The 72,089-nt window shown below is 32.5% G+C and overlaps 1 protein-coding gene and 1 non-coding gene across 2 annotated transcripts; one reads left to right on the forward strand and one right to left on the reverse strand.

The window, feature by feature from the left end:
* Positions 1–42,972: 42,972 nt before the first annotated feature.
* On the reverse strand, positions 42,973–43,078 carry LOC130952028 (small nucleolar RNA R71). The gene has a single exon (XR_009074209.1). It is a non-coding gene; the product is annotated as a small nucleolar RNA R71 (small nucleolar RNA).
* A 20,156-nt stretch (positions 43,079–63,234) lies between these two features.
* LOC130951725 (indole-3-pyruvate monooxygenase YUCCA2-like) lies at positions 63,235–66,560 on the forward strand. Its single transcript, XM_057880434.1, has 4 exons — positions 63,235–64,025; positions 64,958–65,206; positions 65,399–65,521; positions 65,920–66,560. Exons 1-4 carry the CDS (start codon positions 63,309–63,311, stop codon positions 66,139–66,141), a joined length of 1,311 nt encoding a protein of 436 aa, XP_057736417.1. The 5' UTR covers positions 63,235–63,308; the 3' UTR covers positions 66,142–66,560.
* The last annotated feature ends 5,529 nt before the right edge of the window (positions 66,561–72,089 follow it).

Here is a 72,089-nt window from a genome sequence, read left to right on the forward strand (position 1 = left end):
GTAAACAGAATGACACAGTAATAAATTCAAAATAAAATTCAAATAATTCCTTACAACACCCGTTCTTCCAGCTACCCAAAACTATCCAAGCGGAAAGAACCAAATACCCACTAAAAAAAAACCACAACACTAAAAAAAGCAAACCACATGAGTAACAATTAATGGTCATCTTCATAATCAACAATATAACCAATATAAAAACTGAAAAATCATCCAACTCAAAACAAGAACTTGTAAACCTTTAAAAAAGTGGATGCAACACAATACCTTCCCAACAACCATAACTAACATACACAAAAAGAAACACACAAACAAATAAAAAACAAGACAAAAATCGCAACTCTCAAATAAAATCAAAACATCGAAAAAGACATAAACCTGATACTCACAATAATACCAAAAATCACAGATAATAAACCCTCTCAAATTAGAATACATACAACAAATGGAAGATCAAACAATCACAAAAAAAAAAAGATAATATCTACAATTACAAATAAATGGACTTAATATTAAGCTAAAAAGAACAAACAGCCAAAAAATAAAACACCTGAAAACTCTAAAAACTGGAATTCTTTAAAATCATCTGCATCAAAGAGGCGTTCGTTTGGAAAAATAAAGTAATACTTCTTTGACTTTATGAAGAGTTCTGCACTTCGGCCTCAACCTCGTAAGAACGGAACAAAAAAAAAATACACACACACTATTAGCGATACAAAGCAACAGTTCAAACCATTAGAAAAAAAAATCAAAATCAACACACAATTAACCACAGTGAATATGAAAGTAAATAATAACATGCACCTTCAAACTTGTTTAACACTCAAATCAAGAACATATATAGAATTAGCACTAAAAGAAAACCCACTTCTTCACATATTCACTTAAATGAAGATCATATACAAAATTAGCACAATTACACAATAGCAGATTTAAAGTAAAGTTCAACCAATATGACACACAGACAATTTTTTTTTAACCACAGAAAATAGTCAAGAGAAAAAAAAAACACAAGAAAAGCAAGACAAAAACCACAATCAAACAGAAGTCGAAAATAAAAAAAAAAGAATGAACTTCATACTAATAGTAACACCAAAAAACACAACTAACACAGTGGATGCAACACAATTTTTCCATAACAACACTAACTAACACACACAAAAAGAAACAGATACCCAGATAAAAATCAAGATAAAACCCCCGACTCTAAAAAAATCCAAAGACCAAAAAAGACATGAGCTTGATGCTTACAATAACACCAAAAATCAAACACAATAAACCCGTTCAAATTAACATACATACAAAAAATAGAAGATCAAACAACCAAAACCATCTTTAAAAAAAAGATAAAGTCTAAAGTTAAACTGAGACGGATTTAATATTAATCTAAAAGGAACAAACAATCAATAAACCAACCACATTTACAACTAAAACATAAATTTTGTCACACACAAATTTAGCTAAAAAGAAAATCTAATAAAAAATACTTTAATAACACAACAAAAAACTTCCACAAGAGTTCTGCATTCTACACTCTGATCTCAACCTAACAACAATGAAACAAACTATTAAAAAACTATGCAAGAAATTATAAAACTGAAAATTAACCAAAATAAAAAACTCCAACAATTTTCAAACAGAAAAAATAAAATAGAATTTTTCTTAAAACACAGAGAATCAAAATAGTGGAATACAACAACTAATAAGTGTCCACCCAAAACTTAGCTAACAATAGAGATGTTGAAGACCCATTCAACATGAGATTCAACATGAAATTACTCAGTAAGCTAGGTAAGTAATAACCCAAATCAGTAGCAAATTAACAATCAGTAGTATTGACATGTACAATATCAAATCAGTAGCAAATAGTCCAAATCATTCAATTGCACAGTAATTCATAAATGATGGCACAATTGAGCTCAAAAGAAAATTTAGTCACAAATACCTCAATAACAGAACAAAATACTTCTCCAAGAGTCCTGCAATCTGCACTCTGGTCTCAACCTAATAACAATAAAACAAACTATTAAAAAATTACACAGGAAATTATAAAACTCAAAATGAACCAAAATAAAAAACTCTTAACGATTTCCAAACACAAAATAGTGGAACCCAGCAGCCAATAAATGTCCACCCAAAACTTAGTTACCAATAGAGATGTTGAAGACCCATTCAACATGAAATTCAACATGAAATTGTTCAGTAAGCTAGGTAAGCAATAACCAAATTCAGTAGCAAATTAACAAACAATAGTATTGACATGTACAATATCAAATCAGCAGCAAATAGTCCAAATCATTCAATTGCACAGTAACTCAAAAATAATGGCACAATTGAGCTCAAAAAAAAAATTTAGTCACAAATACCTCAATAACACAACAAAATACTTCCCCAAGAGCCCTGCAATCTGCACTCTGGTCTCAACCTAATAACAATGAAACAAACTATTAAAAAATTACAGAGGAAATTATAAAACTCAAAATTAACCAAATTAAAAAACTCTAACGTCCAAACACAAAAGAGTGCAACCTAGCAGCTAATAAGTGTCCACCCAAAACTTATCTACCAATAGAGATGTTGAAGACCCATTCAACATGAAATTCAACATGAAATTGCTCAGTAAGCTAGGTAAGCAATAACCAAAATCAGTGGCAAATTAACAAACAGTAGTATTGACATGTACAATATCAAATCAGTAGCAAATAGTCCAAATCATTCAATTGCACAGTTATTCAAAAATGATGGCACAATTGAGCACAAAAGAAAATTTAGTCACAAAAATCTCAATAACACAACAAAATACTTCCCCAAGAGTCCTACACTCTGTACTCTGCTGTCAACCTAATAACAATGAAACAAACTATTAAAAAATTACACAGAAAATTATAAAACCCAAAATTAACCAAAATAAAAAACTCCAATGATTTCCAAAAACAAAAAATAAAATAGAATTTATCATAACACACAAAGAATCAAAATAATGATTTAAAATAACAACCCTCTTCCAAATAAACTTTTAATTGAATAAACTCAACACTATCACACTGATCATAGCCAATCTCAAATATCAAACCAAACTACACCAAGAAGAAATGATAATCAGATGAAGGGCAAAAATATCACAACAAAAACCCCTTCACAAACTTAAAAATCATAAAACAAACCAAAATCACAGAAAGTCACAAACATTGTGAAAAAAGGGAAACGAACTCTTGTGCGACCAGTAGTTCCTGCGCAACCTGAAAAAAGATCAGAATCAGATGAAGGGCAAAAATAAGACAACAAAAACCCCTCCACAAACTTAAAAAACAAATAAACTATAGAACAAATCAAAATCACAGAAAGTCACAAACATCGGGAAAAAAGGGAAATGACCTCTTGTGCAACCTGTAGTTCCCGTGCAACCCGAAAAAATACCAGAACCACCTCACCGATCAGCTCCCACTAACACCAGCTGAATAAGCTAGGTAAGCAATAACCCAAATCAGTAGCAAATTAACAAACAGCAGTATTTACATGTACAACATCAATTCAGTAACAAATAGTCCAAATCAATCAGTTGCACAGTAATTCAAAAATGATGGCACAATTGAGCTAAAAAGAAAATTTAGTCACAAATACCTCAATAACATAACAAAAAACTCCCCCAAGAGTTCTGCATTCTGCACTCTGGTCTCAACCTAATAACAATGAAACAAACTATTAAAAAACTACGCATGAAATTATAAAACTCAAAATTAACCAAAATAAAAACCCAAATCAGTAGCAAACTAACAAACAGCATTATTGACATGTACACCATCAAATCAGTAACAAATAGTCCAAATAAATCAGTTGCACAGTAATTCAAAAATGATGGCACAATTGAGCTAAAAAGAAAATTTAGTCACAAATACCTCAATAACACAACAAAAAATTCTCCCAAGAGTTCTGCACTCTGCACTCTGGTCTCAACCTAATAACAATGAAACAAACTATTAAAAAACTACGCAGGAAATTATAAAACTCAAAATTAACCAAAATAAAAACTCCAACGATTTCCAAACAAAAAAAATAAAATAGAATTTATCATAAAACACAAAGAATGAAAATAGTGATTTAAAATAAAAACCCTCTTCCAAACGGAGAGGAGGAAGAATAAGGAAAAAACGAAAGAAGGGATACCACCTCTTCTGCGACCTGTAGTTCTTCTGCGAGCTGAAAAAAAGGACTAGAACCACCTCGCCGATCGACTACCGTTGACAGCCGTTGAATCTCTGGCGCCATCGAGATCCAAATCGACCCCAACGAACTTCCATCTTCAGTGAAAAAACGGAATCGCCAAGGAGTCCGAGCGGCCGAGCGAGAGACTAACACTCTATGAGGTTGTGGATACCACCGACAGAAGAGGCGTCGCCCGTGACGGAGAAACCATGGGAGAACGAAGAGGAGGAAGAATAAGAAACAACAGAGATAAAGCGAAAGAGAAAAAAAGCACGAGAAAGATCCTAGAGTTGGATACACCGATCCAAACAAACAGAGAAAGAAGAGGCAAACAAAAGTTAATCTGGGAAATACAGAGGAGCTGAATGGGGTTTCAATGAGAGAGAAGAAGAAGATAGCGAAAAGGCAAGAGATAACATATAATAGCAGACAAATAGAACAAGCCATTATGAGCTGTCTGTGGGCCCATAAAACGAAAATTTCCTATTTTAAAAAAATTCAAAATTCCCAGAAAATGCCATGTCGGATATGATTCGTCCACAATACTATTGGTATATAGATTTTCGAGGACGAAAATTTTTATAAGTAGGATAAGATGTAAGACCCCAAATTTTCGAAAATTAAATAAATAAAGTATGAAATTCAAGGAGTAAAGTCAGGTAATACCCGGACCTTTAGTGCGATCATGAAGTGCTAAAAGTTAAGGTGTTACAGTTATCATAGTTTATTATTTTTTATTATTATTTTTAAATATTAATTTAATTTCTTAATTTAATAATTCAATAACAAAACTTAGTTTATATTTTTAAATATTAATAACTAATTAATAATAAAAAATAATAAATTTTAATGATTTTTTAACAATTTTTTTCTAAAAAAATAAAATAACAATTAATTTAAAAAAATTGATATTAAATATCAAACCCAGCCACTAAGTAGTCACTAAAAAAAAAAAAAAACCAGCCACCAAGTACTCGACAACCAACTAGTATAAACAGAATTGGCTAATAGAAAATATTAAAAAGCAGGAATATTATTATTATTATTATTATTATTATTATTATTATTATTATTATTATTATTATTATTATTATATAACGTGGCTCATTTACGGCCGCAACTTTTTTATTAGCACCTAGACTATAGTAATACCACAAAACAACAATTTTTAGCATAATATCTGTATCAATTTTTTATCGTTAATCCAATAGCAACAATTACTTTCTTGTATGAACAAGTGCCAAATTGTCGAGTGTTATTTTTAAGTGGATAAAATATATTTTTTATTTTTAAAAATATCTCTATAATTTGATTTAATTTCAATTTTATTTTGTCTTACAAAATGACATATAAATATTTGTGAAATTATACATTATAAATAGTAATTTAAAATTAAAAATAAAAATTATCTCTTTAATATTTAGTCTTGATTTAGGTAAAATTTTATATTATTTTTAATTATTTCATCAATATAATTATGAGCGTCAATTTTTATTAATTTTTTATTAAAATAATATTATATCTCTAAAATAATATTAATTTTATTTTATTAATTAATTTTAATGCATATTTTAATTTTAAATAATTTATTAAATAAAAATATTAAAAATAATACGTATTCTAAAAATATTTTATTGAATATGCTCTACGTTTACAATTTTTTTTTAAAAATACTTCAATATTTAATTTCATTTAATTTTGTTGATATTTTTTATTTATATCAAATTATTTTTGGAAATTTTTAATTTTATTCTTAATGTTTTATATAGAATTAACATCTATAAATAATTTTAATACAAATAAAAATATTAAAAATATTTTTTAAAAAAACACAAATATTTAAAAAAAAATTTAGATGCGCTCTCACAAGTCAGGCAGTCACCATCATCATCACTTATTCACTTACCTCAATTTTGTTTTATTTTTAATTTTAGTTTATGGGCAAATACGCTAGGGGTGCACAGACCCGGCCTGGCCCGAAGGCCCGGCCCGGTCCCGAACACTTTAGGGACTAATTTGGGGTGATTTCATCGGGTTTAGGGCCGGGTAAGGGTCTCAAAAATAGACCCGGTCATTATTTCGGGTCGGGTCCGGGCCATAGCTCGGGTCACCCGAAGTCGGCCCGGTGACCCGGTCATCATACACAATTAATATTTTGTGTTATTAGTGATAGATCATGACTATTCTTATGTGGAATTTAAGTATTGTAAACCTTAATATTTTGTGTTATTAGTCATTATAAGACTATAAGTTAATGTTTTATGTTTAGAATGCACAAGACTTTAGACTAATGCATAATATTTTGTTATTTATATTGATTTAAATATTTGGTATTATTAGACAATATTAGTATTGATTGTGGTTATACTTTAATTTTAAAGAATGGTTGGTTCTTGTTATATTTTTCTAAGTGAATTTTACCATGTTAAATAATGGTTGGAGTCTTGGAAATTTGGATATTTTTATATACTAGCTTACAAGAAGGTATCAATGTAATGTAATGTTAACGGCCCGGTTTTCACCCGGTATAATTGTGGCCCGAAAGTGTATTGGTTTCATCGGGTCTAGGGCCGGGTTTGGGTCTAATAAATAGACCCGGTGTATATTTCGGGTCGGGTCTGGATCACATCAAACCCGGCTTCACCCGGCCCATGTGCACCCCTAAGATACGCTATGAAAAACGAAAAAAAGAAAATTTTAAAACCCTCCACAGTTATCTTAGAAAGTGTTTATATTATTAAAAAAATCTCGTAAAAATTTTGAATTAATTAATTGAGTCCATTAAAAGAACAATGGTACTATGTTAGCGACAGTGGCTTCTGTGTGTCCGGCTTTTTATATTTTTTAAAAAATATATATAGAGGAATAACGGTTTTTTTAATAACTTAAATAATAGGTTAAAAAAAATTAATTTTAATTTTAAAAATTAAATTTTGAAGTAATTAGATTTAATTATAATTATAATTTTTTTAATCATTACCACTCTCTCGTAATATTCTTGTGCCACTGCCACCATTTTATCGTGATTTTAGTACTTTCACAGTTGCTGTCTCGTTACTTGTTTTTTATCAACTAAGTTAGATATTTATTTTACTATATATGTGGATGTTTCTTTTTATTCTAAAATGGATGTTTATTTGGGTATACCATTAATATTTTACTTGATTTGTTTGATTACGAATGCACATACTCCACAGAATATTCATTTTACTATGTATGTAGATGTTTCTTTTCACTAAGATATAGATATTTATTTGGATCATACCACTTGATTGAACGAAGTAAAGCGGCATGCGATCTAAGTGGCAAAGACACGACGCATAGCGGCATGGAAGCAAGGGCAAAAGTGCAGCATTGGAGCAGCGACGGAACAAGGTCTTTGGCTCGGCGATGGTGCGACGTCACGGAGGGGAGAAGAAGGCACGCAGCGGCAACGCCGCTTGCAGGGAGAACATGAGCGCTGTGATGCATAAGAGAAGAAGGTGTAGCGGCGGCGTTGAGAGCAGACACTACAAGAAACACCGTTAAGATTGACAGCCAAATCGATGGCTAGGCCGTTGATAATATTAAAAATCGGCGGCAAAATCGAACGGCGAAAGTGGTCGCTATTAAGCTTGTCAATTTTTCAAAATTCTAATAAAATTGATGGCTTCGATAATAATTCAATAAAATCGACAATCTTCCTGACTATAATATGAGTTTAAGAATTTTACCTGCTTAATAAAATCAACAGGTTTGCCGTCAATATTATTATATAAAATCGACAACTTTTCTGTCGATATTTGATTCATTAAAATTGACAGTACAGCCGTCGATTTAATTATTAAGATATTGACAAGTTCGTTGTCTATATTTTGTTTTCTTTTGTCTATTTTAAATTTAAAAAGCGACAACGCTACCGTCGATTTTAATAGTCATATTTTTTAATTATTTTCCTATTTAAAAAATAGTAGACAATTAATGCAAATAAACTTTTAAATATAGAATAAAATTTATACAAAATATTACATAACAAGACAAATAAATTTTTAAATATAAAAATAAAATTTATACTAAATATTAGATAATAAGTTTACAAACTTATCAAAATAATAAATAATCCTCTAACATAAAGACTCAAGACAAGATAAATAACTAAACTCAAACTTATATTCGTATAAATTGCAATCCACTAATAATACAAAATATTCAACGCAAAGTGAATAACCCTATTCATACTCGTCTAAAGGAGACAACAAAGAATATGGATTGTGCGTGTGTAGATGGCATCCCAGGGTCAGATTTCATGGTTGAAGGACATTCCTGGTTCAGTATATTTTTTAGCAAAACAAAGAGAAAAAACTTTAGAATAGACCTACAAAAATCCACTAGGCTTCTTCAATATCATGGCTCCAAAGAATGAAACCACAAAAAGAAACAGCTACTATTCACTTGCTCTGCAAACAAGAAACAACATTACAACATCTATTAGCTTATAGAACTATAACTTATAATGTTAATTTCATCCTCAATAACCAAACCTCGAGATATGATAACACAAATTTCTTGTCCTTTACAATTGGTTAAATCAACACCATTTCAATTCGAAAGGTACACCATGATATCCTTGAGATTTAAGTAATATTATTACATTGGATACCTCTGTATACTATAAGAAATGAGACTAAGCACCATGTAAACATTGAAGGAAGCGAGTCCAATTTGCCCAAATGTAACACAATAAGTATCTATACAAGCACACCAATATAGATTTGCACATTCATCTACCAAAACAAAATAGACTAATCTAAATTCAACTAATCTTCGATCACAACTATGTTAAAACCCAACCAAAAGTAAATTATTGCTCTGCAAATGAAGAACAGCAACTTCTCCCTTTTTCGCGGTCAATACCTTAATCTAATTCATGCTAAGACTGATCTATCACTTTTAGTTAGAAAAACAAAACAAAATAAATTGTGTAGTGCCACCTAAAGCATGAAAGTCTCTTTATACCTCAGTAAGTCTCATTTAAACAAAATAACAAGTACAACACAATCAGAGTATTATAGTAACATAATACCAAAAGCAATAACACAATCAGACAACAATTTCAGAAAAAAATTTATGTAAATTGCAGGAAAAAAAATCAAAGAATTGAGGACGAACAAAACATCAGAAAAAAAATAGAAAAAAAGATTTGTAGGGGTGTCATGAATCAGTTTAACATGAACCAACCTTTAGAAATTAAGTAATTAACATAAGAAAATGGCATGTAAAAGGTAGAAAACCATGCCTTTACAGAACTGAAGCAGAGAAGCGACAGGTAGCACGCTGTGATGGCAAGCGCATACCAGAAGCAGAACAAGGCCAGAAGGGCTGAAGGGAAACTATAAGTGCTTTATATGCTTTAGAATGGGTCTGTCTAAAATCAACTCAAGTCTTTTGAGCTTATCGGATGCACCATATAATTTGAAGCGTTAGATTAGATTGATAATAGATCTAATGATTTATATTTAATTTATAAATAAATTATTAAAAATTACAATAAAAAATAACAAGTCTTTGGTATTTTAAAATGGGCCCCATATAAAATTTGAGTAACAAACCCTCGTTTCAGATGCTTGCTGCCGCTTCTTCCCCTTCGTGAGGACCTCTTCCTCACCAGGTACCTTATGCTTGCTGTCGCTTCTTCCTTTTCGTGAGGACCTGCCGCTTCTTCCTTTACCGTCTTCCTCACTAGGTACCTTCCTGTTTCAACGTAATTTCTCGATTTCATTAAAATTCCCTTGAATTCGTGTCGGACGCGGTACCTCTTCAGTTCTACCGGGATCCTCCTCGAGGCCGTTATCAAGAGAATTCTCATTGGCACAAGTTAGTTTTCAAGGTTTAATACTTTGGCATTTTCAATTTTGTGCATTTTACAATTAACGGATGTTGATGATGATGATTGTTTTGTTTCGATGTGTGATTTGTTGAATTTTATTTAAGCTACCACCAACTTCGTGGTGCTCGTGTTTCTCAATTTGTTCTGTTGCACCACACTCCTCTTCGCGTAAGGATAGAGGTTTAAGGTTTGGCTTGTGCACCCATCTTTTACTATGCCCCTTTTCAACTCAATTGAAGTTGTAAACTTATTTCTTTTAATTTTCTCTTTTCATTATTCAGAGTTTCATCATATGCTTCTGTTATTTAGAATAATCATAATACTGTGTTTTCTGTTATTTAGATTTTAAAGGGTTGGATGGGTACTTTTTATTGTGAGATATTTATATCTTGATTTAGAAATACTGAAGATGAGCGGACAGATATTTATTTTTGTATATTATAACCTGTTGTCCAATATTAGCTATATTTTGTTAATTTGTATTATATTTTTAAACTGAAGCAATCCATGAAAATATATGATAAGCTGTTTTCTTGTCTTCTTTCTTTTCTTTTGTTTTTTACTTTTTTCTCTCTTTTTTAATATCCTGTATATGAATATTTGCTAAAACTTTAGTTATATCTTAGCTCCCTTATTGATGAATCCATGTGCCAATTAATGATGTTTGTGTAAGGTTTTTATTGCTGCTGAGCATTTTGAATCATCTTTGTTCTTGTCAACACATGTCTTGAAGTATGCTTTAGCTAGATGTTGGATTAATGGTGTTTACAGAGTTACTTTTCAAGTTGGAAGTCTTCATTTTTCTCACTTTCAACATTTCATTATTTTTGGTATACTGATCTCTTGTTCAGCGCTATTCACATTGTCCTAAAGCCTGTAAACTTCATACTGTTCTTGATGTGCAGTATGTAATGATTGTACTAAAAGGGTAAGTGCTCATAGCCTTTGGCAGGAATGAGCAGCCTGCAACTTATGGTGAATTGGTGTCTATTGGTGGTCTTAACCTCGACATAAACAAGAAGCTTAGCGCTGGAATCGCTTCAATTCTTGAAAACAAGCTGTCTGTGCCGAAGTCAATATTCTTTCTTTTTAGCATTTTAATTGCCTGGATTAATTTTTAGTTGATTTAGTTCTTTATTCTGATTTTGATTTCTCTGCTGTTTTTTACACCACTACTGTTTAGTTGGTTGGTTCATAATTCCAAACCTTCACTGATAAATTAATTAAAGAAGTACAAGTAACTAAAGAAATACAAGTTATTAAAGATTGGACAATTTGCTTGCACAACTATTGATATATAGACATGTTTAATGTGCAGGATGCATTCGATGAACTATTGTTAAGATTTATGCATGTTTCTTACTACGAGTTGTCATTGGTTATTCCGTGATTTACAAAAACTTGTATTATTTTTAATACCTTGGCTTTCTTAAAATGCAGAGGCATATTTTTGTCATTGAGAAAGAAGAGAGGTGAACTCAAGCTATTATGGACAAGAGGGGAACCGGAAATGCCTTGCCCTCATAACCAAGAGTCTCAACATTGAACGAAGTGATAATAGGGATAGTAGTATAGTATACCATAGGGGTTAGTTTAATAGGAGTCTGATAGAAACTCTAGAAGACTATGTAAAATTTTGGCACTGTCATAACCAAATTTCAACCAAATAAACATTTTTCACTTGTGAATCCCGAACACAATGAAATGAATTTGGATATTGTCATGTTGCCCTCCCTTTCATATATATACGAATGTGACCACGCCATGCCACAAGCAACCAGCAATACATGATTCAAGAAATACAATTTGTTGAAAGAAAGTGGTTATCAATCAGTCTAATGCTATGTCTTCTCCATAAGCTAGAATAAAGTTAATAATGCTAGTGATCTGCCACTGCAACTATTCTAAAGATAATGATTGTCATCCATAAAAATAAAAATACTACTTCAAATTTTAACATGAAGTGTAAACACTTTAAGATGCTTTAAGGCGTAGAGAGGCTAGATTTTTCACATGTGCACTCGAAGCTTAATCAGGTTAGAATATTTCATGAATAAAGACTAAATGCTCAAACAAGAGATCAATAAAGACCAACCTGAAGTATTACAGTTAATGCCACTATCTCCATAAGGTGGCTTTGTTTATTAATATGTGACACAACGTCACAAAATATTTCATAATCATCTGTAGTTCTAGTTTTTTACTTCATCTTCCATGATCAACGCTGAAAATAAAAATAGTTCATTTACTAGTTAAATATTACTATCCACTTATATATTATTTATTTAACTCTGAATGGTACCTAAACAGCTGCTTCTATTATTGATTTATTTGACCAAGTTGCATTATAGGAAGAAGTCAAGAATATGAAATCAAGTTCTGCCAATGATATTGCTTTTTAGTTTTTTTATTGATTAAATCATATGAAATCAAGTACATTGGGGAGGTAAAGTGCTTATATCAGATTGGAAAAGGAGGTAGATCAGTTATACTCAATTTAATTAACATTCATAATTATTTAGGTGCAAAAAAAGACAAAATGGATATGTTCATAGCACTAACAGTAGCTTAACAACAAAACCTTTTCAGAGGGAATCACATAGTACCTCCATGACTTCTTGCTACTGGTTATTTTCAGAGAGAATCTCAATGAATCATATATATTCAGATAGCAATAACAAATAAAAAATAGAACATCATAAACAGAAACATAAATCCAGAATTGAAATCAGAATCATAAAAATAAATACCAAAATTTTTAAACCCTAACTCAAATTTTAAACAACCATATAAATGGTACAAAACTACTAATTTAATGAAATGAATGAAATAAGTAGAACAAAGAAAATAATTGAATGCCTTCAACGAAACAGATTCATACATCAGAACATAAAGGGATAAAAAAATGAGCTAAATGAAACAAGTTCATACCTGAGGTTGAGGCTCCATTGGAACTCTAGAAGTATAGCGATGAAAGGGGAGACGGAGCACCACGGCGCTGACGACGATGCTGGCTCTCTGAGACCCACGCCACCACTGCCTGCTAAGGACGATGGCGCTGAGCAGTGAGATCGACGATGCTTAACGGCGACGAAATGACGCGGTGCACGATGATGACAGAGAGAACAACGACACTCTAATACTAAGAATAAACTTGAGAACAGCGCCGGGAGAAGCTGAGAACGGAGCGATGAAAAAGAGAAGAGTAGACGTGGGTTCTACGAAAAGGGAAGAGAAAGAGAGAAGAGTGTGTTAGTTACTAAGTGAAGGTAGAAAATCTAGGGTTGTCCAAATGAATTTTAAAAATATTTGTGATAAAAGTAAAAATTTAATAATTATTATTAAACTTCTATATGGGTTATATTTATAAATTATTTATTGTGCTTATCACAAAAGCTCAAAAAACTTGAGCTTATTAAAGACAAACCCCTAAAAATGCACGGAATCAACCCTTAATGAATAAATTTTGACTCCAGCCTCAAGAGTACAACTTGCTTGCACAAACAAACTCAAAATGAATATGCACAGACTACACATGCATAACTAAGATTTTAGAACCATGGCTGCCAAATTATTGTACAATCATTGCCATAATTCATAAGTGCAATTCATAATCAAGGACAAGTTCTGCAGAATCTAGAAGCAGAGTGAACCAATCCTCATTGCATATAGATTTGGAATTACTTTTAGTGGCATAATTGCAATATAACAAACTTTATAAATGATTAAACTATGATATGATATATAAACATTGACAAACTCTACATACCTAAGGGATTATTGTAGCCATTGTTACATACTAATTGTCGCGCTAATTAGCCCCATTTGCGCACACATAACCGCACTCATACATATTCTTCGCAGTAATAACAATTTTTTTAATCGAATAGCTAGCTACAACAACATCGGAAAACTGAGTATGCACGAATTGAGCACAAATGCACCTTCTGAAAATTAGTCTGCATATATCCGTCTTCTTCCCCAGCCTTGATAATATCAGTTATGTGGTCAATCAAATTCAACTCCCATGTGTTTTTTTTATTAATGTTCTGCACTAAAGAAACATTTTTTGGAAAAAGAAAAATCAAAACACAATTTAGTTCAACTAGTAGAACTTTTTCTTATTCTTTTTCTGTCTGTCTTACATTTTCGCGGAAAAGGACCAAAGTAGGAGGAGCGACGGTGGCACGACATCAGTGGAGCGGCAACAGCATGAGCAAGAGGAGCGATAGTAGCGTGAACATGAAGAGCGACAGTGGCATGGCAGCAACAGAGCCCAGCGGGGGCGCGAGTAAGAGCAACGACGGTGGCGCAACCATGACTGAGCGATGATGACAACGGAGAATAATGGTTGAAAATGGGGTGAATTTAGGATAGAACGAGGGTTTGGTGATGGAATTTGGGGGAATTGTGGTTCTGAACTTTTGATGTGGGGAGTGGACGCGGTATATGTGTTTTTAGTGATAAAAATCGACTGCATATTGGTCGATTTCAATTTAAATAAAAAGCAATACCTTAAGCGTCTATTTTATACATTAAATCTATACTGTTTACTTAATTTTAGAAAGCGATCTAGACCGCTTAAATTTATCGATGGCAATATGATGTTGATATTTTAAATAATAAAATAGACGACATGTTCGTTGATTTGAAAATAAAAGTGTTTTCAACTCCTGATTCGTCGATAATGTGACGATAGTAGGGGAAGATTAATGCATCATAAAAATATGGACGACCTGGCTGTTGATTTTAATATTTTATTTTTAATTATCTTTTTTAACAATATCGACAGTAAGCTGTCGAAAAATATCGACGGCAGAAATAACCGTTGATTTTTGGTGTCGAAAAAACGCTTTTTCTTGTAGTGAGAGGGCGCGATATAGGGAAGAAGAAGATGCAACAGCGGTGGCGTTGGTTGCAAGGAGTACAGGGACGACGCGATGCATGGGAGAATAAGGTGCAGTGGCGGTGTGGCGCGTTGCTTGACGGCGATGAAGTTCGTTGGCGACGGTGCGACAGAAAACGGGGAGTAAAGCGGCTGCGGTAAAAGAAGAGAAAGGTGAAAAGTGAGAGGCTATAATTGTGGTGGATAAATGTGTTGGAATATTTTTTATTTTATTGAATTTGGAGTACAACCTATTATTCACGCTGTTCGCATCTTTTATTGTCTATGTAACAGAACTAAGTGATGGTTAGACTTAGATGTAAAAACAGAATAAGCAATTATTTTTTTTAAGAATATAGGTGTTTGAAAAAAAAAAGAAACATGATATGAAATATGAATTAAACAACTAATGATAATTATCCCACAATAAGTGCACAAATATAAGAAAGTAGAGTCAAATATTTTACCTTTTCAACCATAACTATTAGAAAAAAATTAACATTTGACATCATACAAGAAAAAGAATTTAATTGAAAAAAAAAATAGGTGGTTACAAAAGTATATTTACATTATAATAAATATGAAGTGTGTAGTATGCTATCTCATCAAAATGTAATTGTTTTTATAATGATCATTAATTAACAATATTATTCTGTCAAACGTTATTTTTTTTGTGATTAAATGTTGTTATTATTTTAAAAAAAATTCATATATTTTTTTATTAGGAAAACAAACTACTTATTTATGTCATTTAATTTTGATAGACTATTACACACTTGTAATAGATATTCAACTCAATTGTTTCAAATAATTTTTATTTTTTTTACCATTTAGTATGGACTATGGATTAAAAAAATAACTTAATTTTTAGAACATATTTTTGTCACTTTTAGTTAAACTTACCATCCTTTATTGATGGCGACCAAAACATTTTAATAATTATGTTTGAAACGTAATAATAATTAATTGATAAGTAGTGACTAATAAGATTTGCCTCTTTCGTTAAAAAAAGGAACATGGCGATGAGATAATATTTTCAAAGGTATTCTCTGTGAAAGAACTTTTCCTTAACAAGCATCACTTAAATAAATTATTGTTTTTTATTTTGTCATAAAATTGTAAAAATTAAATAAAATATTAAAATAAAAACATAAGCAAAAAAACTCATAATTTTTATAATTTTTTTTCAAATACATAATATATTTGTATTAATGTAATATTTTTTCATATTAATTTACTTTGAAATTTACTCATAAGAACAAGATATCGTGAAGTGTGATCATGAATAATAATAAGAGTAATACTTCAAATAAGTTTCTAAGGATTTGACTATTCGGTCAATTTGTCTCCCAAAAAAATTAACTAGGTCTCCGGTCCTCAAAATTATTAGATATATGCCATATACGTTTTCAGCCCAGGTTTAGCCGATTTACAGAACACTCTCTCTCCTAGGTGGAGGTAATTAGTGTGACGTGTCAAGTTTAATGATATGCATCGCTTTCAGGACACATTAGTCCCTGTACACGTGGCCAAAACGACATATTTTTATGACTTCTCCAAATGACGTCGTTTTGAATGGGACAGATTAGTCCCCAACCTTTGGCCTGAAAATTTTTAATACGACAGCGTTTTGAATGGGGGACCTTTTATAAAAAAAACTCATCCTTTCCCTTTCTCTCTGTAAAATTACTTGATATCCCAAACCCTCACTCATGTTTTACAAGCTAACCCTTTATCTTCCTCACCCCTATTAACGTTGATTGAAGTCTGTAACGGTGCTTTGACGGAGTTGATGGCGACTGGTTGGTGTTGGTGTGTTGTGAATATTGCCATTGTTCGAAGTAAGTTAATCAACTTTTTTCTGGATTAAATTGGAAGTGAAGAGTGAAGTATGATGAACGTGCATATCATGTATAGAATAGATAAAAGATAATGTGTTCCTTATGTAGCTTCAGTCAGAGTTGAATGTAGTTTAGAGATTGCCATTTGATAATAACATTAATAATGCATGTGTTAAAAATTTGAATCCATTTTGATGTTATTGTATTGTGTTTGTTGTTTGATTAAATTGTGATATATTTTTGTTTTTTTTATATTTAGATGAGTGAAGACGTGGTATCTGTATTTCCCTAATGCGTGAGCATATTTCTTGTATTTTTTTTAGTAATTTACATGTAGATTTGCTATATCATCCTAAGATTTAGGTGTTTTAAGTCACTATGAATACTACTTTGAATTGTTTTGCAAATTGATTTATTACAGGTAACATTCGAGCGAGTTTACCAGAGCTCAGAGGGGCGAAAAAATGAAGAAGCGCAGTAGGATGTGGCGTTTGACGCCATGTTGAACGCCATACACCACAAGCCCTCAAGCCAAATGCCTAGAATATCAAGTATGGCGCCATCAAACACAAGCTCTGGATTTTATTCAAGAGAGAAGATTTTGTTTACTGTATAAGGTAACTCTGGATTTCGAGTCAACACTACTTTTAATCCTGGTGAAAAATCTTCAGTGGGAATTTTTTTGTTTCTCTATTTCCTTGGCACTTTCTTCTTGGGCACTTTCTCCTTAGTGGATGATGCATACCCAAAACCAAACTTAATTTTGATGTCATGGGGAATTGCATTGATTCCCACACAAAGAAGGCTTGAGCTGCAAACTTTATTTTACATCATTCACCACAGTGGAAGTTTTGTTAGAGACAATGAGGGGATACTTGTGTACATCAACGGAGAAGCCAAAATTTTTCCCTATGGACATTGACTTGATATGTTTCTTTGACCTGAAAAAATTTTTTTTGAACTTGGGTTACCGTGACTACAAGGCAATGACTTGGGTTACCGTGACTACAAGGCAATGTATTGGTATGATCCTGCTTTTGCTGATATGGAATCTGATCTTCACCCAATTCACGGAGATAAAGAGATCAGAGCTATGCAAAAGAATAAGATACTAAATGAAGATACTAACGAATTCTTTATCTATTTTGACTATCCAATCATGGAAGATATGAAGTTCATTGATGATGATGATGCTAGTGTTGAGGAGGTAGATTATTGAGGAGGTAGATGTGTAAAAGGTTAGTGCTGAGAATGATGGTATTGACAATGATGCAGATATTGAGAGTTCTGATAGTGATGATGGGTATGAGTCTGCAGAAAATGAATTGTACAAGCCCCCACCTTTCGGATTCAAGTGAAGATGAAGAGTCAGTTAGAGGTGGTAAGAAAGGGAAGAGTAATGAGAGCAGGAAATCTCCAATGAAGACCTTACATAAGAAATCAAAAGTTGGTAAGTTTGTTAATGGGCCAGTTGGCAAGGACAAAGACAATGGCAAATAAAAAAGGACAAGCATTGGAAGACAAGAGAAAGCTGGACCATCTGTTTAGAAATAGAGAAATGGTGGGTCTACTAGGCCCAATAAGAGTGATACATGGCCTGTTGGAAAGAGGAGATTCTTAATGGGCCTTTTAGTGACAACAAAAATAATATTATACCTATTGGTGCCAATGAAACTGCATCAAAATCCAATAAGCTTGCTACACATGATGAAGAACTAGGTGTGGAGTTGTTACCAGTTGAATCATACAATGAGTTTGAGTATGAGTCTAACCAATTTTTTACTCCTGAAGACTAAACTGATGATGGAGGAAATGGGTTTGATTGGCCTCAGTTTAATCCAAGTGTAGAATTTGGGGAGGTACCATTTCAGCTGAACATGGAGTTTGAGTCACTTGAACCGTTTAAGCAGGTTCTGAAGGACTTCACCATAGGAGAAGATAAGAGGATATTTTACATCAAGAATGATAAAAGAAGGGTTTGGGCTGCTTGTATACATGGAGAATTCATGCCAGGAAAGGAAGTACAGAAAGCCAAAGCAAAGGCAAGAAAAGAGGCTAAGGAAAAGGCAAAGTTAGAAGCTGTTAAGGAAGCTAGTGGCAATGACAAAGCTAATATAGTGGTGGCAACAAACGAGGGTGAGGGTGAAGATAAGCAAGGCAGTAACAGGGTAGTGGACAAAAAGTATAGAGCTAATGCCAATGAGGAGCTACTGCCAGTGGGGTACAATGACAACCTAATGCGACAGGCAAGGAAAACATTGCAAATCAAGGTTAGAAAAATGGTGAATCATCTAAGAATGAGTGTCCTTAGCTTATATACTGTGCAAAGAACACACGGTCAGGTAGGTATCAAATAAAGATTTACAACACCACTCACACATATAGAAGAGAGTTTGACAGTAATATGACAGATCAAAATTGGGTAGTAGGTAAACTAGAAAAGAGACTGTTGAGTCAGCCATGTTTGACACATGCAGAGACATGGGATCATATGAAGGTTGATTACAATGTCATACTGAGTGACAAAATATTGTACAAAGGACTACGGATGGCTAGGGAGAAGTATGTTGGTAACGAGAAAGCGCAATATGGCAAGCTGCGAGACTACTTAAATGAGATATACAGAAGCAACCCTGGATCATATGCACTATTGGCAATGGAGCCTATAGCTCAATCTCCTCCGTTGTTTGACAAATTGTACATTTGCTTATATGCCTGCAAAAGGGGGTTTAAAGCTAGATGCTACCCGTTGATAGGTTTAGATGAATGCTTTCTGAAAGATTTTTATGGAGGACAGCTATTGTTAGCTATAGGAAAATACGTGAACAATCACTTTTATGGGATTGTGTATGCAGTAGTTGATAGTAAGACAAAGGCTTGTTGAAAATAGTTTCTGAATTTGTTATAATATGATCTTGGGAAGTGCACTGTCGATGGTTGAAACTTCATCAGTGATCAACAAAAGGTATCCCCAAATATCACATAGGTTTAATGTTTTAACTTTGAATGTTTGTTATGTTTACTATTACTATTTTAATCACTTTTATGGAATACCTATTATAATGTTTGTTATTTAATTAGTAGTTATATGTATGTTATTATCTACTGCCATAGGTTTAGTGTCCTATCTTTTAGCTGCACATACTTTTCATAATTAGTAGTTTTATGTATGTTATTTTCTGGTCTGTTTGAACTGTGATATAGGGTCTTTTATCAGCACTAAAAGAGGTTATGCCTAATGTACATCACAGAAACTGCGTTTGGCATGTTTGAAAGAATTTACAAATAAATACAAGGACAAGTAGCTTAAAAACATGGTCTGGGCATGTGCCAAAACTTAGAGTTTAATGAGAACATGTAAAGGTTGAAGAGGATGAACAAGGACACATGGGCTTATCTTGCAAAATTCGATCCAGAAGGCTGGACTAAGTCACAGTTCAGCTACTGGCTTAAGTTGGACAACATCACTAATAACATGACAGAGGTGTGGAATGCCAAGATAATGCATCATAGGTTAACCCATCCTTACAATGCTAAAGGAGCTCAAATGTTACATTATGCGAAAAATGGCACAACACAAAAAGACTCTAGACACGTACACTGGTGTAGCTGCTCCTGTGCAACAAAAAAAGATGGAGAACATCATGAAAGACACCAAGCACTGGACTGCTCAATGGATTGGAGATGATGCCAGACATGTATTTGAGGTGTAAATGCACATGAAGAAGTTGGGAGTGCACTTGGGTAATAGCACATGTACATGTAACATGTGGCAAATTATAGGTATAACACTTAGCTTTATACATTTTACCTGCTATTGTAAAAAAATATATATCTAATTGTAGTTGATTATCACTTATAGGTATTTCATATGTAAATGTCATGGCTGCTATTGCTAAAAGGGAGACAAAGCAGGCACATATATGCACAAGTGGCTGAAGATGGATGCTTTCAAAGAAATATATGGTCATTCCATTAGCTCTGTCAACAGTCAAAATTATTGGGAGAAGTCTGAAAAAATAAGCTCAAGCCCTTCCAAAATTAAGAAGTCAATAGGTCGTCTAGTAAAGAGAAGGAGACTAGATCTAGTGGAAGATGGACCAGAGGGTACTAAGGCAAAAAAGACCTTCAGAGTCACCTGTGAAAAATGTGGAGAGTCTAACCACACTGCCAAGACCTGCAAGGGAGCTCCTAAGGCAGGAACTAATGCTAAAGGTAAAGTAAAGGGAAAATCTAATGAAAAGTCATCCGTAATACAAGAAGAGATTCAAGTTTCTCAATTAGCACTAATAACTTAGGTACTCATGATTATCACTTACTTTCTGATACTAAATATGATATACTGTGCACTTGAGATCTGTGATAACATGTTTAGGATTGCATTCTTTGATAGCAATTAGTTGCTTTATTCAAGGGACCAATTTGACATATAATATAATTGTTTAAGGACCTATTTGACTTATAACAGAAACTTTAAGAGATCTATTTGACTTATAAGATACATCATAAAAGATTGAATCGTCCTAATAAATTTGTTCATGTATAAGATAACTCAGCCTGAGGCACCAACAAATGTTGTTGTACCAAATATTGGAATGAATGTAAATGCTACAAGTGTAAGTGTATATGCGCAACGTATTTAACTATTTATCCCTAACACTAAATCCTAATATCTTTTTGTCTTGGATTCTCAAAAGGTACCTACTAAGGAAGCAAATATGCATGCTAGACCTCCACAGCAACCTTTTAAGTGCCCGAAGCAAACTATAGTGAGGCCGAATTGACTAACTGGTATCTCTGGAGAGATAATGGCAGCAACAACTAGTGGCACAACTTTTAGGCTCTTTGAATTCATTCCTACCCCAGGCCTAAATGTCTCTAAGAAGATATAACTACTTGTAAGCGAAATTTTTCTTTTTTGAAAGTAACACTTGTGTGGCTTGTTCAAAAAAATAGACCTTATTTTTTGGCCTTGTATGGTGTAAAATTCGAGAAATTAGTAAATAATTAGCCAATAAAATAATTATTAATCAAGAAATTAGAAAATAAAATTTTATAGTTTAATAGAGTAGAAAAAAATAAAATAGGAATTTTGACACTAATTTCAAAGAATTTGGCCCAAGATTGGGCCGAACCGGACCCGCGGGCCCAACCAACTCACTTACTTAAGTGAGCTTCAACTCACTTCTCTCTCTTCTGCATGCAAGAACACAGAAGCATAGCCAAGGGAAGGGAGGAGAACGAAGGTGAGACTCCAACCCTCACTTCCATATTTAATCCAGAGCTCTGATTGACGAGCCGTCAGTGGTCACGCGTTCGTCTCGGAATTATCTACAAATCCCACTAACCAATTTGGTAAGAAATTCAATTTTCTTGCCCAGAATCTCCCTCTTTATTTTCAAAATTCATGAGTTTTGGAATTGAGAGTTATGATATTTTGATGTTTTAGGATCGAATTAGCTTGCAGAAATTTTTGGGTGTTGTTCTATTAGTCCATGGGTAAGGTAAAAAGCTCTTAAACCTTAGTAAGTTTCCAATTTAGTAAACCCTATGTTGAATTTTGATGAAATTGTATATTATTAGATTATATGTATGAAGTTTAAAGTAATTGGTGGTATTGGTAATCTGAATTTGGGCTGCGGTAACTGAATTCTATCTGACGCACTAATTGGAGCTTTGGGTATTGCAGAACGGTGATCATTTGTGGTGTTCCAAGCCTTAGGGAGAAATCGGCCAAGGTATGGTTTAGGTTTCTTGTATATAATATGTAATGTGTCGTGAAAACTTAGGCTAGATGACCATAGGATAATTTGGATTGAAGTTGGTTGTTGATTGGATTAATGAACATATGAGTACTTGTTAGTGTTGTTGAGTTGCGTGGTTGAATTGTGTATTGTATGAATGATGTGTTTAATATTGTATGTGAAGATTGGTAAATAATAATATTGATGTGATTGATGAGTTGGGAATGGTGGGTATTTATGAGGCTTGGTAAGTTAAGGTTGTTAGTGAAATAATGTAAATTTTGTGAAAATTGATGATGTGTATATGCATGTTGTGAATTGATGTTGTAATAAGGAAGTTGATTGATGAGGTGATGATATTAATGAGGAATGAATTAGTATTATTCGTAAGTTGAGGAATAAGTTATAATGAGTGAAGTTGTTGGTGTTGGTGTTAGTGATTGTGCATAATGTTGTTTGGATATGAATTATTGTGTGTAAATATAATTGTGGCCTCGGGTAGTAGGTAGTGGTGATATCCACTTGCTCCGGGTATGGGCTAGAAAAGAAGAATTATGAGAAACAAATTTAATTATGAAGTTTTGAATGAATGTATGTTTAAGATCCTGGGAAGTAGCAAGGATGGTGGTTTGTCCCGCTTGCTCCAGGTTAGTGATTGTGACGCTTGGGTAGTAGCAGTAGTAGTGGATTATTCTGCTTACTCCAAGTTGAGCTTTTAGACACCGGCCTGGGTAGTATCCGCAGTAATGGTTATTCCACTGGCTCTGGGTTAAGCGGGTAGTAGCAAGGGGGTTGTAGCTCAAACTCACTTGCTCTGCATGGGTGTTTCCGTCCATGGTTAGCTTCCAGGACATATCGGGTTAGCTATATAACCAACAGATGATATCATCAGGCATAGGACAGGCATTCATCATATGCATTTGTATGTTTTGTTTGATTGTACATTGTCTTGACTTGCTTAATTGTTTATTCATATTAATTGCTAACTGCCTACTTGTTATATATATTTCTGTATGTGCTTGAGTTGTCTGTTTTGCTTTTCTGTGCACCGGAGTTAGAGGATTAGAGGGTAGGCAGAGGATTGAGGGTTTTGATTAGATTTTCATAAACTCTAGAACCTTAGATATCCACCCCTGCTTATGGTTTCTGTTTTAAATCCTTAAGTTTTATAATCTAGGTGTCGGTGTTATAGGATTACCTCTGGTTTTCTCGGGACCTTATTTATTATATATGTTGGCACCTTTACCATATTGAGAACCCCTAGTTCTCACCCCATACGATATTGTTGTTGTTTTTCAGATGTAGGTCGAGATGCACCCTAGTGGTCGATATTTTGTTTTATGCTTTGTATATATATGTATATAGATTCTCCACCCTTGTATTTTGTATTTTGTCCCTCCTAGAGGTTGACTTGGAGAAACAGGTGTTTTATCATATTGTTGGGTTACTCTTTTGGGTTATATATATGTATATGTATATATTTGCTTTGGCCAGTTCTAGCTTCGTGAGCTAAGTCAAAAGCCTTGATATATGTATCTTTGGAATTCTTCTCTCCTAGTTATCGTTTACACGAGTAATGCAATTTTCTGTTTAACGCTTTGCTTAACTCTTCTTCACAGGCTTCTAGTGAAAATTCCTTTCAACTATTATTATATATATTTTTACTTTTAGAGGTTGTAATACCTTGCCACTTCAGCTTTATGACTTAAGCATAAGACTCTGTGTGATAGGGTATTATATTTGGCTAATAGTTTATGGTCATATTTTTTTGTTTAAGATTCTCTTGCTTAAGGTTTAAGTTATTTGTTTAACATACTCTATTTTAAGATATTTTATTATCTATGGTTTTATGAGATACACTTCTATGATTTCTATGTCTTTATGAGCTACTCTATTTTAAGATACTTTATTATCTATAGTTTAGATACTTTATATCTTTTTGAGTTTACATAGAGAATAGTATATCCTTAATTCATATATTGCTTATCTTATAATTTGGGATTACATGTACAATGTCACATTCACCAAAATATCATTATAGTCATTTCATATGTTATAAGTTATTAGATCATTTGAAAGAACAACTAAATTTACAACTCTAAACTCCGCTAAAGCTACAACAAAAAACAACTACAAATGCCCATAATATCAAACCACTAACAAAGGCAAAAATTTCATATTCTTTAACAACATTATCATTTTTTCCCTCAAATATCAGTTCTTCCAATACCTTAACTCTTTCATCTAAACCACTATGTAAACCTGCACCATCCAAATAATTATTCAAATAAGCCAATTCACTTTGATCTGCTATGCCGTCATTCACATAACCAAAATTGTCGTCAAACCAGCGAAAAAAACACAATGTGATTGATTTTTCGGCATATATAATAACACATCCAACAATCACCATCTTATTCTTAATATATTTCTTCAAAATTAAGATCTTCACATTAAATAAAACCTACAAATACCTTAAAGTAAGGACACCCGAAGAAAACTCTATTTGAATTCTTCACTATCTGAGACTAGGTGACTATAGCATACATCTCACACTTGCACTTAAGGTGTTCTTCTTTTTTAAAATGTCTCTTACCGCCAAAAGTGGTGCTTTCAATGCTCAATCTAGCGCTGTCAAATCTCTCACCACGACACCTACTTGTTATCGACGTGCTGCCTCCCATCACCATCACCAATTAACTTTCCTCAATCTATAATGGTCTTGGTCAAAAATACAGAAGAGAGATCAGTTATAGATTACGTTAGGAGAGAGTTGAAAGACAAACCCCTAATTTTATAAAGCTTTCAGGCAAAAAATTGGGGATTAGTCTGTCCCATTCAAAATGACGTCCTTTGGAGTAGCCATAAAACGATGTCGTTTTGGCCATGTGTACAGAGACTAGTGTGTCTTGGAAGCGACGCGTATCATTGAACCTGAAACATCACACTAATCACCTCCACGTAAAATAGAGAGAATGTTCTGTAAATCGATTAAACCTGAGTTGAAAACTTATATGGCATATATCTAATAATCTTGGAGATTGGAACCTAATTAATTTTTTGGGGGACAAATCAATGAGATGGCCAAATTTTTGGAGACCTATTTGAAGTATTAATCTAAATAAAAATATTATTTGAAAAAATAAAAAATATAATAAACAAACCCATTTATTTAATCCGATAAGTTTTCTTTAAACGAACCAAATCTGTATTTTGCAAGTTTGTAAATATACTTAATATATAATTAGTCTAATTCATTTACTCAAAAGCTTAAACTGCTAGATCGACTCGTTTGACAATCTTACACAAAATATGTGATACTTTTAAAAGAGGATTTTGCATTAAGGTCGCCGGAAAAACTACCACTAAAGTTGTGAGCGTGGAGGAATCAGTGTTGATCACACTTACCTTTAAAAACAATGACGCAATATTTATTTCTTTATAATAATTAATAATCAGAGAGACAGGGACGAATGTATGTATATAAGTGTGGGGCAATCGTCCCCACTACGATTTGAAATTTTTTTGAGTAGTATATGAAAATAATATTTATTTGTCCCTACTAAATTATTAAATTTGACCACACATTAATTTTTTACTCAATTTTTGGTATTTTATAGTCAATTTAAAAATTTTATATTAGATATCATTAGAATAATCAATTCTCAATTTAAATTAAATTTGTATTTTTTCTTAAAAATTAACTCGAAAGAGTGTTATTTATCTTTTTTTATATTAGTTTTAATTTTTTCTGTAACAACTACATTAATTGAAAGAATTTTTTCAACTATGAATCTCAATAAGAATTGACTTCTAATTGTATAAGAAGTAAATTTTTAAATAAGTATTTACTTATATATATATGTAAAAGAATCAATATTACACATCCAAGTCTTTTTATGAACTAAGTCTAACCAAGTTAAGCAATAAAATTTAAAATAATATTAGTCATAAATGATTTTTGTTGTCTTAGACAAATTTGATTGGACTTGGTTAACAAAAAAATATGAATACGTAACATTATCCTATATAAAAAGACAGATATTTATAAGGGTAAAGTATATTTTTTGTCCCCGAAGTTTGGCAAAAATTTTAAAAATATCTCTAAGTTTTATTTTGTTTCAATTTTGTCCCAAAAGTTTTCGATTTGTATCAAATATACCTTCGAAGGCTAAATTTTCAAAAAATTTAAAACTAATATAACAATAATGCATGAAAATCATGCTTGATTTGCTTGTGTTGAAGGATTGTTCTTATGAAATTATTATTGAATCGATCTTAAATTTTTTGAAAAATTAGTCATAAGGGATATATTTGATACAAATCGAAAATTTTTGGGACAAAATTGAAATAAAATAAAACTTAGGGATATTTTTAAAACTTTTGTCAAACTTTAAAGACAAAAAATATACTTTACCCTATTTATAAATAATTATTTTAATGTTTTAATTTATAAAATTAGATGTTATAAAAACTAATCAAGTTATATTTACATCAAAAAATAATTACTTATGTATATATATTGAAATAAAAAATATACATTAAAAATAAATTAAACAATACATATATTTATATATAAATGCATAATAATTAATAAATAATTTAATAACTAATTTTTATGTACATATAATATTTTTATTATAAAAATTATTATTATATTTTATATATATATATATATATATTTTTTTTCCTTGCTATCAAAATTTCCTAGATTATTACTGCAGAGAGATAATCATACTCCAAAATTAAGACATGTCTTCAATTCATTTAGGAATGGAAAAATAGTTTCTCGCACTCAATTTTTTTTTTTATGGTATCTCATAAAAATTAATTCGTTGTGGTATTGAGTTCTATTTAATAGTTTATTATTGGCTAATAAATTACTACATATATAAAATAAAATTTAAATTTTTAATACTTAATTAAATAAATTAGTGAACTAATCATTAAACCAATCCAACTTCATTATTTTCGCACTCCATTAATTAATAGATTGTGGTAATAGAATCTAGATATTGACGCGTATCGACAAACGAAAATAGAAAATCCATTAAATAAACACAATATAATGCATGTGAAAGACTGAAAGTTGGTTTTGTGCGGGTGGCATTGCGGCAATGTTGGTAATTCCTACATATATACACGTGTTTATTAATTTAATATTAACCAAAATATGTATGCATATATAATTTCCGTGGCCAATAGTGATCCTACAATAATACTACATGATGAGAACCTTGATCGATGTTAAGAATATATATGGCAATAGATTATTATTGACGTACATATATGCTGAGGCATGGATTGGTTGAAATGGAACAAGTCAATGAGGATTGAGGACACTTATATGCAGTTGGTGGAATAAGATGGACCACAATCAAAGTATATTAAATTAAATTAACTTTTATATATGGCTTTGTGGCTGAATGGTGCTGTGGCATTGTCATACATTTGACTTAATATGAGAGGGGAAGATAAGCAACAATAAAATGATGAATAATGCTATCTTTACTTCACCTCTCTATGTGGCATGCATTACTTGGTTCTCCCAAATAAAGGTTACAAGATCATCACAATAACTAAAGCATACGATAAATCAACTTGAGTTGATCGAGTGATCAGTTCACTCGTTTGCTTAAATAAGTGTTGAAAGTTCGAATTTTGTTTTATGTATGTAACAATTTATTAGTCAACAATAAACTCTTAAATCAAGCTTAGACTTGTGACAGATTAATCTTTAACATCTCGAATTAAAGAATACCATTGAAAAAAAAAAAAGACTAAAGCATATGATATGTTTTAATACGAAACCAGTTGACGAAGTAACAGGAATATACTTCAAGGATAGTTATGAGCTATATGTATAATCTTCCCGACATATATATCAACACATAAAGGTTGAGAACTTTTTCTTTTTTTTTTAAAATCTTTATTATATTTTGTATTTTTTGAGTTGTTTTATTTTTGCTTCCTTTTAACAACACTTGGAAGCCCTATGTTCTCCTTCATAGCCTATATTATGCCTTATGATCTTTGGCATTGTGCTTCTAGCAAAGTTACATAGATGTCACTCTCTTTAAAGGTCAATGAAAATTTTATAATTGTTTTCATGATATTTCATTTTCATCATTAAATAATATATTTTAGGATTTGATTTTTATATAGTATAAAAATGTTATTTTGATTTAAAATATAACAAAATAAATAAGTCACATTTTTTAAATTAAGATCATTATAAAAAGATATTTTTAATATTTTCATTAGAATAATTACCTTCTTTAAATCTCAATTCATAATGATTCACGTCTTCAAATAAAGCATAACCCGGGGAGTTGAGTTATTATTATTCAAGTTAAAATTTTAATATTAACACTAATTTAAATGAATTCAAATTAATAATAAAGGATGATTTGGTGCAAAATAATAAAATAAAATAATGAGTCAAATTTGCAAATTTACTATGAATAATATATTAATATTTAAATTCAATAAGTAAAAATATTTAATTTTTATTCGGTTTAATGAATTCACAATTTCCTATAGATTTATCATTTGTAAATAGGTTCCTATTAAAAAAATTGTAATTGGATTTTTATAATTAAAAAAGTTTTATAATAGTTCTCTCCTATCAAAATAATGTCAAAAGATACATAATATTATTTTTAGCTATATTTTTATAGAAAATAAATTAAAAAATTATAAATATTAAGGATTTAATTACAAACATAAAATTACAACGGGATGTTAGTTACAAATTAATAACATAGTATAAGATAATATATTTCATTGCATAATTTTACTTAATTGGATACAATATATTCAAATTAGTGTAGTAATTTTTTTGAAAAATTACTATAGTAATTTTTATATATGTGGGATTTAATAAGATGAAAAATGATTGGAAAAATTATGACATAGGCAAAGTTGCTGAATGACAAAATAACGTCAAATATGAAATTTTTGTTTTTGGTTATATGAGTCAAATATGAAATTTATTACTTTGGGCCCATCAAGAAAGAAATGAAAAAAAATTGGCAAAACAATAGTGTTTCTTTCCGGGTACTCCTTTTCTTTCATTCCCAAAAAATTAAAATGGGTTTTGTTTTGCAACCTAACTAAACAAAAACATATTTGGGGGAATCACTGTCAGCTTTTCATTAGCATACGTTTAGTAATTGTGGTTTTGGGTTGATGCTTTTGAGCCCTATAGTCACAAACCCATGTCCAACGTAACAATAGAGTAGCAGCTGAAGCCTTAACTCAGAGAAAAAAGATCTTTTAAAGTGATAATATTAGTGCCAATGAGCCTTGGCTCTAGTGGCATTTCTCCCCCCTTCCCACCTCAAGGTGTAGGTTCAAATCCTAGAGGATGCAATTGAGGAAAAATGTGATAAATATGTGAGGAGTGTGTAGGTGTGTTGTGTACTTAGGATTGGGAGTTGTCCAATCCACCGACCAAAAAATAAAAAAAGTGATAATATTAGTAAATTATCTGTGAATCCAATACCTTAATCTAATAGTAATTAATAACGTATTTTTTTTCTTTCTAAAGTGACAGAACAATTTAGGAGTCGAATCCTAACTCACATGGTAATAGAAATGGATCCTCTTAATTGTGAAAAAAAATAAGGGAATAAAATGTAATTTCTATTCCTTCATTATTTTCTCTCTCATATTTTTTTTATTCTACTTATAAATTTAATAGATAAAAATCACACTTTACTTTTTTAATTATTAAAAAAAATTAAAAAGATTCATCTCCCAAAATAACTTTCATCCATGATCCATGTGTGTCAACTTATTTTGGTACTCTATTGTTACGTTTTTTTTTTCTCAGATGAATTAGCCATATATATTTCAATTCTAGGAATCACAATACATTCATACTACACACTCACCCACACAATACTAAAAGGTTCCTTTTTAATACTTTTGAACTCAAGTACACATAAATTACTATCGAAAATAAATTCTTTCAATTTTTTTTTAACAATTAAAGGAATAAAATATGATCTTTTAGGTAGACATAAAATAGACAATTTTCTGAATTACTTTGGCAGAAACACAAATTTGTACCCCTGTAGTACTTAGGAGGATTGTCTATTTTGTGTTTACAAAAAATAAGACAAAAAAAAATATGAAAAAAAAATTAAAAAATTAAAAATTATATTTTACTCCTTCAACTGAAAAAAAAATGAAAGCATCTATTCACTCATTTGTACTACTAACTTTAGAGTAGATATTGACCCAAAAAATAAAAAAACACTTACTATAAATATTTCACTAAGTAATTATACTGTATTCATATTCAATTTGGGTTGATCAAATAATTAACTTACTTATCCGTTTAATAAATGTCAAAATTTAAATATTATCTTTTATCAAATTAAAAAATATTGTAAAAAAAATCAATTAGAGATACTCAATCATAACATTAGTTCTAATAGAGTAAAAAGATATTACTCTAATGTATTCTCACAAATGATAAAAATTGGGCCCTTATTTAAAAAAAGTTAGTTTCATAAAGGGATTAAATTGTCAAAAAAATTTAAAATAACAGACTAATTTAGCTTTTGATTTTATTAAAGACTAATATGTTTGCTATTTTAAAGGCCAAGGACTATTTTAAAAATTTACTCCTATAATTATATAGTTTTTGTTTTCCGAAGTAAAATATTTTAATAGAAAGTATAAATAATGTTTTAAGCGTTTATACATTGAATATTTTTTGTTAATAATGCATTAGCAAAACAAAAATCTCACTAAACTTCTTCAATTTGCCCCATTACTTTTCCCTGAATTCCCTCAATGACGAGCATTATTTTATTTTCTAAACTAATTAATTATGGAGAAAGGTGCGTCATTATAATTATTAGATTCATTTATTTCTTAATGAACATTAATATTCAATTATTACCATGGCGACCCTTTAAAAAAAAAAGAAAATGGCTTGTTATTGCACATATTTTTTTTAATCACTACTTTTTAGTGTGTTCTTTTAAATTTAAATTAGTCCTAATTGGAGAATCGAGTGAAGAAAAAGGATTAATTTGGAGAGCTAGTGAAATGATTAAAGTTGGGCCATTAAAATCTATACTGCTTATAAAAACTACTAGTTGTTTACTTCTATCAAGTTTAGAAAATTTATTTATTCTGAAAAAAAAAAGCATAACACCAGAAATTTATGCAAAGAGGCTTGCTACACATACAAGTCTTTTTGACTTACAAGTTTTACAAGTTGCTACACATTAGAGTCTTTTAATGCGTTATTTAATTTCCAAAGCGCTACACTCACCGTGAATTATGAACGACTCCTCTTCCTCTTCCTCTTCCTCTTCCTCTTCCTCTTGTTCTTCTTCACTCACCGTGAATTATGAACAACTCATCTTCATCTTCCTTTTCCTCTTCCTCTTCCTCCTCTTCTTCTTCTTCTTCTTCTTCACTCACCGTGGATTATGAACAACTCATCTTCCTCTTCCTCTTCCTCTTCCTCTTCTTCCCCTTCTTCTTCTCTTCCTCTTCCTCTTCTTCCCCTTCTTCTTCTTCTTCCTCCTCCTCCATGTATTTCTTCGTTATTCTCTTTGCCTTTTCATTAGTTGTTTTATTTGCGTTTATTACTGGTATTCTTGCTTCGTTTTTTTCGATTTTCATGGTTTCTGAAATCAAGCTTTGAATCGTTTTGAATATAATGAAACTTCAGAAATACACCCAAACGATTATAGAAAATACACCCAAACGATTATGGAAAATACACCCAAACGATATTTCTTTTATTCTCTTTGCCTTTTCATTAGTTGTTTTACTTGCATTTATTAATTCTTGCTTTTTTTTTTCGATTTTCATGGTTTCTGAAATCAAACTTTGAAATCGTTTTGAATAATAGAACTTCAGAAATACACCCAAACGATTATAGAAAATACACCCAAGCGATTATAGAATACACCCAAACGATATTTCTTCGTTATTCTCTTTGCCTTTCATTAGTTGTTTTACTCGTTTATTACTGGTATTCTTACTTCTTTTTTCGATTTTCATGGTTTCTGAAATCAAGCTTTGAAATCTTTTTGAAAATAATGAAACTTCAGAAATACACCCAAACGATTACAGAAAATACACCCAAACGATTATAGAAAATACACCCAAAGGACACTTTATGCATAATTCAGACTCTTTCTCTTTCTCCTCCTCATATTGCTGCTTCTTCTTCTTCAAAAATGATTTCAGAGCTTGATATAAAAAATAATGGAAATCAAGAATAACGAAAAAAGAAAACAAAGAGAAAAGCACGTAAATGAAGAAGGAGAAAGAGAAGGCAAAAAACGAAAGAAGAAGAAGAAGAGGAGGAAGAGGAAGAAGAATGTGCAGCAAGAAGAAGAAGACGATGCAGTGAAATTGTGCAGTAATGGTTGAAGAAGGAGAAAGAGAAAGTAAGAAACGAAAGAAAAAAAGAAGAAGAGGAAGAGGAAGAAGAACGTGCAGTAACGTTCAAGCGCGTTAATATAATAACTTGTAAAGACTTGTATAAAAAAATGCTTGTATATGGAGAATTTCTCTTATGCAAAATATTCACACAAATCTTAAAAAAAATTGCATAATGATGTATCAAAGATATAAATATTCATATATCTTTTTTTATTAGTTTAATTTTTTTTTAAAAAAATAATTTTATGACAACTATAAGATTAAACAACTTATGCTCCAACCTTAAAATTGGATCTGACTCAATTTCTCTTTCATGTTCAATCAAATAGATTACATGCATATCGGGTGAATTAATTAAATTATTTCATTTGTCAATTTATGAATTGCTAATAATTATATATCACAATATTAGTGCTAAAATAGTACATATATTTGCCACATATTATTAAAAGATTTTATAAGATTGATATAGATCAATCCATGATATAGATAAAATTCCACTTATTATATATTTGGCATGCTAGCTAAGTAATCAAGATTTTATTTTTAAATGTGGTTCGATAAAATATATAATTATGATAAACAATTTCCATGCATACATGGCAAGTATGTCACCATTGACGTAGATAACACTTCCAATATTTAGCATTAATAATTCATGGTTTAAATATGTACTTTGGAATATATTCATAATCCAACTAGAGAGAGGAAAATAAAGAGACATTCCCACAAATGTCTAATCAAACTTTTAATGTACAAGTGCTTAAAGGTTACACATATTATTCTCAGTGGTTCCTATAAAGGGTAGAACATGGTGGAATATATGTGCCCACAGAGATTCCTTTGTCTAATAGTTGACATATAACTCATGAACCCCTTTGAATGCTAAGAAACAACTATCATTTCTTAATTCAAAGCCCATATGTTTATCTGCATTCTAGGCTTAGAAAGGGAGACAACAAAACAAATAACCTCAACCTAACTCATTCTCTTCTTTTTTTTTCCCTTCCTCTAACCAATTATGCTACTTTACTTATTAACTAAGTGTATGGATGAATCATATATATATATATAGATATATATATATATATATATATATATATATAAATCATATTAATATAGAATATATTAATATATTAATTAATTTTAGTGATTAATTTAATGTGTAAATATATTATATCTATATATAATATATATATATATATATATATATATATTTGGATACACAGTAATTAAGATTTAGAGGGCTTCTTGATATATATAGGTTTCATTAATCTCGAGCACTGAGAAAAAGTATTTAGTGATTAATTTTAATGTGTAAATAATATTATATATATATATATATATATATATATATATATATATATATTTGGATACACAGTAATTAAGATTTAGAGGGCTTCTTGATATATAGGTTTCATTAATCTCGAGCACTGTATTTATTTACTTGGGAACTAACCCAATTAATCTCTTACTCTAATAAGGCAAAACAGTGTTATTATTATCTGTTTTAATATCGAGTTTTTTCTACTTTTTAACTGTGATCTTGAGTTTGAGAAAGCTTTAAGAGTAATAAGTTTCATAAAATGATTATTTTTTAAAATTTAAGTTAATAAGAAAAAACATATAAATAATTATATTTTTAATATTATTCTTTAAATCAAAACTTTTTTTTGGATTTACTTAAATTTTTATATAGATTTTTTTTGTTATTTTTTTCTTTTAGAGAATAACAAAAATCAAACTCTAAACTTTTCGGTTATAAAAATTCTAATATTATGTCATAAATTTTTTTTAAATTTAAACTGATAAAAAATATATAAAAATTATATCTCTAATAATAAATAAATTAAGCAGGTTTAATTAGTTAGCTATAAATAGAGTTAGTAATAAATTTGTTGTGTTAGATTTTGATTACATGTGAAAAGTACCAGGTTTCAAGGAAAAAATTCAGAGAGAAAGGGAAAGAGAGAAAGAAGCACGAAAGGTGTGAAGCTGCATTCAACTCAGTAACTGAATTGCAGCATGTGTGGAATTGCTATTTATATGTATACTGTTGGCTAACCAATTTGTAACAAACTATAGAACTTGCTAGAAGCTGCTGCTGAGTCAGCTAGGCTCCTAACTGACTAACTCTAACAAAAAAACAGAATTAACAGTAATAGCACTAATAACTAGCTAGCTTATAACTCCTAACATCATCTCTAGTTTTTCTTTTCTTGAGGAATTTCAATTGCTTGTTGATCAGAGACATTCAGCTTGGTTCGAAAGTGGAGAAAAGTTTCAGAGGGAACTACCTTTGTGAAGATGTCTGCCACTTGCACTGTCCCAGGGATGTGACTCACTTGAACTTTCTTGTTGTTGACATGATCTCTAACGAAGTGGAGATCTATTTCGAAATGCTTGGACTTGGAATGTAGGATTGGATTGGCTGCGAGCAATATAGCACTCAAGTTGTCACAGTACACCACTGGTGCTTCAGAGATGGATAGCTTTAATTCAGCCATTAGATTCCTTATCCATACTAACTCTGTCACTGTCTCTGCCATGCTCCTGTACTCTGCCTCAGTGCTGGATCTGGCTACAGCAGTTTATTTTCTTGATGCCCAGGACACCAAATTCGAGCCAAGGAACACGCAATACCCTGAGGTTGATTTCCTATCATCCTGGTCACCAGCCCAGTCAGAGTCACTGTAGGCAGTGATCTTCATTGCAGTATTGAGTGCAGGGTCCTTCTTGAGATGCAAGCCATGGTGAGTTGTACCATTTAGGTATCTCAACACACGTTTTATCATTTTTCAGTGTGAGTCCAGAGGAGATTGAACAAACTGGGCCTGTTTGTTTACAGAGAAGCTGATCTCAGGCCTGGTAATAGTTAAATATTGCAAGTTCCCAATGACAGATCGATACAGGCTTGGATCATGGAAGTTTGAACCTCCAAGGGTAGAGATTTTTGTTGTAGAAGGAAGAGGAGTGTGGCAGGCTGTGCATCCCATCATACCAGCCTTCTTCATTACCTCTTCAATGTACTTTTGTTGAGTAAACACTAAACCTCCACTCCTAGTCTTTGTGGCTTGGATTCTAAGAAAGTAGTGCAGATCACCTAGCTCTTTTAGAGAAAACATGCTGTTTAATTGGCTGATCACCTCCCTAATTGAGTCATCACATTCACCTCTTACAATGATGTCATTTACATAGACGAGGACATATGTTTTTAATTGATTCATCTCACGGTAAACACTGCAATGTCAGCTTTTGTGGTTGCAAATTCTAGCTTCTTTAGTCCATTTGCCAGCTTAAAATACCATTTCCTGGGTGCCTGTTTTAGGCCATACAAAGCCTTGTTGAGCTTGCAAACGAGTGAGGAATCTTCTTGTTCATAACCTTGGGGCTGCCTCATATAGACTTCCTCAACTAAATCACCATGGAGAAACGCATTGTTTACATCCAATTGCCTTATGGTCCAAGACCTTGACAGTGCAACAGAGAGCAATAATTTGATAGAGGTTGGCTTGACAATTGGACTGTAGGTTTCTGTAAAGTCAAAACCTGACTTTTGAGCAAAGCCTTGAGTAACTAGTCTGGCTTTATGCTTCTGAAGCGAATCATCTGCATTATACTTAAGCCGAAACACCCATTTGCTGCCAATTGCATCTCTATCAGGTGGGAGTTTAGTAAGCGTCCAGGTATTGTTTCTTAAGAGAGCCTCATACTCCAGATCCATGGCTGCCTTCCTCAGGGGACCTGAGTGCTTGTTTGACATTCCTTAGCTCAACACTTGCCATGAACAGCTTTGGTTTGACAATTCATGCTTTGCCTCTAGTCAGCATTGAGTGAGTGTTTTGGGTGAGGTCAGTGTTTCTAGGGTCAGGGTAAGAATGAGGAAGGACAATTTCGATGTCACTGATGGGAATAAGTGTTGGCACTGAGGAGGATGCTACTGGCATTGTGGACTCTTGCAGGCTGCTAGAGGGAAGCAGTGACTGAGTTAAAGACTGATAGTGGTTACCTAACTGATGCAAGGGAACTTGTGCTGAGGTGTTCAGGAGACTATTTTGTGGTGAAGTAGGCTGAGAGAGGTTGGTTGAGGTAGTATGCTGGGATAAGGTGGGCTGGAGCTGGTGGTTAGCAGGAGGAGGTTGAGTAGAGGCTGAGATTCTTGGGATTGTTAGAATTGAGTGTTGTGGGTTGGGATTGTTGCTGGCTTGAGACCTTGATCAGCTTGCTTGAAGGGAAACTGATATTCAAAAAACACCACATTTTGTGTGATGATGACCTTTCCCTGTTGAGTAAGGCACTTATAGCCTTTCTGATTAGTTCCATACCCTATGAATGTACAAAGGGAGGATTTAAAGTCCAGTTTATACTTGTTATATGGCCTTTGATGTAGAAAGCAGAAGCAGCCAAAGACTCTAAGTTGCTCATATGAGGGTTGCTTGCCAAGCAATCTCTCAGTTGGAGATGCACCATTAAGGACTGGTGTAGGGAGAATGTTGATCAGTTTAGCTACTGTACCAAATGCTTCTCCCCAAAATCTTGTAGGCATTGCTGCTGCTGCCAATAATGTGAGTCTCATTTCCACTATGTGCCTATGTTTCCTTTCAGCGGCCCCGTTTTGTTGGTGAATGTGAGGGCAAGCAAATCTGTGCTGAACTCCTTTGACCTACAAAATCTGTGACAAACTTCTATACTTGGCTTCATTATCACTTTGCAATATTTTTAGCTTAGTGTTCAATTGCAATTCAACATTTTGTTGAAAATTTTCAAAAACTGTTTTCAACTGAGCTCTAGATTTGATTAGATAAACCCAGGTATACTTTGAGAAAGCATCAACAAAATTAACATAATACCAATTTTCATTACTATCCAGCACTGGGGCAGGACCCCAAATGTCTATGTATACAAGGTCTAAGGGATGTGTGTATTCAGTCTGTGATGAAGAGAAAGGGAGCTGATGGGACTTGCCAATACAGCAAGCTGAGCAATTTATTTTAACTGGTAAGGTTGAGGGTTTACAGACTTTTAGTACTTTTGACAAAACAGCATGATTAGGGTGTCCTAGCCTAGCATGCCATACAAGAGAGTCAAATTTATTCCTATTAGTTACTGTAGTAGCATATGCAGCAGCATAACCAGCTGGTGCTTGCAGCTTGTTAATGCTAGAAAATCTATAGAGGCCTTTTTCCACAGTGCCTTGAAGCACAATCTTCTCAGTATCTTTACTCTTTACATAGCACCTATCATCATGGAATTCAAAGAAAATTTGATTATCACAACACAGTTGATGCATACTAATCAGATTCTTTGTAATTTCAGGGACACACAACAAGTTTCTCATGTGAAGTGGCTTAGAGCTCAAGTCAGTTTTGAAATAAGAATTACCAACAAAATAGATATGCAAACCTGATCCATTGCCAATTATTACTTGCTCATTTTCACAGTATTCTTTCTTTTCCATCAGATTCTTCTCATCATGTGTCATGTGATGTGTAGCTTCTGAGTCAGGATACCAACTAGAGTCCTGGACTGTTGCTGGTGTTGCTATCAGATTGCACAGGTTTGCTTGTGGCTGAGTCTCTTGATTGCGTCCAGCATTGTTATACCCGTCTCCAGCATAACTTTCTTCCTCAAATTGATCCTCATTGTATCTATGCCCAGTGTGGCCTAACTTATTACACAGCTGACACTGTGGCCTGTTGTACTCATAGCTTCTTGAATTATATGTTCTGCCTCCTCTATTAGCCTGTCTGTTATCAGCTTCTTGCATCATATTTCCTGCACTAGAGAGATTTCTACCACCTCTGTGCATTCTTCCTCCTCTTTCTCTGAATCCTCTTCTGAAGCCTCCTCTTCTTCCTTACAACTGTTGATGATATCCTCCAAATTGAGCTACGTTTGCTTGCACAAACGCCTCTGGTTTTCTGAACTTAGCTAGCATGCTCTCATGAGCTAGCAGCAAGGCTTCTAGTTCAGCAACAGTTATGCTCTCAGATCTTGCAAGCACAGATGTATATACTGAAGAATACTCTTCAGATAAGCCGTGTAAAATCGGATTGACATGATCGCTTTTCTTTACTGACTCTCCTACTGATGCCAAAGCATCAATTGTGCCTTTAATCAGCAACACATACTCAGTCACAGATCCTCCAATTTGAAGTGTGCTGAGTTTGTTTTTCAATTGCATTACCTTAGCCTTGATTTGCGAAGAGAAGTGATCCTCTAGTCTCTTCCATACTTGATGTGTAAGGACACAACCTACCATCCTTGTTGTGAATGGCTTGGTCATGGAAGCCAGTAGCCAGGATTTGAGAAGAGCATCCTGCCTCTTCCATTTTTGATAATCTAGATTCGCTGTAGCTTTTGTTCCTTCACTCAATTGCACGAACTGTGGAGGAATTCCCTTTCCTGTGATGTGGCTCAGCATATCATTCCCTTCTACTGTTGAAATTGCTTGATCCTTCCATTGTAGAAAATTTTCCTTATCCAGTTTCATCAATATAGGAGTGACTATGAATCCTTGCGCCATTGTTGAGTGAGTAGCAAAGCTTGGAAGCTCTGATACCATGAAAGGTATCAGGCTTCAAGGGAGAAATTCAGAGAGAAAGGGAAAGAGAGAAAGAAGCACGAAAGATGTGAAGTTGCATTCAATTCAGTAACTGAATTGCAGCATGTGTGGAATTGCTATTTATATGTATACTGCTGGCTAAGCAATCTGTAACAAACTATAAAACTTGCTAGAAGCTATTGCTGAGTCAACTGGACTCCTAACTGACTAACTTTAACAGAAAAATAGAATTAACAGTAATAGCACTAATAACTAACTAGCTTATAACTTCTAACAACATGCATTTTTTTCTATTATCAGTTATTATTAACTTTTTGTTGAGCCTTATTGGAGGTTTTCTTAATAAAATAAATAAATAATAACATTGAAGTATATTTAATGAATTTCTTTATTTTCTAATAACATAATTATAACTTTTGCTTTGTTTCTTAGCAAGAAACCTTCTTTAATTAATTTCTTCCACTACTAGTATATATGAACTTTTAGATACTTTCAATAGGTACGTAATTATGCCGAAATTAACAATTATTAGATGCTTTTATTCGGAACTCGTAAATGTATAGTAAGATGCTTTAATTTTGTGTATATATTATAAACTTAATTGTCAGAAAGAGAAGTTAAATTGTACATTAAGATACGTATTGTTATCGTGATCTGTCACAATCATGATATTATACCTATTGTTTTATTAATTTATTAGTATTTTTTCTCCTCTGCTTTCCTAGAAGAGTATTTTCTTATTTTCTTATTTGAAGAGTTATAATTAAGAATACCATTCCGGATATTCTAAAAGATTAAAAAAAAAAACATCAAATTGTTTAATTTATATTTTATATATAATGCACTGAATGACATTAGAGTGATTGATCACATATTAATTTTTAAGTACCATATATGGTTGAATTTAGGGATAATACGCAGCACATATTCAATTTGATCTGTAGTAGATAGGTGATGAGCGGATAATTTGTATGCTTTTTGGCATTGTTTTTAGTATGTTTTTAGTATCTTTTAGTTAGTTTTTAGTATATTTTTATTAGTTTTTAATTAAAATTCACTTTTCTGGACTTTACTATGGGTTTGTGTGTTTTTCTGTGATTTCAGGTATTTTCTGACTGAAATTGAGGGTCCTGAGCAAAAATCTGATCCAGAGACTGAAAAGGACTGCAGATGCTGTTGGATTCTGACCTCCCTGCACTCAAAGTGGATTTTCTGGAGCTACAGAAGCCCAATTGGCGCGCTCTCAACGGCATTGGAAAGTAGACATCCTGGGCTTTCCAGCAATATATATAGTCCATACTTTGTCCAAGATTTGATGGCCCAACCGCGTAGCAATCCGGCCTCAGAAATTCCAGCGTTAAACGCCGGAACTGGAATAAAAGTTGGAGTTAAACGCCCAAACTGGCATGAGAACTGGCGTTTAACTCCAGAAAAGGTCTCTACACGAATTTCCTTCATTGCTCAGCCCAAGCACACACCAAGTGGGCCAGGAAGTGGATTTTTCTGTCATTTACTCATTTCTGTAAACCTTAGGATACTAGTTTACTACTTATAGGACCTTTTTACATTGTAATCAGAACCTTATGACCCCATAACATTTTGTACACGTTCTTTCCACAGTATGAGCCTCTAAACCCCATGGTTGGGGTGAGGAGCTCTGCTGTGCTTGATGGATTAATGCAATTACTACTGTTTCTTATTCAATCATGCTTGCTTCCATTCTAAGATAACACTTGTTCTTAATCCGGATGAATGTGATGATCCGTGACAATCATCATCATTCTCAACCATGAACACGTGCCTGACAACCACCCTCTGTTCTATCTTAGATTGAGTAGTTATCTCTTGGGTTCTTAATTGGAATCTTCGTGGTATAGGCAGGACCTGATGGCAGCATTCAAGAGAATCCGGAAGGTCTAAACCTTGTCTGTGGTATTCTGAGTAGGATTCAATGATTGAATGACTGTGACGTGCTTCAAACCTGTAACCTACTGGGCGTTAGTGACAGACGCAAAAGAGTGATTCTATTCCGGTAGGGGAGGGAACCAAACCGGTGATTGGCAGCACTGTGACAGAGTGTGTGCATTAGCTTTCACTGCGCGGATGGGAGGTAGCTGCTGACAACAGTGAGACCCTACACGAGCTTGCCATGGAAGAGACATGCGTGTTTGATGAAGAAGATAGTAGGAAAGCAGAGATTCGGAAGATGGAGCATCTCCAAACCTCAACCCATTCTCCATTACTGCAGTACAAGTAACCATTACATGTTCTTTTGCTTCTTACAATCAATCCTGATAATTTCTGCTGTCCTGACTAAGATTTACAAGATAACCATAGCTTGCTTCAAGCCGACAATCTCCGTGGGATCGACCCTTGCTCACGCAAGGTATTACTTGGACGACCCAGTGCACTTGCTGGTTAGTTGTGCGGGATTGCAAAAGTGTTATTGCAATTTCGTGCACCAAGTTTTTGGCGCCGTTGCCGGGGATTGTTCGAGTTTGGACAACTGACGGTTTATTTTGTTGCTTAGATTAGGACTGTTTTATTTTTGTTGGTTTAGAGTCTTTTAGTTGAGTCTAGTTTCATATTCTAAGTTTGGTGTCAATTGCATGCTTTTGTTTTTCTTCTTTTAATTTTCGAATTTTTCTTGTTCTTAGCCCCTTTTGATTCATAAAAGTTCTAAGTTTGGTCCTCTTTGTGTTTTTCCTTTAAAATTTTCGAAAAAAATTAGTGTTTGATTTTCAAAAATTTTAAGTTTGGTGTCTTTTGGGTGTTTTTCTCTTTCCTCTTTTTAAGAATCAAATCTTTTCATAAAAATTTCTCAATCATATCTTTTTAATTGCTGTTTTCAAAATCTTTTTTTCACTAATTGATTCAGTTCTCAATTTGCTTTGATCTTATTTTATTTTAATTTTCGAATTTTATTTTATTTTCCTTTAATCTTATTTTATTTTATTTTAATTTTCTTTTTTTCGGTTATTTCAAAATAAAAATAAAAACAAACAAAATTTATCTCTTTGCAATTATTATCATTTCCCTTTTGTCCATTATGGACTTAAGTGGAATTAACCAGTCCAGAAGGACTCTGGGGTCCTATGCCAACCCCAGTACAGCTGCATATGGGAGTAGCATCTGTGTACCTCCCATCAAAGCAAGCAGCTTTGAGCTAAACCCTCAACTCATTATCATAGTGCAGCAAAATTGCCAGTATTTCGGTCTTCCAGAGGAAGAACCTACTGAGTTTCTGGCACAGTTCTTACAAATTGCTGACACAATACATGATAAAGAGGTAGATCAGGATGTCTACAGACTGTTACTGTTTCCATTTGCTGTAAAAGATCAAGCAAAAAGGTGGTTGAATAACCAACCTACAGCAAGCATAAAGACATGGAAACAGTTATCAGAAAAATTCCTGAATCATTTTTACCCTCCAAAAAGGATGACACAGCTAAGGCTGGACATCCAAGGCTTTAAACAAAAGGATAGTGAATCCCTTTATGATGCCTGGGAGAGGTATAGAGGTATGCTCAGAAAATGCCCTCTGAAATGTTTTCAGAGTGGGTACAGTTAGACATCTTCTACTATGGGCTTACAGAAAAAGCTCAGATGTCTTTAGACCACTCAGCTGGTGGATCTATACACATGAGAAAGACAATTGAAGAAGCTCAAGAGCTTATAGACATTGTTGCTAGAAACCAATACTTATATTCTAGCAAGGAATTCGTTCCACAAGAAGAGGTCATGGCAGTAGTCAATGATCCTGATCCTCAAGAACAGATGAATGAACTTAATCAACAATTGCTCCTGATGACAGAACAGTTAGCAGAATTTAAAGAAATGCTCCATGATACTAAGGTTGCTAACAAGAGCATAGAACTGCAGTTGAATCAAGCAAAACAGCAAATATCTAAACAAATAACAGAAGAATGTCAAGCAGTTCAACTGAGGAGTGGGAAAACACTGAATGCCACTGCTCAAAAGAGCAAGAAGTCAATTAAGGAACAGTTGACAGAGGATGACCAAGCCACTGTTCAAAATCCCTCTGAGGACAGTAAGAGCCCAGAGAGGAATATTATTGGCGTTCAAACGCCAGAAAGGGAAGGAAAGTTGGCGTTAAACGCCCATTCCTTGCCCAATACTGGCGTTCAAACGCCAGAACAGGGAGGAAAGCTGGCGTTAAACGCCCATTCCCTGCCCAGTTCTGGCGTTCAAACGCCAGAAAAGGGGAGAAGTTGGCGTTTAACGCCCAAACTTCATCCACTCCTGGCGTTCAAACGCCCAAGGAGAATCAGGCTGAGAGTTCTGATGATTATCCCCCTAACAAGGCCTCTTCAACCATTTCTGTAAGGAATAAACCTGCAGCATCTAAGGTTGAAGAATATCAAGCCAAGATGCCTTATCCTCAGAAACTCCGCAAAGCGGAACAGAATAAACAATTTGCCCGCTTTGCAGACTATTTAAGGACTCTTGAAATAAAGATTCCTTTTGCAGAGGCACTTGAGCAAATACCTTCTTATGCTAAGTTCATGAAAGAGATCTTAAGTCATAAGAAGGATTGGAGAGAAACTGAAAAAGTGTTTCTCACTGAAGAATGCAGTGCAGTCATTCTAAAAAGCTTACCAGAAAAGCTTCAAGATCCTGGAAGCTTTCTGATACCATGCACATTAGAAGGCACTTACACCAAGGTAGCCTTATGTGATCTTGGAGCAAGTATTAATTTAATACCTGCATCCACTATCAGAAAGCTTGGGTTGATTGGAGAGGTCAAACCAACCAGGATATGCCTCCAACTTGCTGATGGTTCCATTAAACACCCATCAGGCATAATAGAGGACATGATTGTCAAGGTTGGGCCATTTGCCTTTCCAACTGACTTTGTGGTGCTGGAAATGGAGGAGCACAAAAGTGCAACTCTCATTCTAGGAAGACCTTTCCTAGCAACTGGACGAACTCTCATTGATGTACATAAAGGGGAAGTAACCCTGAGAGTCAATGAGGATGAGTTCAAGTTGAATGCTGTGAAAGCTATGCAGCATCCAGACACACCAGAAGACTGCATGGACGTTGACATTATTGATTCTCTGGTAGAAGAGATCAATATGGCTGAAAGCCTAGAATCAGAGCTTGAGGACATCTTCAAAGATGCTCAACCTGATCAAGAAGAGCTAAAGGAAGTAAAGGAATTTTCGAAAATTCCTCAGGAGGAGGATAAGCCTCCCAAGCCTGAACTCAAACCATTACCATCATCCTTGAAATATGCATTTCTGGGAGAGGGTGACACTTTTCCAGTGATTATAAGCTCTGCTTTAAATTCACAGGAAGAGGAAGCACTGATTCAAGTGCTAAGGACACACAAGACAGCTCTTGGGTGGTCCATAAGTGATCTTAAGGGCATTAGCCCAGCTAGATGCATGCACAAGATCCTGTTGGAGGATAATGCCAAACCAGGTTCAACCACAGAGGAGGCTAAATCCTGCCCATGAAGGAGGTGGTGCAGAAAGAGGTCACTAAATTACTAGAGGCTGGGATCATTTATCCTATTTCTGATAGCCCCTGGGTGAGCCCTGTCCAAGTTGTTCCCAAAAAGGGAGGCATGACAGTGGTTCATAATGAAAAAAAATGAACTGGTTCCCACAAGGACAGTCACAGGGTGGCGCATGTGTATTGACTACAGAAGGCTCAATACAGCCACCAGAAAGGATCATTTTCCTTTACCATTCATAGACCAAATGCTAGAAAGACTAGCTGGCCATGATTATTACTGCTTTTTGGATGGCTATTCAGGCTACAACCAAATTGCAGTAGACCCTCAGGACCAAGAAAAAACAGCATTCACCTGCCCTTCAGGCGTGTTTGCCTATAGGAGAATGCCTTTTGGTCTGTGCAATGCACCTGCAACCTTCCAAAGGTGCATGCTCTCTATCTTCTCAGATATGGTAGAGAAATTTCTGGAAGTCTTCATGGATGACTTCTCAGTATATGGAGACTCATTTAGCTCCTGTCTTAACCACCTATCACTTGTCCTGAAAAGATGCCAAGAGACTAACCTGGTTTTAAACTGGGAGAAATGTCACTTTATGGTGACTGAAGGAATTGTCCTTGGGCACAAAATTTCAAGCAGGGGGATAGAGGTGGATAAGGCAAAGGTGGAGGTAATTGAAAAATTACCACCACCTGCCAATGTTAAGGCAATCAGAAGCTTTCTGGGACATGCAGGATTTTACAGAAGGTTATCAAGGATTTTTCGAAAATTGCCAAACCTCTGAGTAATCTGCTAGCTGCTGACACTCCATTTATCTTTGATAATGAGTGTCTGCAGGCGTTTGAGACCCTGAAAGCTAAGTTGGTCACAGCACCAGTTATCTCTGCACCAGATTGGGCATTACCATTTGAATTAATGTGTGATGCCAGTGATCATGCCATTGGTGCAGTGTTGGGACAGAGGCATAATAAAACTTCTGCATGTCATTTATTATGCTAGTCGTGCTCTAAATGATGCACAGAAAATTACAACCACAGAAAAAGAATTACTTGCAGTGGTTATGCCATTGACAAGTTTAGATCCTACCTAGTAGGATCCAAAGTGATTGTGTACACTGACCATGCTGCTCTTAAATACTTACTCACAAAGCAGGATTCAAAACCCAGGCTTATCAGATGGGGGTTGCTTCTGCAAGAGTTTGATATAGAAATAAGAGACAGAAAAGGGACAGAGAATCAGGTAGCTGACCATCTGTCCAGAATAGAGCCAGTAGTTGGGGCGTCCTTCCCTTCTACTGAGATTTCTGAGACTTTCCCAGATGAGCAATTATTTGCCATTCAGGAAGCTCCATGGTTTGCAGACATTGCAAACTATAAAGCTGTGAGGTTCATACCCAAAGAGTACAGTTACATGCAGAAAAAGAAATTAATTTCAGATGCCAAGTACTACCTTTGGGATGAACCATATCTCTTTAAGAGATGTGCTGACGGAGTGATCCGCAGATGTGTACCCAGAGAAGAAGCACAGAGGATCCTATGGCACTGCCATGGATCACAGTATGGAGGACATTTTGGAAGTGAGCGGAACAGCCACTAAAGTCCTCCAATGTGGCTTCTACTGGCCTACTCTCTATAAAGATTCCCGAGAGTTTGTGCGTAACTGTGACAGTTGCCAAAGAGTGGTAACCTGCCTCATGGATATGCCATGCCTCAACAAGGGATATTAGAGATAGAGCTGTTGATGTATGGGGAATTGATTTCATGGGACCATTCCCACCATCATACTCAACACTTACATTCTGGTGGCATGGACTATGTATCTAAGTGGGTAGAAGCAATTGCTACACCCACTAATGATACCAAGACCGTGCTGAAATTCCTCCAGAAAAACATTTTCAGCAGGTTTGGCGTCCCCAGAGTGCTAATCAGTGATGGGGGCACTCATTTCTGCAATAAACAGCTATACTCTGCTATGGTTAGATATGGAATCAGCCATAAAGTGGCAACTCCGTATCATCCACAGACAAATGGGCAAGCAGAAGTCTCTAACAGAGAGCTAAAAAGAATCCTAGAACGGACTGTAATGTCCCGAAGAAAGGATTGGGCAAAGAGCTTGGATGATGCTCTGTGGGCATACAGAACAGCATTCAAGACTCCTATAGGAACCTCTCCATACCAATTGGTGTATGGGAAGGCCTGTCATTTGCCTGTGGAACTGGAACATAAAGCCTACTGGGCAACCAGATTCCTAAACATGGATGCACAGTTAGCTGGTGAGAAAAGACTGCTCCAGCTAAATGAGCTAGAGGAGTTCAGACTCAATGCCTTTGAAAGTGCAAAAATTTATAAGGAAAAGGCAAAAAAGTGGCATGACAAGAGATTGTCAACCAGAGTCTTTGAGCCAGGACAAAAAGTTCTGCTCTTCAACTCTAGGCTCAAACTGTTTCCAGGAAAACTCAAATCCCGTTGGGGGGGTCCATATGTGATTACAGGAGTGTCACCATGGATATGTTGAGCTTCAGGATATTGATTCTGATAAGAAGTTCATTGTTAATGGACAGAGAAATCAAACATTATCTTGAAGGAAACTTTGAGCAGGAGTGCTCAAAACTGAGACTTGAGTGATTCTCAGTGGAAGTCCAGCTAAAGACAGTAAAGAAGCGCTTACTGGGAGGCAACCCAGTCATTAGTAGGTTATATGATTTGTTCTTACAGAGGCAAATATCAAAAATGAAGGAATTCACAGAGTTACAGAAGGATTCAGCTCAAAAGCAGAGAAAATGAGCTTACTAGCGAAAAAACGCCAGTAAGGTGCATTTTGGGCGTTAAACGCCAGAATGGGTACCATTCTGGGCGTTTAACGCCAGTAATGGTACCATTTTGGGCGTTAAACGCCAGAATGGGTACCATTCTGGGCGTTTAACGCCAGGTGTGCAGCATCACTGGGCGTTCAGAAAAACGCCCAGTGAGGAGGTTTTCTGGCGTTTAACGCCAGCCAGGGTACCTGGCTGGGCGTTAAACGCCCAAAAAGGGTGCCAAGTGGGCGTTAAACGCCAGAATGGGTACCATTCTGGGCGTTTAACGCCAGAAAGGTGGGGGGACCACATTTTTGTTTTCAACTCAGATTTCTTCAAACTTTCCTCTTTTTACCCACAATCTTCTACAAAATGCACTTCAACCTTCATCATTCACTTTCAAATCTTCACAAATCAAAACCATTCTTCAAATCTATTTCAAAATAATCTCAAATCTTCTTCAAAAACTCACCCTTTTCTCAAATTTTTTAAAATCTTTTCAAATTTCCTTTCAAATCTCTCTTTTGTTTTCGAAATTCTCCTCCCCCCACTCTATAAATGAACGTTCCTCACCCCTCCTTCCTCACACCATTCGAATTTCCTCTCTCTCTCTCTCTTCTCTTCTTTCTTTTCTTTTGCTTGAGGACAAGCAAAACCTCTAAGTTTGGTGTGCTTTTCCGTGATCACTAAGCTAAGATCTATCAAGATCATGGCTCCCAAGGGAAAACAAACCAACTCAAGAGGAAAGAAAGAGACTAATCCAAAGAATCTTTGGAATGAAGAGAAGTTCTTAACCAAAGAACATGAAGACCATTATCACAAAATAATGGGTCTGAGGTCAGTGATCCCGGAAGTTAAATTTGATCTGAAAGAAGATGAATATCCGGAGATCCAAGAGCAAATTCGAAATAGAGGTTGGGAAGTTCTGACCAATCCTGAGACAAAGGTTGGAAGGAACATGGTTCAGGAATTCTACTCAAATCTGTGGCTAACAGATAAGCAAAGAATGACTGGAACCGCTTACCATACCCACAGAACCATGGTCAGAGGGAAAGTTATGTACTTCCATCTGGACAAAATAAGAGAAATCTTCAAACTACCTCAACTACAAGATGATCCTGATTCCTTCAATAGGAGGATGGTGAGAGTAGATAAAGGTTTGGATCAAGTTCTAGAGGACATCTGCCTCCCTGGGACTAAGTGGATAACCAATTCAAAGGGTGTCCCAAACCAACTCAAGAGGGGAGACCTCAAACCAATTGCAAGAGGTTGGCTAGACTTCATTGGGCGTTCCATATTGCCCACTAGCAACCGTTCTGAGGTCACCATCAAGAGCAGTGATGATTCATTGCATTATGCTTGGAAAAGAAGTGGAGGTTCATCATATGATTGCCTGTGAGATCTACACAATTGCAAATAGGAATTCCACTGTAACCAAATTGGCTTACCCAAGCTTGATCTCCTTGCTCTGTAAAGAGGCTGGGGTGAAGATAGAAGAAGATGAATTCATACCCATTGAACATCCAATCACCAAGAAGACAATGGAAGGATCAAGAGAAGCAGGGGCGTGAAATTCAAGAGATGAAACGCCAAAAGCTCTCCTCTCAAGCTGAGGGAGCATCCACTTCTCAAAATCAAGGTTGTTGAGTTCTAACTCTGTGAAAACCTCTATCATTAGGAGCCTCTGTTTTTCGTTTTTTTTATTTTCCTTTATTTTGTTTTTATTTTTCGTTTTTCTAGTCTCATTCTATATCTATTTTTGAGTCTTGTTTTTTAATTCATAATTAATAAAATTAAAGTTATGCCTTAAAGTTATGAATATCCTATGAATCCATCACCTCTCTTAAAAGAAAAAATGCTTTAATCACAAAAGAACAAGAAGTACAGGATTTCGAAATTTATCTCTGAAACTAGTTGAATTGGTTTGATGTGGTGACAATACTTTTTGTTTTCTGAATGAATGCTTGAACAGTGCATATGTCTCTTGAATTTGTTGTTTTTAAGAATGTTAAATTTGTTGGCTCTTGAAAGAATGAGGAGAAAGAGAACTGTTATTGAGGATCTGAAAAATCATCAAATTGATTCTTGAAGCAAGAAAAAGCAGTGAATACAAAAAAAAAAAAAAGAGAAGGGAATAAAGTTGTGATCCAAGGCAACAAGAGTGTGCTTAAGAACCCTGGACACCTCTAATTGGGGACTTTAGCAAAGCTGAGTCACAATCTAACAAGGTTCACCCAATTATGTGTCTGTGGCATGTATGTATCCGGTGGTAATACTGGAAGACAGAGTGCTTTGGGCCACAGCCAAGACTCATACATAAGCTATGTTCAAGAATCATCATTCTTAACTAGGAGAATCAATAACACTATCTGAGTTCTAAGTTCTTATAGATGCCAATCATTCTGAACTTCAAAGGATAGAGTGAGATGCCAAAACTGTTCGGAGGCAAAAAGCTACTAGTCCCGCTCATCTAATAGGAACTATGTTTCTTTGATATTTTGGGATCTATAGTATATTCTCTTCTTTTTATCCTATTTTGATTTTCAGTTGCTTGGGGACAAGCAACAATTTAAGTTTGGTGTTGTGATGAGCGGATAATTTGTATGCTTTTTGGCATTGTTTTTAGTATGTTTTTAGTATCTTTTAGTTAGTTTTTAGTATATTTTTATTAGTTTTTAATTAAAATTCACTTTTCTGGACTTTACTATGGGTTTGTGTGTTTTTCTGTGATTTCAGGTATTTTCTGACTGAAATTGAGGGTCCTGAGCAAAATCTGATCCAGAGACTGAAAAGGACTGCAGATGCTGTTGGATTCTGACCTCCCTGCACTCAAAGTGGATTTTCTGGAGCTACAGAAGCCCAATTGGCGCGCTCTCAACGGCATTGGAAAGTAGATCCTGGGCTTTCCAGCAATATATAATAGTCCATACTTTGTCCAAGATTTGATGGCCCAAACCCGCGTAGCAATCCGGCCTCAGAAATTCCAGCGTTAAACGCCGGAACTGGAATAAAAGTTGGAGTTAAACGCCCAAACTGGCATGAGAACTGGCGTTTAACTCCAGAAAAGGTCTCTACACGAATTTCCTTCATTGCTCAGCCCAAGCACACACCAAGTGGGCCAGGAAGTGGATTTTTCTGTCATTTACTCATTTCTGTAAACCTTAGGATACTAGTTTACTACTTATAGGACCTTTTTACATTGTAATCAGAACCTTATGACCCCATAACATTTTGTACACGTTCTTTCCACAGTATGAGCCTCTAAACCCCATGGTTGGGGTGAGGAGCTCTGCTGTGTCTTGATGGATTAATGCAATTACTACTGTTTCTTATTCAATCATGCTTGCTTCCATTCTAAGATAACACTTGTTCTTAATCCGGATGAATGTGATGATCCGTGACAATCATCATCATTCTCAACCATGAACACGTGCCTGACAACCACCTCTGTTCTATCTTAGATTGAGTAGTTATCTCTTGGGTTCTTTAATTGGAATCTTCGTGGTATAGGCAGGACCTGATGGCAGCATTCAAGAGAATCCGGAAGGTCTAAACCTTGTCTGTGGTATTCTGAGTAGGATTCAATGATTGAATGACTGTGACGTGCTTCAAACCTGTAACCTACTGGGCGTTAGTGACAGACGCAAAAGAGTGATTCTATTCCGGTAGGGGAGGGAACCAAACCGGTGATTGGCAGCACTGTGACAGAGTGTGTGCATTAGCTTTCACTGCGCGGATGGGAGGTAGCTGCTGACAACAGTGAGACCCTACACGAGCTTGCCATGGAAGGAGACATGCGTGTTTGATGAAGAAGATAGTAGGAAAGCAGAGATTCGGAAGATGGAGCATCTCCAAACCTCAACCCATTCTCCATTACTGCAGTACAAGTAACCATTACATGTTCTTTTGCTTCTTACAATCAATCCTGATAATTTCTGCTGTCCTGACTAAGATTTACAAGATAACCATAGCTTGCTTCAAGCCGACAATCTCCGTGGGATCGACCCTTGCTCACGCAAGGTATTACTTGGACGACCCAGTGCACTTGCTGGTTAGTTGTGCGGGATTGCAAAAGTGTTATTGCAATTTCGTGCACCAATAGGTAGGATACAGATTGAATCTCAATTTTATTTGATGAATTTATATTTTATATATGTATATGTTATATATTTATATAAAAATATATTTTAAGTGAATGTTAAACAAAATATTTTTTATTAAATATAAAAAATCTTTAACCATTAAAAAAATTATTAATTAATAATTTAATACTTTACATAAAATTCAGTTCTATTTTAAATTATCATTAAATTATATAATAATATTACATTTTTTTATAACTCGCAGATAAAATTGGATATTTGCGAATTAAAAATAAGTAGTATTAGAATTGAAATATTTTTATAAAATAAAATCTCAACCCATAAAATAAAATTAAAATTAGACAAAAACTCTACCCTACTTTACTCTATCCATCATCACCCTTACTTGGACTATTCTTCAGAACTTGACATTCCTTCATTTCTTGATCACTGAATTTAGGTCTATATTCTATAATCTCTACAATGGGATGATTTAATCTCCACATTTATATTATTGAAACTGTGCAATATTGGGGCGGATGGGGCCGGTATCATAATTATAATATAATTAAGAAATAATGACGAATTTGATTTGTTTGGCAAAGTGATGCCAAGTGGGGGGACGTACGTTCCTAAAGATAATTAACAAAATTAATTAGTTAATTAATAGTTATTTTATATATAAATTAAAGGAGAGAGCCGACTTCTCATTAGGGTTTATATATTGCCATTATTTAAATAAATTAATGCAAAGTACATCTTATTCATTGTTTTCTACCGTATGGAAATTTAATTATCTAATAGCCATATAATCTGATAGATTCCGATGTCCATATTAATCAACAACTTTTTCTAAAATCACACATTATATTAAATATATAATTATTTATGTTTTTTATATCAATTTAATATTTAAAAAAATAATGAAAATTTTTTTTAATAAAAATATATAAAATTCAATTCTTATTACTTTTAAAAAAAATTATATAAGAGAAATAAAAAAATCTATAAAAAAATTATATAAACTCAAAAGAAATTATTACATAAAAAAACATATATAATTATTTATAAATCTCATTTTATTAATTTAACTTTTAAAAAAGATAATTTCATAATATATCAAAATTAAATTTGACAATTTATACTTCTAAAAAATAACATTATATATAAAAATAATATTATAAATTATTAGATAATTTAATTTAATATATTTAATTAAATATATTAAATTATCTAATTATTTATAATATCATTTTCATATAAAAATATGATCCTAAGGGTATTCATCTAATTTTAAAAGGCACCAAAAGCAAACAAAAAAGGTCTTCAATAATTATTTAAAGGAAAGAATGAAGACTACGCTATATATAATTATATATAGCTACTGGCTAGTAGGTATAGCACAGTAATAAGTACGCGTAAAGGCTAGGGATGCTAGTCTCATTTCCACTGTTCTATGTTCCACCTCAACGGTATCATGCTAGGCTTAGCAATTAGAAAGCAAAATTAGAATAAATATTAAAAACTAACTTTTAATTAATTAATATTAATTAATTCTTTATTACAAAATTACCTTTTTCAATTTTCAATTTTTAAAAGATTTAGAATCCTTTTGTTTGCGTTTTTATTTTTAAAATATTTTTTATTTTCAGAATTTTATAAAAAACAGAAAATAAAAAATAAAATTTTATTAATTTTATTATTTTTATTATTCTTTTACAAAATTTAAAAAACAAAATATACTAAAAATAAAAATGAAAAATAAAAATACAGATTAAATACACCCTTAAAATTTAGAATTAAAATATAAAATTTATGATTTAAGATTTATACTTAAAATTTAGGATAGTCAGCACTTAGTAACGAATAGCTAGTGACCGTATATAGTGGATGACCGATGGCGAAAAATGAACTTTGGGAGAAAGAAGTGAAAAAAATAAAAAAATAAATATAAAAGTAAAATGATAATTTTTCAAAAATAATTGACTATAATTGATAATATATTGGCCGATGAAATGGTATTTCCTCGCCCAGTGAGATTGATAATATTATTATATAAATGCAATTAAGAAAAACTCCAAACAACTTATTAATAATTATATTTTCATGACCTACTTATCCAAATGCAAGTGTCTTTATCAAGGGATTCACAGAGCAAGTATATGTGCATATATTTTTTTTTTTGTTTTTAATTTATCTTATGTTTAATTTCTTTTTTTCTAATTAATAAATATCAAACTCTAAATTATTGAATCATAAAAAATTTTAATATTAAGTCATTAATTATTTTTTTAATTTAAATAAATGAAAAATATATATATGTAAAGATATTGAGAATATCAAATTATATGTGACACATAATACACTTAAGTATTTACCTTGTAATTGTTTGTGTGGCACGCATTATAATATGAAGTTGCCTCACGAGTTTAGATACCTAGGCGCGCGTGCCTTCCAGTTCAAAATTGATTCTGTTGTCATGTTTAGATCACATACATTGATTATTTATTAGTGTACGTTTACATGGCCTGATAAAGTATAATCTTCACCTTTAACCTAAAGCCATACATAGCTTTTTGCTGTTTTATAGTTGACTGAAGCAAATGCTCTAATTATTTTAGCTCATAGCTACAAGAGTCAGCATGCTTCACATAACTTTTGTTGTTTCTGTTAATTTTGCATCATAGGGAAGAAAAAAGGGAGTATATATTATTGCTGTAACATCTTGCAATGCAATTGCAATAATCAATTACACCAAATTGTAAAGCATATATAAATTTATGAATATTGTAGGTTTTATTTAGCTAGCATTGCCCACAGATTATTGCATGGTCTTGATGATATTCTTGTTAAGGAAATGTTAGGAGTCAATGTTTCTTTACTAATATTAGCTAATTTGTTTAGTTAATATTTTATTTCATACTATTAAGAATTAGAATTTAATATTTAGCTAGAGTGTTAGTTAAATATTGATTAAAAATGATAAATTTTGTACATTATTCAAATTGCCTTATGGTATAGTATTTGGCGTATATATTAACTTAAATAAGATCATATGGTAACTAAAATCAACTGGTTATTAATATTGTTAGATATAATCATTTGTATTTTTATCTATCAATTTAAGTTTTTTAGGATAAATAATTTTATCGCACAATACCAAAATAATTTTAGAAATAATAGTAGTAGTGTTGTTAAAAAGAGTAAAAAGAGTTACTGATTCTATTAATCAGTTATAATAGATTCTTTAAAAGATTGTTAGCTTGCATGTTTTTCATTCAATAATACAAGTTAATAGCCTTTTCAAAAAATCTGTTATAACTAATTAAAAGAATTACTAACTTTTGTTTTCACTCTTTTTAACAACACGATTATTAGTCATTCATATGCCTTTACTTATTTGTTTAATTCTTTTAAATAAATGATTTTATAATAAAACAAAAGTTTAAATTATACCATCAATGCAAGTTTAGTTTTAACAAATTTACATTTTTATTTGGGTAAATTAAATTAAACATAGAAAATAAAATTCCTAATTTGTGAAATAAGTAACAATGGGATAAATTAGTTGCTAAGAAGATGCCAAAGGAATATGCATAGCATATATATGTATATATGGTAAAAATGAAAAACAAGAATTGAAGATGGGGGCATGATGATGTCGCACAATGGGAGTATTCTTATTAATGGGGTGAGTACGGTAAGGGATGAAAGGACTATTCTCTATAAATATGCAATGTTGATCAAAAGATCATAAAGAGTTAAAGACCTATGCTTGCTCATACTTAGAAGGCTGGAATAACACTACTACTTTCTCTTTGTCAGAACAAAACGTGATCTATGTATCATGCCCACCAACAATGGCCAAAAATTAATCTCTCTCCTCTCATTATAGCATTTGCAGAAGTAGTAGTAATTACTTATTGGACTATATACATATTAGAAATACTAGAAAGCCATTAAAATTTATTATTTTCGCTCATTATTTATCTATCAATTCAAATTTTTTAATATAGTAATTTAACGATATATTTTAAATATTGATGACTGACTAATGCTAAAAATAAAAGACTCTAATAGCCTTTTAGCATTTTTCTTATAATTCGCCATGCATATTTTTTAAGCTAGCTTTTAACATGCTCACTACAAGTTGACCATGAAACATGCATAGTCTTGTGTTGTGTTGTGTTGTCTGAAACATCCAATCAAAGTGCAAGACAAAAACATGAATCTAATCTTTGAGGGGCCGGGTTTAGGATACTAATAATGCCATGTTTTTACTTTATTTCAAGAATGGTTTATAAATATATGCTCATCCTCCCATCATGCAGAAGCCCACAATATAGATGTAGATTCATTCAAATGTTATGTATGAAATTTTTATTTAAAAGAAAAGACTGAAACTGATATAGGCTTTTTTAATAAATAAAAAAATTATAGGAAATTAATTTTTAATTAATTATATTAGCTACTTTTAATTCTAAATTTTTTTGTTTTTTTTTTGGAGTATTTAGAGTTTAGGATTTATCATTTAAAATTTAAGATTAAAGATTTATGATTTAGAATTTAAAATTTAAAATAAATAAAATAATTTAAAAAAAGTTAGCTAAAAAAATCGATTCTCCCAAAGTTTTAATCTAATAAGACAAAAGATATAAATAGTTATGTTTATAATAATCTCTTTTATATAATTTTTTTTTTTGGGTTTGCATGAACTTTTTGCATAGACATCCACATTCTTTTTATTTTTATTAGTTGTATGTTAATTTTTTTTTTAAAGTAATAAGGATCAAATTCTAAACTTTTAATTTATAAAAACTCTAATACTACGTCACAAAATTATTTTTTCAAAAGTTTAAGTTGATACCAAGAGTCAGATAAATAATTACATCTCTAATATATATGAGTTAGTTGAAAATCAAGAAAAAAAATTTTTAGTTTAAAAAGTGAGAGATTAGGTGAAAAATCCATTAGAATGTACATTTTGGTTGTATATTGCTTCTGGTAATTTAGAGTTTATCTGATTTTTGGGGTATAAACTTGGTTTAGAGTTCCCATAGATATCGGTGTATAGTTCAGTTTGAGTTCACATGGTTTTTGGTTTAGAAACCATGGATTTTGGTATTTCTTGGTTTAGGAACATTAGATAGAATTTTAGTGATTTCTGGTTATGAAATCCTGTTTTTTTTTAAGTTCATCTTTTTGTACTTGTTGTGGTCTATTTTTGTAACTTGGTTTGATGGTAATGCAAATTTTACCATCATTTGTCATGGAGAGTAGATATATATAAATTTTTTTCATGTGAAAGCTAAATTAGAATACGTGGCCGTGATGCCTTTTTGTGGCGGGTTACCGTGAAGAATTCTTAATCATCAAAAAAATTTTAGAGAACAATTAAGTGAGAGTATAAAATAAAAAGATATTACATTTCATTCAAAATTTTTAATGCGTTAAGTCAACGAATTTTTATCTTTTAAATTTCTCATTTTGTTCTCGTTTTTTTATTTTTAATATGGGATTAATTTTTTATACTATACATACTTGTTATTTAACGGTCTCTTTCTCAAGTGTGAATTATCACAACGAACACATCATCTATTTATTTTTTAACTCTTTTATCACATTTGAATATTTGTCTATCACATTATTGTACTACAATGTGGAACTAACACACTATTTAGACTACTCTTTTCAAAAAATTTTTTTGATGTCACTCAATCATATTTGTCGAAAAGATTTTTAATACTTCACTTCAAATACTTTTTAACGATCAGATCAATTAACCAAACTATTATAAAGAATTCTTAATCAATAGAAAAATTTTAAAAAAAATTAAGAGAACACAAGATAAAAAAAATAATACATCCAACTCAAAATCTTAAAACAAATTCAAAACCTTAAAACATTAAACTATATGAGTCACTCATCTTATAAACACTTTATTATTTTATTTTTTGGATGTGAAACCAATTCTTTATATTAGTTATATTTGCTACTTAATAAATTTTTTTCTCTACCTTTCTTTTGCATTCTTTTTGAATTAGTGTAATGAGATAAAACAAGAAAATCTCATGTTTTTTTGTTTTAAAGTTTCGAATCAGTAAAAATTTAAAAGCATATTGATTCAATAGTCCCCTTTTAAAGGTCCAGTTAAACCACTAATTAATGTAGTCAAAAGATTATTTCAAGCCTATTAAATATAATATTTTTATAGTTAATCTATACTTTTGTTTTCTCTTCTATATTGTAAGTCTGAAATAAGTTATAGATCAGGTAAAATTTAAAAAAAATCAGATTTAATATAGTCTTAATAAAATAAAATATAATATGTTATTATACTTAGCTTAATCTTGTTTTGAAAAGACTATTAGAGAAACAAAAATCTCTATTTTAAATTTGAATATAATTACATTTTTAAAATTAAATTAAGTCTAATTAAATTAAACTATCCAAATAAAAAAATAAGAGAGTTTATAATTTTTCTTTAAAAATAAACCATCCCTATCATTTGGTTTTTAATATAGTTATATATGTAAAAAAATTAGTTATTAAATCAGTTACATATATAAAATATATATTAAAATATAAAATATATATTTAAAATAAATTAAATAATATACATATATATAATAATTGATTTTTGGTGTATACATAATATTTTTGTGTTGCGTTAATATATTTTTCATAAATCATAAATTTTTTAATTGTTATTGAATGAATTTCATGAAAATGCCTTTTATCGTGTTTAAATAGTGTAGAAAACCGCATTTTCTCTGCAACTACCAACTCAAATACATTGCCTTTTCTAGTCGAACATTGCTAAATCTTACCAACTTCAACAGAAGAGGATAGTAGCATGAGATAGTCATTTCACTACTAATGTAGCTCCCATGTTATCATTTCTTTGTTGAAAAAGAAACATATATATCTATATCATACATATATATTAACAAACTAAAATACTTGGAAAAATATTAAAGGGATTTTGTTTGCACGCCTCAAAAGGGAGTTTCATGTAGGGTAGAATCATAGAAAACTAAGTTACCTTAGATCTTGTCTTATAATCATAATTTGCTCAAATAATAACCTGAACTTAAAAAAAGAATCTGATGATCTTAGTTTACAAACATATACAATAAGATAATAAAAACAAGATTCTACTCCAGGGGCATTGGGAATTTAACTTGGATAGTGGAGTTTTATTCACATTTAACACCCCACCGTAATCACCGGGGAGTTTCCGCTTCCATGCAAAAAAAATTGTGCGGCAAAACTATAAACCCTTTTAAAAATTAGAGATAATTGATTGAACTAAATACTTATTTTTGTCTCTGAAATTCACGCAATTATTTAATTTGGTTCCTAAAATTTAAAATCATTTATATTAGTCCTCCAAATTTAAATTCGGACACCAATATAGTCCCTCGACTTTTTCTGACGATAACTAGGCAAACGGAGTGCTGAGATGGCACCCTCCCTGCTACGCTGGATGATGAGTAAACAACATCGTTTACCCTTGGCGCCCAAACAAGTCACAAAATGAAGAATAGTGGAGGTAGAGAAGAAGAAGAATACTTTATTTTGGGTCTCCATCATTTTTTCTCCCTTCGTATACAAAGTGACGACATTTATGACTTGTTTGGATGCCAAGGGTAAACGACGTCGTTTACTCATCATTTAACGTGACAGAGAGGATGCTATCTCAATATTCCATTTGTCTAATCATCGTCGAAAAGAGTCGAGAGACCAAATATGTCCGAACTTAAATATGGAAGATCAGTATAGATAATTTTAAATTTCGAGTATCAAAATAAGTAATCGCATGAATTTCAATGACCAAAATGGAAAGTTAGTCTAATTGATCGTGTAAATGTAGAAATTTTGAAAGAGAACGATCCCATATGGTTTAATCGCCAATGTCGATTCATTTTCTACCAGTATATTCTCCTTTTCACTAACGTTTGTGGTAATTTGAAAATTAAATTTCCTTGCTCATGTTCCATGTGTTGAAATTCATACACCTAGTTAGTATTTTTTTTTTTTTTAAAATTACTTTCAGAACTCAAAGGAAGCTCAATTGTTTGCCTTGTTTCTCCGTTTTCAGTGCATGCTTAGCTTGAATGATATCTAGAAGCTTCTTATGTGAAAATAATTCAAAAGTTGTATTACTCATGATCAATTGTGTACCAAAACTAACACAGAGAAGAAGAGATGGGTGAATCGACTCATGTAATAGAGTAACATTGCTTTATGATAAAATAATATGATTTGGTTAACAACGTAACTAAGATTTTATTAATTAAAAAAAATCATATATAAGTTTAATTTGATATATTAACAGCGTAAAAATATTTTACACAGTCGTTTAATTACATTTATTTTTTTAAATGATTATTCATATAGTTAATATAAAAAATAATTATTTTTATTGATATAATATTACCTAATTTTATATTTTATATTATCAGTATATTAAAATGAAATTTATATATATATAATATTTAACTGATTCAATTGTAAATGTTTAAGTTCGTTACCCTAATAGAATTAAGAAAATTTAGGAATGGTAGAAATTGAATAACAAAAATTTCTAACAACATTAGCGAGTTTGTTAACCAATAATTGCTTATTTTGGTGTCACTCATGCTCAATAAATAGTGTAAATAAAGGCTAGTTTTAGAAAGAAAATCTATATATATGGCATGACCTACCCTAGATGAAACTAAAGCAAAGTTGTAACTTTAAGTGTAGGTACAAATTAAAGTGAATTAGAAATGACAGAAATAGTGTTATTGTACTCATTTTATATGTGATTGTGACGCTTTACAAAACTTATTAATTCTTTGCCATCCAACCTCTTTGCTAGAACCTCCGTCCCGTTCTCTATATGTATGGGTTGTACGTTCTTGTATATATGTTTGTTGCTTTTTTTTTCATGTTTTTTTACCTCTATTTTTTTTTATCTTTTTAATTTTTTTTTCTTGAGAGTCAAGGTTTAGATTAATTATCGATTTTTTTTCATATTTATTTTTAAATAAATAAGTGTATTTTGATTTGAAATTTATTTTTACATGAACTTTTGTATATATACTTGCTTGATATAATAATGTAATAGTTCTCTTCTAGAATTAATCCAATCTTAATTAAAATTTAAAAATAAATCAAACCCCGTTCACCGTAAATAAAATATTACTATTGGCACTCAAGTGACATAAATTGCTACATGTACTATTTATGTCTGAAGGCTGTTTATATTGTGAGTTTTGAGCCTATTTTCTAATGCCGATAGATCCGCCGCTTCAGCTTCACTTTCACGCGTTTTTCACCTCATAGACGTTAACAAAAAATTAATAAAATGTTAATGTAGACGGTTACATGTCACATTAAATTCTGTAAAATAATATTAGTTTTTTGACATAATAATAAAAAATAAATATCATATTAAGTAGTATTTATTAAAATTGTTTCGATTAAAACAAGTAATTTAATGTCGTTTTTAAAATATTTGAGTGCTAAAACTAAAATAACGTTGTTTTTAAATTTTAGTATTGTATTTAACTATCTATATTAGCACTTCATTAATATTTGTGTATCAAAAATTGTCACAAAAACTAATATAAATCATGTTTATAAAATTTACGGACTCACTACAAGACAAACAGAGAATAGTAGCAGTTTATTTGTCAATTTGCAACGATTTTGAACTGCCACTAAACAAGAAGTCAGCGGAATGATAGCCGCAGCACATAAGGGTGCGGAGATGGCATTTTGCGGCAGTTCTCAGCAACTACTAGCATAATCATCGTAAATCAATTATTTTGCGTCGGTTAGATTAGCGGTAGTTTTAAACCGTCGCAATATTACCAAAAGTGATTTTTCCCACATATTTGCGACTCCTCTTAATCGTTGTAATTTGTTGTAGCGTTTTATATGAAATTTATGACAATTAAAATTTTATAAACTAAATTGATGCTCGTATTCAAATTTATGGACCAAATTAAATATTAACTCCCCATCTATATATAAAACATCTCAACTCATGAATACCTAAAATTTTGGTTTTAAATTACGAGACAAAAAATATGATATAATATATAAGAGAATAAATAAATTATCGTTTTTACTCTTTAAAAATTTAAAATATGAATAAATTTATTTATAAATAAATAAAATTAATTTTATATTTATAACAAATAATTATTGTTTTTCAAATTAAAAATACTCAAAATTAATTAATTTCATTCATAAATAGATTTATAAATATTATTTTAATTTTTATAGGTAAAATTTATAATTTATTAATATTTTGTGAGTATAAAATTAATTTTTTATTTATAATAAATTTATAATTTTAAATTTTTATAAATAAAAATAATAATTTATTAATGTATAACATAAGCAGAAAGACGCACTGCAATTATAATAAATAGCACAATAATAATATTATATTATAACGATACAGTTGCATTGAAATTACTTTAATTTTCTCGATCAGTTAAACTAATAGAAAAAAAGTATGAACAATTATATTTCTAAAATTAATTATTATATAGTAAATTATAATTTAAATAGTGAAGTATATTTTTTGTTTTTAATATTTGTGATTTTTTAATTTTTTAATATTTAGTTATATTTAATTTTATCTCTAATATTTTTTATTTATATAAAAATTATTTTTAAATAATTTTATTTTATGTAAAATGTTAGAAATAATATTAAAAATTTACAAAATTAATTTTGACACAAATAAAAAATATTAAAAATAAAATAAAATTAAACATAAAAAATATTTTTAAAAGAATCAACAAATTATAGAAATAAAAAATATACTTTACCCTAATTTAAAACTACAAGCTTAGAATTGATTGAGCTTCTACATAAATGTCATGTGTGTCTCCCTAATTATATATGCATTTAGTTGAAAGTACTAATAGATTCCATAGGATTCCTGAGTAGCTACTTGTCTTCATAGGCTGGAATGTTTGCTTGATTGCTCTCTCTTCCCTCAAAGTGTGTTTTTTGGGGGGTGAAGGGGGAGAGATGAAATTAAAGTTTGTTGTTGGTTAATGTCAGTTATTACCAAGATATACAAAATAGCTACATATGTCCCACATAACCAAACCCTGCTTTCTAAGCCCTCATGATTCATGAAACCACTCACCCAAATTCATATATATACCAACTCACTTGCTCAATAATAACACATCAAACACTATTTATTCCCTCAAACTTTATATTATATCCATCACTTACTACTTCTACTTCAATTCTCTCTAGCTTCCATATCCAACATATCAAACACCATCCATCTTTTATTATTTATCTTGCTAGAGAAAGGTATTTGGAGAAGATCATTAGATGAGTATAGTCATGGTTTCATAATTCTACTCTATCTATATATCTGTGTTTGACTTTGTTGAGTTGATGGAGTACTTGAAGGAACTAGAAGGAAAAAGCATCCATGATTATTACGAGCACAAAATAAAGAAGGACAAGATGGTGGCTCCTCCTCCGATATGGGTTCCGGGACCAATTATAGTGGGTGCTGGTCCCTCAGGCCTAGCTGCATCCGCATGCCTTAAACAGAAAGGAATTCCAACTCTCATTCTTGAAAGAGAAGCTTGCTTAGCTTCAATGTGGCAGCTCAAGACCTACGATCGCCTTCGCCTTCATCTTCCCAAGCAGTTCTGCCAGTTACCCCTCATGCCATTCCCCAACAACTTCCCTTCTTACCCTACAAAGCAACAATTCTTGGCATACCTCAAGGCCTATGCTGAAAACTTCGCTATTAGGCCTCTTTTTCGCAGGACGGTCGTTAGCGCCAACTTCGACGCGAGTTTTGGAGGGTTTTGGAGGGTTAAGACGAAGCTTAACAAGAACAATAAAGAGGAGGAGGAAGAGGAGGAGTATGGTTGCCGGTGGCTGATTGTGGCCACCGGCGAGAATGCGGAGCAAGTTGTGCCCCAAATTGAAGGGATGGGTGAGTTTGAAGGGCCAATCTTGCATACTAGCTTGTACAAGAGTGGAAGCTTGTTTTCTGGGAAGAATGTTTTGGTTGTTGGATGCGGAAATTCTGGCATGGAGGTTTGTCTTGATCTTTCCAATCATAATGCAAAGCCTTCCCTTGTTGTTAGAAACACGGTGAGTACACACTTCAAAATTCATTTCAGTTACCTAAAATCACAAACTTGAGTTTAGTCTAAAGTTTTTAATAACTTGAACGAAAAATGCTAGTCAATAATAGTAAAATTTATTTTTTTTGTCAATAGTTAATTAATAATATTTTAAAATTTAAGTTGTTGTTGAATTATTAAACTATTGATCTTAAATTTTTTTCAACTACATCTTAGATATTATTTTCGCTTCCGCGCGTCACTGTATGATTAGTATTGTTATATTCCCTTCAAGAGAAGGTGAAGATTCTTCATAATACTAATAATATAAATATTTTTTCTATATCTAAATCTGAAGTGTGATTTGATGGTGTAATTCTGGTTCACCAATTCATATAACACACTTGTTTTTTTTGGAGACAAAACTGGAAGCTGCTGAGTGAAGACAGCATACTGTTATATTATTTTAAACTATAGAATATATAACCGTCAAAAGAGTTTGTGTCATTCTTCTCTCACCTCATTGGAATCTGTTTGCATGCGCAAACATTAAAGTCATCATCCCAAAATGCTTGAAAAAATAATAATGACCTTCGAGTTTGAGATCAATCTTTTTCTCTGCAAAGAACCGCTGTCAGTAGATGCTTGCAGAAAATATCCGGAATCATGAAAACATTACTCTCATGACTCTTGTGCCTACAATTTCCTAAAAAGCTACTTAACCACCTTATTTAATATGTATTAGTATAGTGTAAATCAACAAGATGACTAAATTTACGAGAATATTTTCATGTAAAAATGATACTGTCAGTCAAATAACAGTTTGTAATACTATTTTTATGTTAAAGACGTTTTTGTAAAGTAGACACTAATCAACAATGGTAACTACTTTTACATCTATTGAAATTCGATTAAACAATATTAATAGTATATTTGTTTATGTTTGTATTGATGATGCAGGTGCACATTTTACCACAACAAATGTTAGGGAAATCAACGTTTGGTTTATCCATGTGGTTGCTGAAGTGGTTCCCTATACATATTGTGGATCAGTTTTTGCTTCTAATGTCACATCTTATGCTTGGAGACACTTCCCAATTTGGACTTAATCGTCCTAAGCTTGGACCCTTAGAGCTCAAGAATTTGAATGGTAAAACACCAGTTTTGGATGTTGGCACATTAGCTCACATCAAAAGTGGCAAAATTAAGGTCACATTCTCTCCCCATTATTGTTTTTCCAATAATAATAAAAGACTTGTTCATATATTCTGTTTCCTTGTCTTAATCAACTACAATCTATATATCCTCTAATTTTTTTAGAAAGAAAAAAACATTTTTTTTCTTCTGTTGCATTTTTTCCAACAATATTACACATATTTATTTGTCCAATTCTGTATATAGGTTTGCCGGGGAATTAAACGACTAGCACAGCATTCAGTGGAGTTTGTTGATGGGAAAGTTGAGAACTTTGATGCCATCATTTTTGCAACTGGTTACAAAAGCAATGTACCCTCTTGGTTAAAGGTAGTGTGCTTCCTTTAATCATGTATATTTTCGCTCCTAACTTTGACATAGTATATATAGTCAATAACATCATATTGTTAATCAAATTAAAAATAGAAACAATTAGGGTTTAATTTGTATGAATTGTTAGGGTAAAAAAGAATAAAAACAGATATTAAATTATATAATGTCATATTAAAAAAAAATTAAATATTTTAATAATGATATCTTACGTCAAAATTACATTATGAACTATTAAATAAATTAATATGTTTGACTAAACCATCTAACGATTCATAATATAATTTTCACATATTATTGAAATATCTACTTAGCCGATTAGAATTTTATATTGTGAGTGTATATAAAAGAATTAAATTCTTGTATAATTGACTAATAGTTTGGTGATGATGATTTAGGGAAGTGAAATGTTCAGTGAGAAAGATGGATTGCCAAGGAAAGCATTCCCAAATGGGTGGAAAGGAGAGAATGGATTGTATGCCGTTGGTTTCACAAAGCGTGGGTTGCTTGGAGCATCTATTGATGCAAAGAGAATTGCTGAAGATATTGAACATAGCTGGAAAGCTTGTGATGCCACGCATCATCTATTGGACTTCACTTCTCCACTTGCATCATCATGATCATGATCATGATGTGAGATACAAGCTAAGATACCCCAAAAAATAAAAAGAAAAATTCAAAAAGTTTTATTTAGGGTTAGAAGGAAAAAATGAAAAAAGAAGAAGGGATATTTGGTACATTGCTTTGTATGTACTAGCTAGCAAAATAGAATGCGCAAAAATAAGACAACTAAGGAGCTTCAGAAAAAGGAAAAATGAAAAAAAAAATGTTTTATGCCTAATTTTTGGTTTGGTTTTGGGGGTTGAAATTAATTAATTAATTGATTAGGTGCTTGCGATCATCATCTTAGTACAGATTTGTATATCGTGTACATTATATATTAACTAGTTGAGTTAATTAGCTAGTTAGCTAGATGGATTTTTTTGGAGAAAAAACCGGAGCTGATGCTATTTTTTTTTTTAAATATTAGGTTTCTTACTTGGGATGAGTGATATGCCTATAATGAAAAATTTATTATTCCATGCGAGGTTAGTGCATAAGAGTTATTATATATTATGTAATGTATCAATCAATTAATATATATTAGTGATTATTGATCAGGGATAATTTCATACATGCTTTGTTTTATAAATATAAATATATATAGTATATAGTATTAAGTTGGAGTTGGGGGACCATGGAAAAATCTTATATTCTGATAGAAAACGTTGGAAAAAGGCATTATGAAAAAGAGAAAAATACAATACAAAAGGCATTAAAAGAAAAAGTCCATTCGACTATGAAAAGGCCCCAATTCCCATGAAGATTAAAGTGGCCCTCTGGTTATCTATACTACTTAATGCAGGTTACCTTTCTTTTTGTTTTCTGTTTTTTTTTTAATATATATATATATGTTTTACATGTAAAATGAGTCATACTTTAATCTTTATTTTCATTTGCCGCCAGGCCATTTCCATCTTCATCAATAACTCGGACCACATTTACTCTTGCTCAAAATTTGGCTGACTTGGATAGAAAGATGTATTTTGAAGAAATTATTATTGCATGCTTATAGAATATGTATTTAAGTAAATAATACTTTATTTATTTATTAATAAAATGATATGCTAGTATTCAATAAAGTAAGATCTATACTTATTTTTAGATTTAATTATTTTGTTAATTTTTATTATTTTATTAAATTTATAATTAAAATTTTATATTTTTAATTGAATTTTTATATTATTTTTAGTTTTGTAATTAAATCTTTTTTATATAAAAATATTAAAATTAACGAAATATTTTTTTTAAAAAAATATGTGATAAAAAATTTAGTTAAAATTTTAATTATAAATACTTTTAATTTATAGACTAATATTTTATTAATTTTAAAATTTTTTATACTGATAAAAATCTAATTATAATATTAAAAATAATATAAATATTTAATTAAATAAATATAAAAATCTAATTATAAATTGGTAAAATTATAAAAATTAATCGAATAATTATACCTTATTTTTACCGAGAACGACATTCATACTTATTCATCTTAGTATTCGTTAATTAAAAATATGATTATTTATATACGTCCAATTTTAAAAACTTAATGAATGACGAATTAAGATTGAAGACGTCACCATAAGTAATCGAGTGGTAAAAATTTAAATGGTACGTATCAAATTTTAAAAATTAAGTTCTAGTGCTATTATTATCCAAAAGAAATTGAAAAACGAATTCGGTGTGCAAAAATAATGCGTGCGTGTGCGAGTAAATTTTAAAAGGTTTTAATTGTTATGCTTGATTTTTATAATTTTATTAAATTTTTATTATTTTTAATTAGGTTTATATATTATTTTTAATTTTATAATTAAGTTATTTTTGTTTAAAAACGTAATTTTTTAAAAAATATATGGTTAAAGATTTAATTATTAGATTCTTAATTAATTATGGATATTTTTTAATTTACGGAGAAATATTTTATTAATTTTGATATTTTTTATACTAATAATGACCTAATTACAAAATTAAAAATAATGTAGAGATCAATCGAAAAAAAATATAGAGATCCAATCTAAAAAAAAGTATAGAAATCTAAGTGCAAATTTGTTATAACTATAGAGAAATTAAACCATTTTAAAATCAAATATAAAAGATGATAACTATAATTTAAAAGTGAAAGGTATCAGAACTTGAATAGAAAGTTTAGAAAAAGATGAAAGAAAGTAGAAAAAAAGAGTGGTTAGGGAAGTTTGGATTTGCAATCTGAATCTACATTCTGTATTTAATGGATTGAACCATATAATAAGAATTTGATCCCTTTTATAGTTATCACAAAAGAGTGAGTTCTAGAAGCCTATGAAAGCTCAACATACAACTAATTCTACTAGCTTCTACAAGCTAACTTCTAACTAGGGGTGTCAAAAATCCCCAGCAGACGGGGATCCCCGCGGGGACCGCCCCAAATGGGGCCTCGATGGTGGGGAATTTTCCCCGTGGGGATGGGGATGGGGAGCAAAATTCCCCCGAGACAGGCGCGGGGACCCGAGCGGGGATCCCCGCCCCATCCCCGATAATTCCCCAAATTGTTAAACTTACTTAAATACTCTTACTTTATTTCTAACATAGGGGGTATTTTAGTAATTTCACCAATTAAAAAACCTTAACCCTATATTCCCTTCTCACATTTGTTGCTACGCCCTCTCTAACTCTCTAGCACTCTCCACTTTGTTCAAACTTCAAAACCCTCACAGCTAGCCACCGGCCACTCTTGCGCCGTCACCCTAGCAGCTTCACCGCGTCGTTCTCTCTCCTCAGGTACGACGTCCTTCTCCTCTCCACTTCTGCGTCTGCGTGTTTGCTTCCATTCTCGTCACTGTATGTTAACATATTTGTCTCTATTGTTTTAACAGAGAACATGGAGATGATTGTTGGAAGTTTTATGTCGACAATGAAAGAATATTTGATGTTAAAGACTTTGTTTTATTGCTTTCTTTATAATGAAAGTTGCATTTTAAGATTTTATTTTATGGACTATGATTTGCTATGTTGTATTTCTGGACTTATAATCTTAGATAAGATATGTTTGTGTGTTTGTAATAATATTTTTTAGTTTGTTTTTTTGTTTTTTTGATATTTTTTACTATAATTTTCATATGAATGTTAAACATAGGGAGATGGGGAATGGGGCCCCGCGGGGAACGCGGGGAATACGGGGAACGGGGATGGGGACAATTATCCCCCCATGACGGGGAATGGGGCGGGGACGGGAATTAATTCTGGGGGCGGGGACGGGGAGTAGGGAAGCATCCCCCGCCCCCACCCCGCCCCATTGACATCCCTACTTCTAACTGATTCCTAAGTGACTCCTTCAAACAGAAGGCTAAAGCTAAAAGCACAAAACTAACTTTCTCTAGCTAATTCAGCAGTAGTTCAACACTCCTATCATCATCTTTACTTTCTTTTCTGCTCTTTTCTGCTTAAAAAAATCAATCTGCTTTTGAGAGGACTAATCTTAACTTCAGAATCAACTAGCTCTACTCACCACCTGTATAGCCTTCTATTGCTGTAGGGACTTGGTCTCCACCATTATGAGTTCTACTCACCACTTTGCATCTGCTATTGCCACTACTCTATCCTCTTAGTTGTTCTGCCTCTTTTCCATACTTTAACTCAGCAACGCCTAGCTTGGTTCTAAAGTGTAGGAAACTCTCAGAGGATATAATTTTTGGTAGAATGTCTGCCACTTGGACTGCCCCTGGAATGTGATTTACCCTGACAGTTTTGTTATTTACATGATCTCTCACAAAGTGTAAATCCATCTCAAAATATTTTGACTTGCACTGAAGAATTGGATTAGTAATAACACTGCACTTAAGTTATCATAATACATCAGTGGTGCTTCTTTTAGCAAAAATTACAACTCAACCATTAAATTCTCTATCAAGAGTAGTTCTGCTACCAAAATAGTCATGCTCCTGTATTCTGTTTCTGTACTGGACCTTGCCACTGCTATTTGCTTCCTTGAAGTCCAAGAGATTAAATTAGAACTAAGGAACACACAGTATCCACTTGTGGACTTTCGATTATCAAGATCTCCAGCCCAATCTGAATCATAATAAGCAGTCACTTGTATCAAGTTGTCTTTGTTCAATTGCAAGCCATAATTTCTTGTCCCATTGAGGTACCGAAGTATCCTTTTTACCATTCTCTAATGAGTGTCCAAGGGAGCCTAAATAAATTGTGACATTTTGTTCACGCTATAGGAGATTTTTGGTCTGGTTACTATTAGGTATTGTAGACTCCCAATTACAGATCTGTAGAGCTGAGGATCATCAAAGCTTGAACCTCCAAAGGTTGAGAACTTCACATTGGATGGCAGAGGTGTGTGAGAACTTATGTACCCATCTATATTAGCTTTCTTTAATACTTTTTCAATGTACTTTTGTTGTGACAGGATCAATCCTTCAATTCTTGTTTTTGCCACTTGAACTCCTAAAAAATAGTGAAAATCACCCATGTCTTTGAGTGAAAATTTGGCATTCAGCTTCTCAATTACTTCTTTTACATGTTGTTCAGAATCACCAGTAATAATAATGTCATCTACATATACAAATACAAAGGTCTTTATCCCACTTACACTTCACAAAAATACTAAAATATCCAACTTTGTTGCTTGGAAACCAATTTTAGCCAACCTATTTGCCAACTTGTGATACTATTCCCTTGGGACTTGTTTCAAATCATAGAGGACCTTTGTTAATTTGCACACTAATGAAGAATCACCAATTTCATACCCTTTAGGTTGTTTCATGTATACATTTTCCACCAAATTCCCATGTCGAAATACATTATTGACATCTAGTTGTTTGATTACCCAAGACCTAGCCATGGCAATTGATAGGAGTAACCTGATTGAGGTAGCCTTTACTACTGGACTATATGTCTCAGTAAAGTCAAAGCCAGGCCTCTGTGCATAACTTTGTGTTACCAGCCTTGCTTTGTACTTTTGTAGGGATCCATCTGAATTGTATTTGATTCTAAAGACCTATCTGCTCCCTATTGCTTCTCTATTTTGAGAGAGAGTGATCACCTCCCAAGTTTTGTTTTTTTTTTTATCAATGCTGCATACTTTAGGTCTATTGCTTTCTTCCACTGTGGTGAGTTGAGGGCTTGCTGCACACTCCTTGGTTCTACACTTGCTTGAAAAGCTCTTGGCTTGAATGCACCAGCTTTGCTCCTAGATATGAGTTGTTTGAGTTACTTGCTGCATAAGGGGCTTCTAATTCAGCGAGTGACAGTACAATTTCTATATCATTGATTGGCACTGGAATCAGAGTTGCTGACACTGCTATTGGTCTTTGTTAAGCTGATGCTATCCTGATTGAATTTGTCACTACTGCTATTTTTTGCTACATTAAATCTCTAATTCTATAATAGTTTAGGACGGTTGCTGTAGATCTTTGCTGGCCAAAGGATACTGTTCTACTTGCTTCTTCAACTCTAAGGATGCTGCTTGGAGAGACACTTGATGATTGGGATTCAGGTTAACTATTATCTTTTGCATGAATTGCTATTATAGGCTCTTAAAATTGCTGTGTGATTTCAGCAAGTCTTGGAATTGTTGGAATGGCTGAAATTGTTTGACATGAAGCTTCTGATTCATGTATATTGTTGACTTTCTTTCTTGCTTCTTGAAAGGGAAACCTATCTTCAAGAAAACATGAGGAGTTATGATGACTCTTCCTTGCTAAGTGAGGCACTTGTATCCTCTGTGAATCGTACTGTATTCAATAAAAGTGCAAGGAGAGGACCTAAAATCAAGCTTGTGTTTGTTGTAAGATTGTTGGTGAGGGAAGCACAAACATTCAAATATCTTGAGAGTTTCATAAGGGGGATTTCTTTTCCAGTAACTTCTCTGTCGGTGACTGTCCATTCAGTACAGGTATAGGTAGTATGTTTATCAACTTTGCTGCTGTAGTAAATGCCTCACCCCAGAACTTTGTAGGAATCGAAGCTCCTGCTAGCA

This window comes from Arachis stenosperma, chromosome 9 (assembly GCF_014773155.1).
Source record: "Arachis stenosperma cultivar V10309 chromosome 9, arast.V10309.gnm1.PFL2, whole genome shotgun sequence".
NCBI lineage: Eukaryota > Viridiplantae > Streptophyta > Magnoliopsida > Fabales > Fabaceae > Arachis > Arachis stenosperma.

Coding starts and splice junctions, on each gene's coding strand:
- LOC130951725 (XM_057880434.1), top strand. CDS start 63,309: ATGGAGTACTTGAAGGAACTAGAAGGAAAAAGCATCCATGATTATTAC. Junction 64,026..64,957: donor CCCTTGTTGTTAGAAACACG/GTGAGTACACAC, acceptor TTGATGATGCAG/GTGCACATTTTACCACAACA. Junction 65,207..65,398: donor TCAAAAGTGGCAAAATTAAG/GTCACATTCTCT, acceptor TTCTGTATATAG/GTTTGCCGGGGAATTAAACG.